Genomic DNA, 72089 nt, shown 5'->3' on the forward strand with positions numbered 1-72089 from the left:
CAGTAACTTAAACAACACAAGAGACAAAATTACCCTCATTTACTCTCTGGGGCTCCATCTGTAGTCCTGAAGAGAAAACAGCATTAAAATAAAACATGTTATTACTCAACAACTGAAAACAGACGGTGTGATTTGACATGAATGTCACCCCTCACATGTGTAGTAACATTTGTTTATGTTGTTGCTTTTCTCAAACTAACTCTGGGTTTATTATAACACAAACCCTTTACATAGTTTCACGGTTTGGAGCGATTTGTGTTTTTCTCTCACAGTCAGAAGACTGTCTCCTGTAAATCTGTTCTGTTTTGTTGCATGTTCATAGAGATTTGAGGGCATGGATGCAGGCTAAATGTTATCATTATATGTATTTTTATGGGGTGTGTAAGTCACCATATATTCAAACTTCTATGATCTTAATCACTGTCAAAAACAAAGCATCATTGAAACATGTCAGCAGCTCCTAGAAACTGTTATCAAGGCTTAAAGACATTTTCATGTTGAGACCTTGTGCTCCTCCACCTTCCGTTTGAGGATGCCCCACAGATGCTCAATAGGGTTTACGTGTTCACCTTTACCCTCAAGCTTCTTTAGCAAAGCAGTGGTCATTGTGGAGGTGTGTTTGTGGCCATTATCATGTTGGAATAATGCCTTGCGGCCCAGTCTCTGAAGGGAGGGATCATACTCTGCTTCAGTATGTCACAGTACATGTTGGCATTCATGGTTCTCTCAATGAACTGTTGCTCCCCAGCAGTGTTGGGCAAGCTACTTGAAAAATGTAGTGAGCTAAGCTCTGAGCGCACCTGCCGCTCGTTAACAGCCGCAGCTCATTAGAGTTGCTATAAAACGGGGACTTTAAACAAAAGTACCCTCTGGGGTTGTGTTTCGCATCTCCGTGTACGTGTCGTTACTTTGCTCGCCACAACTGGTGGAGAATGCGGGCATAGTAACTTAGAAACAAGACGTACCGGACTTACCCTCTGTTTACATCTGTTTGTCACAGGTCACCCCGCCCTCTCTCTCTCTCTCTCGCTCGGCTGCGTACGGATCAACATGGAGGAAATAATCTGACGACTGGCCGAGGTAGTGACTCACCAACAGCACTTTTCAGAACAGATGGCCCAGCGACAAGACCACACCGAGTGCGCCATAGGAGCACTGAGAGAGTCCGCGGTTGCCCGGATACCGTTGCCAGAGGCAAGATCCATTGCATATCAGTATCTGACTAAACTCACGGCCCAGGATGACATTGAAGCTTACCTTCATATGTTCGAGGTCATCGCCACAAGAGAAACGTGGGATAAAGTGGAGTGGGCAAGAATCCTGGCGCCGTTCTTGACAGGCAAGGCTCAACGAGCCTATTTTTTCGCTCCAGCCCCCCCTCTGAGAGGATTATGACACTCTGAAGCAGGAGATCCTCGACAGAATTGGTCTGTCCCCCATCAGTGCAGCCCAACAGTTCCAGCGATGGTCGTACGATGAACAGGTTCCCCTGAGAGCACAGGCGGCTCAGTTGACGCACCTAGGACACCTCTGGCTGTTGACGGGGGAGCCTTCAGCCCTCCAGGTGGCCGAGCTGGTCGTGATTGACATACTCCTCCGGGCCATTCCTCCCCGCTACAGAACGGCCGTTAATATGCGGGGTCCAACGACCCTCCGCAAACTGGTGGAGGCCATTGAACTGGCAGAGGCATCTGCTGCCTGGGACGCTGGAGAGAGAGCGGGGCCCCCGCCCTGGAGGGTACAAACCGGATGGCGACCGCCGGAGGGCACCTCAAGGCCAGGCAACAGACCCGTAGAGGGCATGCCCCGGGATGAGCCAATGCCCACCGAATCCGCATCACATGGACCCCGGGCTTGGCTGGCGGGCTGTGGCGTCCACCGGGTGGTACCCCCAGGCGCCCCCCGACGAATGGTGCAGGTGGACGGACGTCCCGTGGTGGCCACCCTAGATTCCAGTAGTTTGGTATCGCTGGTCCAGCCCGGAATCATTAGAGTGCGGACCGACCGGAGGGCCACTATCCCAATCACCTGTGTCCACGGAGATACCAGGAATATCCCAGCATATCCAGTGACCGTGGCCGCTGGAGGTTGGGATTGTGGATGACCTGCCAGTGCCGATGTTGCTGGGGAGAGACTGGCCGGGATTCGACCAGCTCCTAGCCCAGGCTATACAGCCAGCCCGCCACGGGTCCCGACCTCGGAGACCCCGGCCCCGAAGAAGCCAGAGCAGTCGGCCCGCCATGTTTGCTACAGAGAGCGAACGGGAGGGTGAGTGTCAAGACCCTTATCTTTCCTCTGACCACTTTCAGCAGGAATTGTTGGACACAAGTGAGAGTTTGGACGATGAAGATCGTCAACCCGCCCCACACCCCCTCACGTACTTCATGGTCAAGCAGGGGCTGTTGTACTGTGCCGCACTGAGAAGGGGAGAGAGAAAACTACTAATGGTTGTGCCAAAAACGAAAACCCGGATGATTCTGGAGCTGGCCCACGCCCATCCCATGGCCGGGCATCTAGGAGACGCTAACACGGCCCAACGGATCAGAGATCGGTTTCACTGGCCTGGGCTCGAGGCAGAGGTGAAGAGGTATTGCCAAGGTTGCCTCACCTGCCAACAGAAGTCCCCTCAGCGCCCGCCCTCCAGCACTCTCATCCCCCTCCCAGTGATCGAGGTGCCCTTCGAACGCATAGGGATGGACTTAGTAGGGCCGCTGCCGAAGTCTGCCCGGGGACACAAGCACATCCTGGTTATTGTGGATTACGCTACCCGGTATCCAGAAGCCCTGCCCCTCTGAAAGGCAACCTCCAAGGCAATAGCCAAGGAGCTGTGTCTCTTCTTCAGCCGCGTATCCTGACTGACCAGGGAACTCCGTTCATGTCCCGGCTAATGGCGGACCTCTGCCACCTTCTTAAGATTAAACAGCTCCGGACATCTGTGTACCACCCTCAAACCGATGGGCTGGTGGAATGATTTAACCAGACCCTGAAGTGCATGCTCCGACGAGTGGTGGCAGAGGATGGGCGTGCCTGGGACCTGTTACTGCCATATGTGCTCTTCGGCATCCGGGAAGTACCCCAGGCGTCCACCGCTTTACACCCTTCGAACTCCTCTTCGGCCGACAACCCCGCTAGATGTGGCCTGAGACGCCTGGGAACAACAACCTGCGCCACACCGGAGTGTAATAGAACATGTCCAACACATGAGGACCAGAATTGACAGAGTGATGCAGATGGTAAAAGAACATCTCGTCGAGGCCCAGCGCGCCCTACAGAAACTGTATGACCGGCCCGCCCAGCCTCGAGAGTTCCAGCCAGGAGACAGAGTGCTACTACTGACCCTGACCACAACGTCGAAGTTTCTGGCCTCCTGGAAAGGACCATACACCGTTGTCGAGAGGCTAGGGTCAGTTCTCGGATGTCTTCTCTGAGAAGCCCGGGCAGACTCGGCTCCTACATCATGAAGTGCGAACCCCACCGGGGGTAGTGGTTAGACAGCGGCCCTACCGGGTCCCCGAGGCTTGTCGGATGGCTATAGAGGAGGAGGTCAACAGGATGAGGGCCCTGGAAGTGATAGAGCCTTCCCACAGCCCATGGTCCAGCCCCATCGTCATGGTCCCGAAACCAGATGGCACCCTCCGCTTCTGCAATGACTTCCGTCAGCTTAACGAAGTCTCCAGCTTTGACGGACATGGGAATAGCCAAGATTGAGGGCTTGTTGAGAAAAACCTTTTACTGGCCCGGGCTGGGTGCGGACAAGAATGGGCATCCAAATGTGCAATTTGCACTCAACAGAAAAGAGGACCAGAGGTAAGGGCACCCTTGGTGCCTATTTTTGTATCATACCCTTTGGAAACAGTTTCAATTGACTACTTGTCCCTTGGTAGGCATGGAGACACTTATCCTTAGCTGTTGGTAATAACTGACCTTTTCTCAAAGTACGGATGGGCTGTCCCTACAAAAGACCAGACAGCAGCCACAACGACACGTGCCCTCTGGCACCACCTCATCCAGCCATGGGGATGTCCAGAAAGAATCCTCTCGGATCAAGGAGCAGCCTTTGAGTCAACCATGGTGGCACAGCTGTGCAGTCTGTATGGGTGTGTCAAAGTCCGAACCACACCCTACAGGCCCCAAGGAAATGGGGCCTGCGAAAGGTTTAACAAGACTGTTCTGTCTCTTTTAGGAACATTGAGTCCAGAAGACCAACTGAGGTGGCCAGATCACTTGACGACTCTTTTGCAGATGTATAACAACACCCCTCACGAGACCACTGGACTATCCCCACACTTTGTCATGTTTGGCCGAGATGCCCGCCTGCCTGTGGAAACTGCTGTCAGTGCGCCACCACTGACCCAAAGACAGGACTTGGAAGGTTGGGTTCGCCAGCATAACCAGACTCTACAGAGAGTCTACAGACAGGTGGCAGCAAAAACCAGAGAAAGCAGAATGCGGGACAAGGTCAGGTATGATCAGAAAACAAAGAACCTCCCCTTGTTGCCCGGAGAGCGTGTGCTTTTGCGCAACTTCCGACGCAGAGAACAAGGGAAATTGGTGCCACACTGGCAGCCCCAACTCTACGTGGTTATTGACCAACTGCGTCCAGGTATGCCCGTTTTTCAGATCAAGCCTGAAGGAAAAGAAGGCCCCATCAGGACAATTCATCATAATCACTTAAGGCCTTGCCTTTTCAACCCCCCTAAGGAGCCTCAACAAGCCCCAGAGACTGAAACTGTGAACCCCAATTATTTGAATGCCTGGCATCCTGGGCCTTTTTTGCCATTAGCCCCTTGAACCCATAGCATGTGCCCCTCCTGCAGTTCCAATGGAAGATGACCCAGTAGCGCCTATTGTGGGACCTGAGCCAGGAGATGTATCACCCCTGCGTAGGTCCCAGAGACAAAATAGGGGTAGGCCCCCGGACAGGTATGGACACTGAGACTTTGTCGGGACGACAACTGTTAAAGGTGGGGGAGGAGTGTCATGTGATATACAACAAGTGGAGCAGTGTGATAGATGGGTAACTACTTTATTTAGTGATTGGTATATAGCGATTTTCCTCTGATTTTTATACTAGTTTGTTGTGGTTTTCTTTGGTTTGTGGTGGATTGGTTTATTATATTGTTTGCTGTGATATTGCTGGACACTTAATAGCACGGTTTCCCTCTTTCACAAACTGTAACGAGAAACACTGATTGACACACCTGTAAACCCTGATCATATCAACGATTTCATTGGCCAGCTGATCAGACCATTCCAAATAAATAGGAGGCTAGATCTCTTACCAGGGGGGAAAACACTCTGGATGGACAGATGTGCTGAGTGCTGCTGTGGACTGGCTTGGTAATTTTTATTCTCCCTCAGCGTCGTGGCTGACTGGAAACCCTGTGCTTTGGTGGAGCGGACTCACAGATCTCAGTGTCAACGCTCACAAAACCTCAGAAGTGGTCCTTTTCTTCCACACTGATGCGTGTGTTTATTTTTAGTATTGAGCTGAAGACCCGTTCTAGTTATTGCTTATTTTTGTGAAGGTGCCAGGTCCGGTGGTCAGCGGTGGAGCAGCAGATACGGCAGTATTGTTGATGGACCCACGTGAAGTGCAAGGAAGCAGCGCAACAACACGTTATCTACTCAAAGTCCTGCTGACAGAGGAAACACTGAGCTAAATCCAGACGGGACTGGATTTGTGTATTGTTCACCCTGGGACAGACCCTGATTTTATTGTTTCCCTGGGTCTTTGAGGAGATGTCATTTTAATATTGTCATTTTAAAGTTAACTTATAGAAATAATAAAACACTAGTTTTATATATATTTCTTGTGTCGTTCTCGCTGTGTTGGTGTGGCCGGAAATCTAAATTTGATTTATATTTAACAGACTTCTAATCTGTTACATTCTTAGAATTGAGAAGTGGCCATGATCTTCATCTTACAAAAGTTTAATTTAGTCTATTTTTGTTGTATGGTGATTTCTGTCTTATGTATGTTTACTTTAAAAGCATCATTAATACAACAACATTGGATCAATGTGATGAACATTACAATCAGTGCTGGAAACATCTGAGATTCACTGGAGGACTTTCAAGTTCAATTTTCTTTAATTGTCATTTCAACTAGTGAAACGAAACAACGTTCCTCCAGAACTAAGGTGCTAGATAACACATGTTTTTATAAAGTATAGAGTAAACAAGTACAGATGGCACAAGTACAAACACTATCAAGACAAGACAGTGGCACAGTGAGATGACGGTCCGTTGTCAACTAGAACATATTGTAAAAGTAAAATATAAGTGATCCTTAACTTTTGGAAGGTGTTATTTGTCTTGTTTAAGATGCTTAGAGAGTCATGAGGAAAACTTGCAATCATCTCTGAAGACCCTGTTGTTCATGAAAGTGTTTATTGTGTTCTTTGTGTGTTATTCTCCCCTCCCGTTATTTTAAGATCAGATATTTATCAGATCTCATGGGAGATCACTGCAGATGATGAGTGGAGCAAAGTTTTCACATGAAATAAAACCCAAAGAGAAAACAGGATATAGTTTCTCAGTTAAAGATTGATCAGTAAAAGAGTGAATATGACTCATGGACTCCACATCATAAAATGAGACTCGACTCTTCTCATAATCCACAAACACCCCGATCCTCTCAGGCTTCACACTCAGAGAAAGACGAGAAAGATTCTCACCAGCCCAATACTGCCCATTTCTCAAACCCACAGTCCAGTATCCATTCTGAGGATTCAGACTGATCCACCCGGTCCTCTTCACAGATTGTCTGGACACCCCCACACGCCACACAGTTAACCCCTTCACCTGCAGCTCATAGTAAAAACACCCTGAAGAGATATCTTCCTTTCCAACAACACCGAGCTCCACATCAAACGTGTTCTTGTGTCCTGTATCTTCATTCTTCTCTCTTTTATGTTGTTTGTTTTCATATCTCACTTGTTTTCCATCATGAGACACAATGAGACGAGGATGAGCTGAATCAGCATCCAGAGTCACATTCACTGTTAAAATATGAATATGAACAATGATATTTATCATCATTATTATCTAATTATAATAATATTCATTTATTATATATATTTTACAGGAACTCTCAAATTAGTTTACGAAGCAATTCTTCTTTGAGAGATGACAGAAAATCTGACTCAACAGTACAATCAAACATTGGTTTTCTGTTATTTTCTTATCCATCTATTCATTTGCTAATTTTTACTCATTCATGTTTTCCTTTTATTTTTGAGTATTTTCTCATTTTCATCATTCTTGTTTTTTATTACTGTTGTTTCATAATTTGTTGGTTCTGTATTGTCATCACTTGAACTGTAGTTAATGGTCTCCAGTGGTCTCCATCTCAAGGACATTTTTAATAATGACAACAACAAATAATAGTGCGATCATTAAACTACGGTTACCACTGTAAAACCACGGTTCATTTTCATCATGGTGCTGCTATCACTGGATAATTCTGTCTTTGTTTCCCAGAAGCCAGCGGAGGTGTTATGTCAAGAACATACATTTCAGTCATTTGTGATGTCCCGAGTGGATCGTCTTAATACCGTGACAGTTATACCCCGTGAGATTTATTAGCAAATTATTTGTTGAGCCATTCGTTGAATCATGCCCACAAACCAAAGTAACGACTTTAGTCGATATATTCCCGAAACGAATTTTAATGCGTCTAAGTGCTCTCGTGAACACGCACCATAAAGATACTGTATAGAGAATATATCGATTTAAGTGATTATTTGGTTTGTTTTTCACACATAAAGTATTCTCATCGCTTCAAAATAATTCAATTGAGCCACTAAGAGCAGATGGACCAATTGAACGACGTCTTTAGTTCTTTTCTGGACTTTGACAACAACTTTAACCATTATGTCTATGACGAGGCCTTGAAATCTCTCGGATGTCCCTAAAACATCTTTATTTGTATTCCACAGACGCCGGGAGGTCTTAAAACATGTTGAACTTTCCTTTTCATGTTGGTGAGTAAAAAATAACAAAATTTTGATGTGAACTTTCTTTAAGCTTGAATGACTTAAAACGAGTTATATAACTAATTCTATTGCTTACATTTTCATGTTCACAGGACAAAGTAATGCTGTCATGTTAAGCTTAATATTCACCATCTCTGTCTCTTTTTTCGTTACATGCAAGTTGAATACTGACTTCTGAAAGTGAAATATTAAAAGCAAGTAGTCTGAAACCACAAAACTTAAAAATATAACGAACATTTCTAAAACTCCAGGATAAATAAACACTAAACTCTTACAAAAAGTGTTCTGAAAATATAAAATAAAAGTTTAAAATCCAAGTTGCTTTAGGTTACAACAGCAAAGATAGTTTTATAGTGTAAACCTGGTAGAAGACACAATTGAATGCAACAACTACACATGTTCCCTTGTCCCAGGTGGTGAATCAGGTACGCGGGTTCAGTCACTTGAATAGTCATTTCACTTTGGGACACTTGATGATTTATTTTCCTCTTGAACCACCTTTGAGAACCTGTCCACCACCGTGAGAACCACAGTGTTGCCACGGGACAGAGGAAGCACTGTGACAAAGTCAATGGCGATGTGAGACCAGGGTCTTGAAGGGGTGGGCAGCGGCCGGAGAAGTCCTGCCGGGGGGCGATTGGAGCTCTTGCTCACCGCGCAAACCGGGCAGGCCAAAACAAACTCGCCAACATCCCGCTTCACGGACCTCCACCAAAACCACTGCTTGACTAACGAAAGAGTGCGAGCCACTCTGGGGTGGCAAGCAAAACCGGAGGAGTGCCCCCACTGGAGGACGCTGTTTCGAACTGACTGCGGAACAAACAACAAGCCCTCTGGGCAGTCTACAGGAACAGGGACGCCGCTCAATGGGTCACGGACCTTCGACTCCACCTCCCAGGTGACCGCCGCAACCACTCGGCCAGGGGGTACGACAGGCACCAGGGAGGGACTGACAGTCTGGGGCTCAAACACCCGTGAAAGCGCATCCGGTTTGCCGTTCTTACTACCCGGGCGATAGGAGATGTTAAAATTAAAACGCCCAAAGAAGAGAGCCCAGCGGGCCTGCCAGGAATTTAATCTCTTAATGGAGCGGATATATTGTAAGTTCTTATGGTCTGTCCAAACCAGAAAAGGAACCTTAGTGCCCTCCAGCCAGTGGCGACACTCCTCCAGCGCCAACTTGACAGCCAACAACTCCTTATTACCAATATCGTAGTTCTGCTCAGAGGGGGTAATGCAGCGGGAGAAGAACGCGCATGGGTGCACCTTGTCGTCAGTGGGGGATCGTTGGGACAAAATCGCCCCCACTCCTGTCTCTGAGGCATCCATCTCCACAATAAACTGACGGGATGGGTTGGGGTTGCGGAGGATGGGAGCAGAGACAAAGAGGCTCTTGAACATGACAAAAGCCTTCTGAGCCTGTTCTGACCATGAAATTGTCTAAGAATGGAGGTGCAGATTTGTCAGAGGCAGGGCAAACTGGCTAAAACCTCGAATGAACTGCCTGTAGAAATTGGCAAACCCCAGGAATCGCTTGACAGCTCTACGATTCTCTGGAGTGGGCCAATCCGCAACAGCTTCTACCTTGGTGGGGTCCATTCGAATACCCTCTGGCGACAAGATAAACCCCAGGAACGGAACTGACCGTGCGTGGAACTCGCACTTCTCCACCTTAGCAAATAACTGGCATGGCACCCGCCGAACGTGCTGGATATGATCCCTTTCGTTCTGAGAAAAGACTAAAATGTTGATGAGGTAGACGAAAACAAAAAGGTTTACCATGTCCCTGAGCACGTCATTGACGAGTGCCTGGAAGACCGCGGGAGCGTTCGACAGGCCGAAAGGCATAACCCTATATTCGAAATGGCCTGTAGGGGTGTTAAAAGCGGTCTTCCATTCATCCCCCTCTCTAATTCTAACTAGGTTATAAGCATTGCACAGGTCTAACTTTGTAAAGATGGTAGCCCCCTGTAAGAGCTCAAAAGCTGAAGACATCAGAGGCAAGGGGTGGCTATAAAAATTAGAGTGTTCAAAGCAGGCCGAGCGCCCGCCCGAATACCCCAGCTAGGAATAATGGAATAGGACCCCGGTTCTATTTTGTGGGTTTCACGAACCAGGTGTATGAAGGCTCTGTGTCCGCCAATAGTCACTCTAAGTTGGGCTGGTGTTCGGATATGTCCGCCTGGAGGTCCAGGCGGGTGTATGAAGGCTCTGTGTCCGCCAATAGTCACTCTAAGTCGGGGTGGTGCTCGGGTACGTCCGCCTGGAGGTCCAGGCGGGTGTATGAAGGCTCTGTGTCCGCCAATAGTCACTCTAAGTTGGGCTGGTGCTCGGGTATGTCTGCCTGGAGATCCAGGCGGGTGTTTGAAGGCTCTGAGTCCGCCAATAGTCACTCTAAGTCGGGCTGGTGCTCGGGTATGTCCGCCTGGAGGTCCAGGCGAGTGTATGAAGGCTCTGTGTCCGCCAATAGTCACTCTAAGTCGGGCTGGTGGTCTGGGACGTCCGCCTGGATCTCCAGGCGGGTGTTTGAAGGCTCTGTGTCCGCCAATAGTCACTCTAAGTCGGGCTGGTGCTCGGAGACATCCGCCTGGAGGTCCAGGCGGGTGTATGAAGGCTCTGAGTCCGCCAATAGTCACTCTAAGTCAGGCTCTGTGTCCGTCAATAGTCACTCTAAGTCGGGCTGGCTTTAGGGTTGGGTACCCAAGGGTTGCTGGTGTCGGGCTGGAGTTAGGGTTTGGGTGTCGGGGGTCACCGAGTCCGCCCAGGTCGGCCCGCTGGTCCCCCGGGTGAATCGCGGGACTAGCTGGGACTCTCTTAAGGTAATGCTAACGAGGAAAACTTTTTCCAGGAAGGTCGTAGAGAGTCGAGCGAGGTGTCGGGCTCGAGAGGCTGCAACGTCCCGTTCCGGAGATACGCCTCGCATGCGCTCGAATGCGTCGCCGTCCGGAGGAGGGGGGCTGGGGGCCCCTGGGGTCAATGATCCTTCTGCAGGTTCACCTACGGAAACCTTGTTACGACTTTTACTTCCTCTTTTTTGTCCCTCCCTCATTCTTTGCTTGTTCTAACTGTAGTTTTAGCAACTCTATTTTTATCTTTTCTAATTGTTCTTCCTCTTTTCCTGTTTTCTCTACAGCCCTATTTGTGTGGTTGGCTAAATGCCTTTCCCATATTTCGTTACTAGCAATTGGAATGTCAGGGTTATTTTCCATTATTTGTTTAACACCACTAGGGGCACGTGCCATGACCGCTGCTCTGAATATGTCTCGTGTAATTGGGTTGGTTAAACTATTTTCTTCCACCATCTGTTCCCACTCAGCCGCGCACCTGAAATAATATGCTGCACCTGTCTCACCTGGTTTTATGCGAAACTTTATGTTTTGGTATACGGTGGGTGGCAATGGGTACAATCGACCGAGTGCCCTGCCCACCATTGTGATTACCTTTGAAAAAGCAAGATCATTTGGATATTGTAATGTTTGGGCTTCGAGTTCAAAACTCCCCATCTGAGAGGCTGTCAAAATCTGACCCAACAGACACCTTATGTCACCCAAAGCCAAAACGGTACCATGACTCAAGGCCGTTAATTTACTCAACCACTTAGAGCCCCCTGATGTAATTGGAGGAAGTTTACTGGAAATAGCAGTCATGTCACTGTGTGACCAGGGCTGGTACTGCACCCCAGTGCTCTTTACTAACAATGGGGCTTGTACGCCTGGATATAATTGATTAGTATGGTGACTCATTGCCTGCTCTCTCTGCTCTGGTACGTTAGGGGGGCAATGATCAATTGAAAAATTAGACAGCTGCTGCTCTTTTTCCCTGCCCCTAGTACGTTTTGCTATTGGCTCCTCATCCATTACCATCGTTCCCTTAATACATACTGTATGCATCGTGCCCTGGGCCTGACCTGTTGTTTCTATAGGGCCAGATGCTCTACAACTTCCCCTTTCATCTTCACTTCCTACTCCGTTCTCACTGCCATCACTTCCCTCTGGATGTTCCATATTTTCTGCCATGTGGCGCATTGTCTCATTCACCTAAGCTTGTGCCGCATGTACCTGTTCTGTCACTACCTTGCCCAGGTGTTGTACCTCCTGTCGAAGCTCTTCTAATTCTTTTAAATTACAGTCTAAAACTCCCTCTCGTACCTCAAGCATGACCTGTTGTTTGCTGTGAGTCGTGTTTGGTGAGATGTAGGGTGGGGGCTGAGCAAGGGGCGGAGCAAGGGGCGGATACAATGGACGGTACTGTTCAGGGGGCGGTGCTAGTGACTTAGTCTCCCTGTTTCCATCCCTCACTTCCAGTCTAACATCATCCGCTACAGCCTTAACTTCCTTCCTATGTCTAATGGGTGATAAAGCTGTTGCCACGAGGGCAATACGAGTCCATTTTCTTAACTGTTTTTCTAAGTCACACCCTTTACTCTTATATCTACTTGCATTATACCATTTAATCGTTTTTTCATCACCTTTATGTCTGACTAACCTACAATGAGCCTTTTTCTCCATATTTCTTATTTTCGGGGCCAGGGGCACTTTAAGTTTCTCTGCCTCTTTAGTCCATGCATAATTATCACACAATTCTATCCAACATTCCTCAGCTTCTCTTTGTCTCCCTTTTTTCTCTCTTGGTTCAGCCTGTGCTATCATCATATCAGCGATACTCTGCCATTGCGCTAATACGGTCGGACATTCGTATTCATCACACTCCTTTTGAAACTCTGCCATTCTATTCTATTTATTTACTTGTATATATATATATATATATATATATATATATGTATGTATTCAATATAACTTTCCTACTAGTTCCTTTACGATTGTCTCCTTACCCCAACTTAAATTATACACATACACAAAGCCTATTCACTCAAATCACATCACATTCACACCAAAGTATCGAATTTATGGATTATTCTTTAATCCACGGGACTTTAACCCTTATTCAGGATTCTAACCTGTATTAAACAGAACTTTAATCTGTATTTATTTATGGCTTTCTCTGCCAAGGGACTCTAACCCGTAAGAATCTTTTAAATCTGATTTTCCTTACTTTACTATTTCAATTTTACTCGTCTATTCATCGAGATGTTCATCAAATTTAACACAGAAATTTAGTATATCCAATAGCAGAATTCGGAATAACAGGTTTCTGCGCTTACCTCTCTATTTTAGCCGGCTTTTTGTGTTAAATCTGATTCCGTCTCGATCTTTCCCTCCCCCACAGGGTCCGCCGAAATGTGGCGCGAAAACTTTCCTTTGTCTTCAAATCACGTCGATGGTCACCATCTAATGGACTTTCGGAACTTGAGTCCTGCGTGTTCAAAAATTTGAAGAAAAGTCAAAGAGACAGTTTTTCCCAATAAGTTTAAGTAGAATTTATTATCAGATGTAAAAGCTTCTTCCAGCTGGGGCTGTTTTCTCATCATATACATGAGCCGAACAACTGAATACACACTTCCGGGTTACAAGTATTTATAAAATATGTGACGTCGATTCTCTCTTCGGGCTCCTCCCCTTCATCGGGCGGGCGTTCAATCCTCCGGAACCAATCACCTCGGGATATGTTAATCTGACTCCATTCTCCCCCAACTATTGGTCCCTGCAAAACATTTTGAAAATAGCCGGTCCTGCCGAAAGATGCGATTGACGCACACACACATACACTCACACACTTGTTATCTGAGACCCTGCTTCTGCACACATACACTCAAACTCTTGTTATCTGAGACCCTGCTTCTGCATTCCTCAGAGCTGTGTCTGCCAACTAGTTTTCAAGACAAAAAACCCAGCACAGCATGGACATATATTTGACAGTAAACATGAATTTATAATACATAAAATATCATAATCTCAATAACTTCCCGCCATTCAGGTCCTTCAGCATGAAATGCACTGTAACAGTGCTACATTGAATCTATACACACTAGGGTGGCCATACGTCCGGCTTTTGGCCGGACAGTTCGGATCTTAAGCCCCCTGTCCGGCGCAGCCTCAAGCCGGACACTCATTTGTCCTCCTTTTCGGAGTTGCGCTGAATCAGCCTTAAAAAACGTGCTGTAAAACCTTTATTGGGACGCAGCAGCGTCTGACGCCTTAAGATCTCCGGTCAAAAAATATGATTGGCTGAAAGAGGTGTCAAATAAATATCTGACATATAATTGGTTAAAAACGTAAACAAGCCTCTGCGAATTGAGTTGGAGTCTACGTACTGGCTACGTCACATCATAACGTTAACATGCCGAAACGTCTGACATCATTTAGTCCGAAAAGAACAAAACACCACGAATTCATATCAAAAAGCAGTAGAGATGCTTTCCATGGATTTTGCACACTATGTCGCTGTGTAGTGGACGTTAGTTGTAAAGGGAAAGCCGCCATTGACCGACATGCCAGCACTGAAAAACATAAAGGTAACCGACGAGCTGCTGGTGCGTCTTCCCTTAGGTCTTAATTTCGAGTGGCAACATCACCTCAGGATGACAAAATCTCCGCTGCAGAGCTTTGTAAAGTCTATCACGCAGTCAAGCATCACCAGTCATACAGGAGTGTCTTGAAGAAATACAAATACTGTGAACAAACACTTTTTTGCCTCTTCTGTTACAGAGGTCTAGATCAAGACATGTTGTTGATCAAATTGTCTGGCAATGAATAGAGTAGTCTATCTCAGAATCACTGTATCATGATACCATAGATATGATAGACAAAATTGTATTGTATTTGCGGGTACACCAGATGCAGTTATTCTTCCCTCACTAAATTCCGCAAATTGTTCTCCTTTTTGGTGTTATGGAAATGGCCACCCTAACACACACACACACACACACACACACACACACAGGCACACACACAGACACATTTCCCCTTATAAACATACGGACTTGTGTTGTGTTAGTGTAATGAATATATGTTTAATGTCTGTTAATTGCTTTACTTTATGTTGCTTTGTGCCCATGTGATGTGTTTGCTGTATTTATCTACCATGTCAGCTCAAACTACATTGCATACTTACGGATAGCACATTGAAATAACCACACACACATGTTTCATTCATCTATCCCCATTTATTTGAAATACAAGAAAACTACATTCATTCACCAATTTCTATTTTGCAGAACCAACCTGTTTGATATAATTTCTGGGGGTAGCAGCCATTTTAGGTGTGACATCATCAAGGTCATAACATCCATACCTGAAAAAGTGATTTGTTAGTTGTTCATATGCATATGTGTTGTATGGTTAGTTGTATGTTAAAGTGTGTGTTTATTTTTTTTAGCTTGTATTTGGTTTAATAACTTAGAATGTTTGAATGTTATTAAATATACCTGCCTCCATTTGCTCCAAGATGGTAGGATCCAAGGGCGGGGCCTGGAATATAAAATGGCTCCCAAACACTGATTCACGGAGGTGAAAGTAGGTTGGTGTGTTTGTTAAGATAGTTTTGAACTGGAAATTACAGAAGTTTATCAGGTCCATGGGATTTAGCTGAACAAGCCTGTAGATATTGTACAGTTTCTTTTTCTTTTGTTATTGTTATTTTGTACATTGTTATTGTGTCGTTTTGCTGGATTCTTTTTCTTTGTGCCTTGGGGAAGAGAAAACAATAAATCTCTTTCCACCTCACAAGTTTTTGTCACTGTCCATACCCATTGCTCGGGTCATCCTGTTAACATGCACTATATCACATCTACACAATTTCAAAGCTTCAAACAGAAATGAGAAATAAATCATTAAATAACTGAATCTATATGAGACAAACAGACATTTATAGTTTATACTCACGTAAGCTGAGTCACATCACATCAGATGTCAATGAATAAAGACGTCCCGTCTGGAGTCTGTGAACACAAAAGATTTCTGTTAGGACGTGTGTCCTGAAAACATGTCAAGACAAAAGTGTTTCTTCAGAACTTGACGGCATCTGTAACTTAAAGAGCCGTTTATACAAAACCTGATGTTTTACATTCCTTAAACTGAAGCTAAATATGATGTTGTGAAATATTATGAGAACCACCACAGAATGATTCTTATAAAATGTATTTCATTCAGTTTATTAATAAGCAAACAAGATATTTGAAATAATCCTCAGAGACGGCACAGCACCCATAAGATCTATCAATACACATCATACAGTACAAACAGCCGGACTGAGAGATCAAAATGATTTTAATATTTTTGACCCGTATCTGAGCCAATGGACTTGTGGTTAGTGCTCCAACATGTGGCACAGTTGTTGCCGTGGTTATGTTCCAGTGTCATTTCCTGACCCCACTTCTGCTAAAATAATGGCAAAAAGGGCCAAAATAAATCTTTCAAAAAACATAGAGATTTTTGACCAGCATCTGCCCACAAAATGGAAAAGTCAAAAGTCAAAAGAAATCAGAAGAATACATTTGAAAAATAATTGTAAAAATCTGGTCATATTGAGACTTACTGCTTGTCATGATCTTGTCCTGGTCAGTAGTTTCCTTGCTCTGTGGACAGGGTCGTGACAGTATGATGCCTTGTTCTGTTATGTTTTGTGTGGAGACACGTGGCCTTTGTTTTGTGCCTTTTGACTTTGTGCCACGCGTCCTCCAGTGTTGCATCTTTAGCTTCGACCCCTTGTTTCTCCGTTAGTTCCGCATTAGTGTTTAGTCTTGTCATCTTCCCTGGTCTATCTTCCCCTTAGTGTTTCATTCCTCTCACCTGCCGTGCAATCCTCCTGTTATCCTTCCCTTAGTGTTTCATTCCTCTCACCTGCCGTGCAATCATCCTGTTATCTTCCCCTTAGTGTTTCATTCCTCTCACCTGCCGTGCAATCCTCCTGTTATCCTTCCCTTAGTGTTTCATTCCTCTCACCTGCCATGCAATCCTCCTGTTATCCTTCCCTTAGTGTTTCATTCCTCTCACCTGCCGTGCAATCCTCCTGTTATCCTTCCCTTAGTGTTTCATTCCTCTCACCTGCCATGCAATCCTCCTGTTATCCTTCCCTTAGTGTTTCATTCCTCTCACCTGCCGTGCAATCCTCCTGTTATCCTTCCCTTAGTGTTTCATTCCTCTCACCTGCCGTGCAATCCTCCTGTTATCCTTCCCTTAGTGTTTCATTCCTCTCACCTGCCATGCAATCCTCCTGTTATCCTTCCCTTAGTGTTTCATTCCTCTCACCTGCCGTGCAATCCTCCTGTTATCCTTCCCTTAGTGTTTCATTCCTCTCACCTGCCATGCAATCCTCCTGTTATCCTTCCCTTAGTGTTTCATTCCTCTCACCTGCCGTGCAATCCTCCTGTTATCCTTCCCTTAGTGTTTCATTCCTCTCACCTGCCATGCAATCCTCCTGTTATCCTTCCCTTAGTGTTTCATCTCAGTCACCTGCCGTCACTCTCCCTGAGTAATCGGTCCTTGATAGTGTTTCCCTTTATGTATCCCCAGTTTCTCTCTGTCCCTGGTCGGTTCATTGTTTGTTCCCACTGTAGTCTGCCCTGCATAGCCTCCCTCGTGTTGGATTACCCTTGTTTGTGGACTTATTATTCAAATTACATTGTTTTTCGTCTTGTCCCCGTTGTGGGAAGGTTTAGTTTGCCTTCCTGTTTTTGTGGCTTTTTATTTATTAAGTTTATATTTACCCCTCATCTGCCAGCGCTTGGGTACCCACGTTACCTGACACTACTGCAATTTATAATATTTGTGAAACTTAATAAAATCTGCTAAATTGAGACTTTTTCCTCAATACAGAAACACAGACACCTGAGAAAACGTTTTATTGCAAAAAGCAGAATAATATAAAAACCCAACATGAAAATAGCGCCACACCGCGTCTGCATTATAAACATCAAGAAAACTTTCGCTTAAAATCAACGAAGCTCACGCCGAGATGCATATATGATCTCTTCAGGCCCAGATTAAGAACACCAGTAAGTGTCATGTGTGTCCAGCAGAGGGCAGAATTGTTTCATACAAGAGACTGTCTGTGGATAATCTGTGATGTTTTCTACATTACAATAAAAACAAAGCTGTTTTCAATAACATTTGATTTAATCACATTAGAACAAACACAGATATACACAAGACGGGTCCTTTGTGTCTTTTTCTTCTCACTAGAGTTTAGTTTATATCATATGTGTTAATAAATGTGAAGGAAAAATTAATTATGTTCCTTTGGACATCCAAGTTTAAACCTATAAATAAACTTAACTAATGACAGGACCTGATGGCATTTCAGATTAGTTATGTATTAAGTTCTCTTCACGTGACAATGTTCTCATGATTTCTCACGTTACTACTTTTCTCTTATTATCTGAATATATTAATTTCTTGTTCCCCTTCAAACGGTCTCTCGACGTTGTGTTGAGAGACAGACTGGGGTTTGATCTTGAGAACCTATCATCTCTGAAAGAAACTCCAATGGGCTTGGAGAATGGCCCACGCACACCAGTACATTTGGGTATAAAAGGAAGATAGCGGCGGTCATTCATTCATCCTTTGTTCTTCAGAACCTGCGTGTCATATGATGTCAAGCGAAATCGTCTCTGAGACTCACTTCAGTATGCTGGATTTACTATTCAAATAACGTTTTGCGTGACATTATCATATTATTACATAATATATATTTTAAACAAACAAGCATTAGCACTATTTCATCATTGTGATTTGTTTTATGTGGAAAATTCCCAGTAGCAAACATTTGACTGAATTCTCTCGTCTACACCAATAAAATGGTCGACAATTTAAATTCACCACCAAATGATTTCACACTGAAAGTCTGCTGTGACATCCATCAGTTCATAAACATGACGCTCTCAATAATGATTTATTTCATGCATTTAAGACTTAAACAAGTTTAAAGAAATAAGTTTATGCTTCACTGCATGAATATATCGGGTTAAGAAGTAAATGTTGCAGACCAGTAAATCAGTATATGAGCTCATGTTTAGTTGTAAAAGGTACAAATCTACCGACCCATAAGACAGAATCTTATTGTGAACATGTTGTGTCTCTAATCTTCACTTTCAGTGCAGAAGTTACGCTTCATATAAGTATAAGTAGTAATGCATTCAAATCATATATTTAATGAATATTGTTACAGTAAAACAAGTTACATAAGATTATATCTGGCAAGCTTAACAAGAAAACAATGTTTTATGGACTTTGTTTGCCTTCAATAACTTTGAATTACATTAAACAATGACTTGAGAGGAAAGATTCATAGAGAAACATAGAAAACTATTATTTATTGAAATAGTAAATTATGTGAGAAACTTGTGCAAACTTTTCTTTTATACATGTTATATTTCTGTCTATTTTAAATACAGATTGGGCCAAAAAAAAACGTAATCCATAAATTCATTCAACGCATGAACATTGTTTTTGCAATGCCAGTTTTAAGATCTTAAATAAAACAATCTTATCAAATAGTTCAGATCAGTTTTTGAAGTAGACTCAAGATGATTCATTAATGTAAAACTGATCTGTGCAACCGGTCACCATGTCTCAGTAAATTCAGATTACTAACTGCTTCATATAAATAAACACAGAACAGATTTAAGGGACTTTTATCTCGAGCAATAAATAAAGTTAATGTCATGTTTGTCCAGCAGGCGGCAGAAGTGTCTCATTAAAACTGATTTATTTAAATGAAGAAAATTTATTTATTGTCATCAAAATAAAAAAAGTAATTTTATTAAGAAAAGCATATTATAAATATAAACACAATATCCAAATCAATCCAATGTTATTTAGTTCAGCAGCGAGATTAACAATTTAGCAGACATCACCTGAAACTGTTTACATTTACATTTATGCATTTGGCGGATGCTTTTATCCAAAGTGACTTACATTGCATTATCCTATACATGTTACATCTATAATCCCCTGAGATCTAACACAAAACCTTGCGTTGTTAACACTCTTACCACTGAGCTACAGGAAAGCTAATAATGTATAAATATACACTTCAGTAGTGATGGGAAAGCATGAGAACATCTCCTCAATATTATGAACTCGTCTCTCTATCTCTGAATCATGTGCCAAAACATCTCAAACTGGCCTTTATGAAGAAAACACAACTGGTGATTTATCAAACTATAGATCCATCTCAAATCTGGAAGAATTTAGTAGTTGTGTTCACTCAATTTTGTCCATTCCTGCAGAAAATAACATCAACAGAAAAATGTGTCAGGATTTAGTCTCTATTATAACACAGAACACGTGCTTGTTAAAGTTATAAATGATGTCTAACATGGATCAAAGCTGCATTTGACATTATAGATCATGACACAGTTTTTGTATCCGGGGACGAGCACAGAGTTAGTTTAGATCCCATTAGATCAGAAAGATGCTGTAGCTCGACTGTTATATTTTCAGCTTCTTCTATAAGTTTCCTTTTCTATCTAAACAATAGATGAAATGAAGATAAAGAATTAAAGCCATTTCTTCTGCATTTACGGATATTTTTCTCAATGATCTGATCTACACTTCAATGTATGAATTCATTAAAAGAATCTTTCATTATTCTGAACCAGACGTCACTTCAGACAGATACAGTTGTTTAATAACTCACAGGCATCTGGAGGCTATTATATGGATAAATGATGTGAAAATCTAAATGTTTAAAATAAAACAACACCATTAGGAACATAAAACACAACAGTTAAAAAACATAATATCACAAAAGATACATAAACGACATGCTCAGATACACAACATGAAGTGAGATTTCTGTGTTATTACTTTAATTATTTATAGTCTGACATACACGATTAAAATGAATCCATTTGTATTACCTATTTAAACAGACTAAATCAAATGAATATCAATAAACTGAAAAAATAAGTAACAAGTAAAAAAAAATGATGTAAAAACATGACAAATATGTTTATCATAATGAATCAAGATCTATTGTTATTTGTATTCAGAATCAGCATCACAATACAATTACAATAAAAACTTTAAACTGTGACAAATATTCAGAATTTCAGAAACACTGAGCAGGTGATGATCAGACAGAAGAAACTTAACTGAAGAAAAGCAAAACTCATCACACGAACTAAAACAATTTTATTAAAGTGAAGAATGATTCAACACAATAATGTTTTCATCAGGACTTCAGAGGACTTCACAAAGTGACAATACATACACATCTGATCACTATACTGAGATTATTCCTGTAACCATAAAAGTCTTTTAATCCTGAAGAGTTTTAATGTTTCTAAAAGCATATCAGTGTGAATCCTTAAAGGGACAGTTCACCCAAAAATAAACATTCTGTCATCGTTTACTCAACTTTGAGTTTCTGTATAAATGTCTTTGTTGTGATGAACACAGAGAAATATAAGTTTGGGTGAACTATCCCTTTAAGAAACTGCTTGATAAAATGACGAGAAAACTTTTCAGCACATTTTACACAAAGTCTGAAGACGATCAAATATAACTTTTCATTTATATTTTTGTAATATTTGTTAATCTAGTTTATAAAGTTTACTTTTATCCTCAAATGTAAAGAATGAGCAACTCTGAACTTTTGAACAGAAGTGAATGTTTGGGAGAAAACATGCTGTAGATTTAATGAAGAACTAAGAAAGAGACAAAAGAGTAATGAAGAATAAACACAGTGAAGAGATGATTTATGAAGTAACAGTAAAACTGAAAGATTGACACAGATGTTTATCACAGTGTGTTCTTAACTGTGCTCATATACTGATATAATGTTGAGTCTCACACACACATTCATCTATTGTCTCCATTTAACATGAATAAAGACAAACTGAAGTCATGAGTTTATATTCCTCGTCTTTAATCCTGAACCAGAATTTACAATCACAAGATCCTGTTGTTCATGAACATGTTTATTCTGTTCTCTGTCTGTTATTCTCTCCTCCCTTTATATTCAGATCAGATATTTATCAGATCTCATGAGAGATCACAGATGATGAGTGAACCAGAGCTGTAATATAAATAATAACCCAAAGAGAAAACAGGATATAGTTTCTCAGTGAAAGATTGATCAGTAAAAGAGTGAATATGACACATGGACTCCACATCATAAAATGAGACTCGACTCTTCTCATAATCCACAAACACACCGATCCTCTCAGGCTTCACACTCAGAGAAAGATCAACACGATTCTCATCAGCCCAATAATACCCGTCTCTCAAACACACAATCCAGTATCCATTCTGAGGATTCAGATCAAACCAGCCCTTCCTCTGAGCAGATTCTCTGGTCACACCCACACGCCACCAATCTACCCCCTTCACCTGCACCTCATAATAAAAACACCCTGAAGAGAATCCTTCATCTCCAAGAACACAGAAACGTTCATCAAACTTGTTTTGTCCTGTATCTTCATTCTTCACTCTTTCATGTTGTTTGTCTCCACATCTCACTTGTTTTCCATCATGAGACACAATGAGACGAGGATGAGCTGAATCAGCATCCAGAGTCACATTCACTGTTAAAATATGAAGAATTCTGTTTAACACATGAATGATGTCATAATGATGAGAATATTAGTCTGTTTAACACATGAATTATGTCATAATGATGAGAATATTAGTCTGTTTAACACATGAATGATGTCATAATGATGAGAATATTAGTCTGTTTTACACACGAATGATGTCATAATGATGAGAATATTAGTCTGTTTAACACATGAATGATGTCATAATGATGAGAACATTAATCTGTTTAACACATGAATGTCATAATGATGTGAACATTAGTCTGTTTAACACACGAATGATGTCATAATGATGAGAATATTAGTCTGTTTAACACATGAATGATGTCATAATGATGAGAACATTAATCTGTTTAACACATGAATGTCATAATGATGTGAACATTAGTCTGTTTAACACATGAATGATGTCATAATGATGAGAATATTAGTCTGTTTTACACACGAATGATGTCATAATGATGAGAATATTAGTCTGTTTAACACATGAATGATGTCATAATGATGAGAATATTAGTCTGTTTTACACACGAATGATGTCATAATGATGAGAATATTAGTCTGTTTAACACATGAATGATGTCATAATGATGAGAATAAGAATATTAGTCTGTTTAACACATGAATGATGTCATAATGATGAGAATATTAGTCTGTTAAACACATGAATGATGTCATAATGATGAGAATATTAGTCTGTTTAACACATGAATGATGTCATAATGATGTGAGAATATTAGTCTGTTACACATGAATGATGTCATAATGATGAGAATATTAGTCTTTTAACACATGAATGATGTCATAATGATGAGAACATTAGTCTGTTACACATGAATGATGTCATAATGATGAGAATATTAGTCTGTTTAACACGTGAATGATGTCATAATGATGAGAGAATATTAGTCTGTTTTACACATGAATGATGAGAATATTAGTCTGTTACACATGAATGATGTCATAATGATGAGAATATTAGTCTGTTTAACACGTGAATGATGTCATAATGATGAGAATATTAGTCTGTTACACATGAATGATGTCATAATGATGAGAATATTAGTCTGTTTAACACATGAATGATGTCATAATGATGAGAGAATATTAGTCTGTTACACATGAATGATGTCATAATGATGAGAATATTAGTCTGTTTAACACGTGAATGATGTCATAATGATGAGAATATTAGTCTGTTTAACACGTGAATGATGTCATAATGATGAGAATATTAGTCTGTTTAACACATGAATGATGTCATAATGATGAGAATATTAGTCTGTTTAACACATGAATGATGTCATAATGATGATAATATTAGTCTGTTTAACACATGAATGATGTCATAATGATGAGAATATTAGTCTGTTTAACACGTGAATGATGTCATAATGATGAGAGAATATTAGGCTGTTTTACACATGAATGATGAGAATATTAGTCTGTTACACATGAATGATGTCATAATGATGAGAATATTAGTCTGTTTAACACGTGAATGATGTCATAATGATGAGAATATTAGTCTGTTTTACACATGAATGATGTCATAATGATGAGAATATTAGTCTGTTTAACACATGAATGATTTCATAATGATGAGAATATTAGTCTGTTTAACACATGAATGATGTCATAATGATGAGAATATTAGTCTGTTTAACACATGAATGATGTCATAATGATGAGAATATTAGTCTGTTTTACACACGAATGATGTCATAATGATGAGAATATTAGTCTGTTTAACACATGAATGATGTCATAATGATGAGAATGAGAATATTAGTCTGTTTAACACATGAATGATGTCATAATGATGAGAATATTAGTCTGTTTTACACACGAATGATGTCATAATGATGAGAATATTAGTCTGTTTAACACATGAATGATGTCATAATGATGAGAATATTAGTCTGTTTAACACATGAATGATGTCATAATGATGAGAATATTAGTCTGTTTAACACGTGAATGATGTCATAATGATGAGAATATTAGTCTGTTTTACACACGAATGATGTCATAATGATGAGAATATTAGTCTGTTTAACACATGAATGATGTCATAATGATGAGAATGAGAATATTAGTCTGTTTAACACATGAATGATGTCATAATGATGAGAATATTAGTCTGTTTTACACACGAATGATGTCATAATGATGAGAATATTAGTCTGTTTAACACATGAATGATGTCATAATGATGAGAATATTTGTCATGATCCTGCCTCTCCTTGTCTTGGTTTTCGAGTCTTGTGGCAGGATCATGTCAGTCCCATGTGTTTTGTGTGGAGAAAGAGCATTGTTTTGGTTTGAGAAGCCATGCTCTCTCTCCGGTGTCACGTCCTTTAGCCCCGCCCCCTTGTTTCCCTGTTTGCAGTCCGTTAGTGTTAGTCTTGTCTCCAGCCCTGATCCATCCTTCCCTTAGTGTTTCAGTCCCCTCACCTGCCTCGTGCAATCCTCCTGTTAGCTTTCCCTTAGTGTTTCATCCTTGTCACCTGTGGCCACTCTCCCTGTGTCATCAGTCCTTGTTAGTGTTTTCCCTTTATCAAGCCCCAGTTTTCCCTCTGTCCCTTGTCGGTTCATTGTCATTTTGTCATTTTGTCATTATCCTACCTCCTCACGTCACCTTGTTGGATTATTCCTGTCTATGGATTATCGTGTTTGTTCCTGTTCTAAATTTGTGGATTTTGTTGATTTACTATTCAAAGGACTTTGTTTGTTTTGTTCCTCATGTGGGAAGTTTTAGTTTACACTTTTGTCTTGTTTTAGATCGTGTTTTCCTCATCGAGGGTCTTTTGTTTAAATAAAGTTTTTGTTATTTAACTCTGCTGCCTGCGTTTGGGTTCTGTCCACACACCGTGACAATATTAGTCTGTTTAACACATGAATGATGTCATAATGATGAGAATATTAGTCTGTTTAACACGTGAATGATGTCATAATGATGAGAATATTAGTCTGTTTTACACATGAATGATGTCATAATGATGAGAATATTAGTCTGTTAAACATGAATGATGTCATAATGATGATAATATTAGTCTGTTTAACACATGAATGATGTCATAATGATGAGAATATTAGTCTGTTTTACACATGAATGATGTCATAATGATGAGAATATTAGTCTGTTAAACATGAATGATGTCATAATGATGAGAATATTAGTCTGTTTAACACATGAATGATGTCATAATGATGAGAATATTAGTCTGTTTAACACATGAATGATGTCATAATGATGAGAATATTAGTCTGTTTAACACGTGAATGATGTCATAATGATGAGAATATTAGTCTGTTTAACACGTGAATGATGTCATAATGATGAGAATATTAGTCTGTTTAACACATGAATGATTTCATAATGATGAGAATATTAGTCTGTTTTACACATGAATGACGTCATAATGATGAGAATATTAGTCTGTTTAACACATGAATGATGTCATAATGATGAGAATATTAGTCTGTTTAACACATGAATGATGTCATAATGATGAGAATATTAGTCTGTTACACATGAATGATGTCATAATGATGAGAATATTAGTCTGTTTAACACATGAATGATGTCATAATGATGAGAATATTAGTCTGTTTAACACATGAATGATGTCATAATGATGAGAATATTAGTCTGTTTAACACATGAATGATGTCATAATGATGAGAATATTAGTCTGTTTAACACATGAATGATGTCATAATGATGAGAATATTAGTCTGTTTAACACATGAATGATGTCATAATGATGAGAATATTAGTCTGTTTAACACATGAATGATGTCATAATGATGAGAATATTAGTCTGTTACACATGAATGATGTCATGATGATGAGAATATTAGTCTGTTACACATGAATGATGTCATAATGATGAGAATATTAGTCTGTTACACATGAATGATGTCATGATGATGAGAATATTAGTCTGTTACACATGAATGATGTCATAATGATGAGAATATTAGTCTGTTACACATGAATGATGTCATAATGATGAGAATATTAGTCTGTTTTACACATGAATGACGTCATAATGATGAGAATATTAGTCTGTTTAACACATGAATGACGTCATAATGATGAGAATATTAGTCTGTTTAACACATGAATGATGTCATAATGATGAGAATATTTGTCTGTTTAACACATGAATGATGTCATAATGATGAGAATATTAGTCTGTTTAACACATGAATGATGTCATAATGATGACAATATTAGTCTGTTTAACACATGAATGATGTCATAATGATGAGAACATTAGTCTGTTACACATGAATGATGTCATAATGATGAGAATATTAGGCTGTTTAACACATGAATGATGTCATAATGATGAGAATATTAGTCTGTTACACGTGAATGATGTCATAATGATGAGAATATTAGTCTGTTTAACACATGAATGATGTCATAATGATGAGAATATTAGTCTGTTTAACACATGAATGATGTCATAATGATGAGAATATTAGTCTGTTTAACACATGAATGATGTCATAATGATGAGAATATTAGTCTGTTTAACACATGAATGATGTCATAATGATGAGAATATTAGTCTGTTTTACACACGAATGATGTCATAATGATGAGAATATTAGTCTGTTTAACACATGAATGATGTCATAATGATGAGAATATTAGTCTGTTTAACACATAATTGATGTCATAATGATGAGAATATTAGTCTGTTTAACACATGAATGATGTCATAATGATGAGAATATTAGTCTGTTTAACACATGAATGATGTCATAATGATGAGAATATTAGTCTGTTTTACACACGAATGATGTCATAATGATGAGAATGAGAATATTAGTCTGTTTAACACATGAATGATGTCATAATGATGAGAGAATATTAGTCTGTTTAACACATGAATGATGTCATAATGATGAGAATATTAGTCTGTTTAACACATGAATGATGTCATAATGATGAGAATATTAGTCTGTTACACATGAATGATGTCATAATGATGAGAATATTGGTCTGTTTAACACATGAATGATGTCATAATGATGAGAATATTAGTCTGTTTAACACATGAATGATGTCATAATGATGAGAATATTAGTCTGTTTTACACATGAATGATTTCATAATGATGAGAATGTTAGTCTGTTTAACACATGAATGATATCATAATGATGAGAATATTAGTCTGTTTTACACATTAATGATGTCATAATGATGAGAATATTAGTCTGTTTAACACGTGAATGATGTCATAATGATGAGAATATTAGTCTGTTTTACACATGAATGATGTCATAATGATGAGAATATTAGTCTGTTAAACATGAATGATGTCATAATGATGATAATATTAGTCTGTTTAACACATGAATGATGTCATAATGATGAGAATATTAGTCTGTTTTACACATGAATGATGTCATAATGATGAGAACATTAGTCTGTTAAACATGAATGATGTCATAATGATGAGAATATTAGTCTGTTTAACACATGAATGATGTCATAATGATGAGAATATTAGTCTGTTTAACACATGAATGATGTCATAATGATGAGAATATTAGTCTGTTTAACACATGAATGATGTCATAATGATGAGAATATTAGTCTGTTTAACACATGAATGATGTCATAATGATGAGAATATTAGTCTGTTTAACACATGAATGATGTCATAATGATGAGAATATTAGTCTGTTTTACACATGAATGATGTCATAATGATGAGAATATTAGTCTGTTAAACATGAATGATGTCATAATGATGATAATATTAGTCTGTTTAACACATGAATGATGTCATAATGATGAGAATATTAGTCTGTTTTACACATGAATGATGTCATAATGATGAGAATATTAGTCTGTTAAACATGAATGATGTCATAATGATGAGAATATTAGTCTGTTTAACACATGAATGATGTCATAATGATGAGAATATTAGTCTGTTTAACACATGAATGATGTCATAATGATGAGAATATTAGTCTGTTTAACACGTGAATGATGTCATAATGATGAGAATATTAGTCTGTTTAACACGTGAATGATGTCATAATGATGAGAATATTAGTCTGTTTAACACATGAATGATTTCATAATGATGAGAATATTAGTCTGTTTTACACATGAATGACGTCATAATGATGAGAATATTAGTCTGTTTAACACATGAATGATGTCATAATGATGAGAATATTAGTCTGTTTAACACATGAATGATGTCATAATGATGAGAATATTAGTCTGTTTAACACATGAATGATGTCATAATGATGAGAATATTAGTCTGTTACACATGAATGATGTCATAATGATGAGAATATTAGTCTGTTTAACACATGAATGATGTCATAATGATGAGAATATTAGTCTGTTTAACACATGAATGATGTCATAATGATGAGAATATTAGTCTGTTACACATGAATGATGTCATAATGATGAGAATATTAGTCTGTTTAACACATGAATGATGTCATAATGATGAGAATATTAGTCTGTTTAACACATGAATGATGTCATAATGATGAGAATATTAGTCTGTTTAACACATGAATGATGTCATGATGATGAGAATATTAGTCTGTTACACATGAATGATGTCATGATGATGAGAATATTAGTCTGTTACACATGAATGATGTCATAATGATGAGAATATTAGTCTGTTACACATGAATGATGTCATGATGATGAGAATATTAGTCTGTTACACATGAATGATGTCATAATGATGAGAATATTAGTCTGTTACACATGAATGATGTCATAATGATGAGAATATTAGTCTGTTACACATGAATGATGTCATAATGATGAGAATATTAGTCTGTTTTACACATGAATGACGTCATAATGATGAGAATATTAGTCTGTTTAACACATGAATGATGTCATAATGATGAGAATATTAGTCTGTTTAACACATGAATGATGTCATAATGATGAGAATATTTGTCTGTTTAACACATGAATGATGTCATAATGATGAGAATATTAGTCTGTTTAACACATGAATGATGTCATAATGATGACAATATTAGTCTGTTTAACACATGAATGATGTCATAATGATGAGAACATTAGTCTGTTACACATGAATGATGTCATAATGATGAGAATATTAGGCTGTTTAACACATGAATGATGTCATAATGATGAGAATATTAGTCTGTTACACGTGAATGATGTCATAATGATGAGAATATTAGTCTGTTTAACACATGAATGATGTCATAATGATGAGAATATTAGTCTGTTTAACACATGAATGATGTCATAATGATGAGAATATTAGTCTGTTTAACACATGAATGATGTCATAATGATGAGAATATTAGTCTGTTTAACACATGAATGATGTCATAATGATGAGAATATTAGTCTGTTTTACACACGAATGATGTCATAATGATGAGAATATTAGTCTGTTTAACACATGAATGATGTCATAATGATGAGAATATTAGTCTGTTTAACACATAATTGATGTCATAATGATGAGAATATTAGTCTGTTTAACACATGAATGATGTCATAATGATGAGAATATTAGTCTGTTTAACACATGAATGATGTCATAATGATGAGAATATTAGTCTGTTTTACACACGAATGATGTCATAATGAGGAGAATGAGAATATTAGTCTGTTTAACACATGAATGATGTCATAATGATGAGAGAATATTAGTCTGTTTAACACATGAATGATGTCATAATGATGAGAATATTAGTCTGTTTAACACATGAATGATGTCATAATGATGAGAATATTAGTCTGTTTAACACATGAATGATGTCATAATGATGAGAATATTAGTCTGTTTTACACATGAATGATTTCATAATGATGAGAATGTTAGTCTGTTTAACACATGAATGATGTCATAATGATGAGAATATTAGTCTGTTTAACACATGAATGATGTCATAATGATGAGAATATTAGTCTGTTTTACACATGAATGATTTCATAATGATGAGAATGTTAGTCTGTTTAACACATGAATGATGTCATAATGATGAGAATATTAGTCTGTTTTACACATTAATGATGTCATAATGATGAGAATATAAGTCTGTTTAACACATGAATGATGTCATAATGATGAGAATATTAGTCTGTTTAACACATGAATGATGTCATAATGATGAGAATATTAGTCTGTTTAACACATGAATGATGTCATAATGATGAGAATACTAGTCTGTTTAACACATGAATGATGTCATAATGATGAGAATACTAGTCTGTTTTACACATGAATGATGTCATAATGATGAGAATATTAGTCTGTTAAACACATGAATGATGTCATAATGATGAGAATATTAGTCTGTTTAACAAATGAATGATGTAATAATGATGAGAATATTAGTCTGTTTTACACATGAATGATGTCATAATGATGAGAATATTAGTCTGTTACACATGAATGATGTCATAATGATGAGAATATTAGTCTGTTTTACACATGAATGATGTCATAATGATGAGAATATTAGTCTGTTTAACACATGAATGATGTCATAATGATGAGAATATTAGTCTGTTACACATGAATGATGTCATAATGATTAGAATATTAGTCTGTTTTACACATGAATGATGTCATAATGATGAGAATATTAGTCTGTTTAACTCATGAATGATGTCATAATGATGAGAATATTAGTCTGTTTAACACATGAATGATGTCATAATTATGAGAATATTAGTCTGTTTAACACATGAATTATGTCATAATGATGAGAATATTAGTCTGTTTAACACATGAATGATGTCATAATGATGAGAATATTAGTCTGTTTAACACATGAATGATGTCATAATGATGAGAATATTAGTCTGTTACACATGAATGATGTCATAATGATGAGAATATTAGTCTGTTTAACACGTGAATGATGTCATAATGATGAGAATATTAGTCTGTTTTACACATGAATGATGTCATAATGATGAGAATATTAGTCTGTTTAACACATGAATGATGTCATAATGATGAGAATATTAGTCTGTTTAACACATGAATGATGTCATAATGATGAGAATATTAGTCTGTTTAACACATGAATGATGTCATAATGATGAGAATATTAGTCTGTTTTACACACGAATGATGTCATAATGATGAGAATATTAGTCTGTTTAACACATGAATGATGTCATAATGATGAGAATGAGAATATTAGTCTGTTTAACACATGAATGATGTCATAATGATGAGAATATTAGTCTGTTTTACACATGAATGATGTCATAATGATGAGAATATTAGTCTGTTTAACACATGAATGATGTCATAATGATGAGAATATTAGTCTGTTTTACACATGAATGATGTCATAATGATGAGAATATTAGTCTGTTAAACATGAATGATGTCATAATGATGAGAATATTAGTCTGTTAAACACATGAATGATGTCATAATGATGAGAATATTAGTCTGTTTAACACATGAATGATGTCATAATGATGAGAATATTAGTCTGTTAAACACATGAATGATGTCATAATGATGAGAATATTAGTCTGTTTAACACATGAATGATGTCATAATGATGTGAGAATATTAGTCTGTTACACATGAATGATGTCATAATGATGAGAATATTAGTCTGTTTAACACATGAATGATGTCATAATGATGAGAATATTAGTCTGTTTAACACATGAATGATGTCATAATGATGAGAATATTAGTCTGTTAAACACATGAATGATGTCATAATGATGAGAATATTAGTCTGTTTAACACATGAATGATGTCATAATGATGTGAGAATATTAGTCTGTTACACATGAATGATGTCATAATGATGAGAATATTAGTCTGTTACACATGAATGATGTCATAATGATGAGAATATTAGTCTGTTTAACACTAGGGATGCTCCGATCCACCTTTTTTGCTTCCGATACCGATTCCGATACCTGAGATTCAGTATCGGCCGATACCGAGTACCGATCCGATACTAAGGTAAAAAATTTAAAGTGCACAATTACTTAATAAACTATGTGCATTGCTGTGCAAGACATCAGGCTCGACTTAACATAAATTTCCTGACCCCGTAAAACAAAATAACAAACTAATGATTCACAAATTTAGTAAATAGTTTATTAAACCAGCACCGGTGCAAAACAAATGAAAAATAAAACAAAACTTTTCACTATCTTTGGACAAAAGACATTCAAAATTAAAGTGCAAATTAAGCAGCTGAATATAACAACAGCTTCACTAGCTTGATAAACGGGTATAAATAAATGGAAACAAAATCTCTTAATAATTTTTAAGAAAGTGCAAAAATAATTAAAAAATCAATTCGCAAAAAAGCTGCTGAAATAGAGCAAAAAAGTACTAGCTTTACTGCTTTAGATATTCAAAATAACATGAATCAGATCTTTTTAATGCTTTAGTCACTAAAGCAAAGTCCACTTAACTAAACTAAAGTTTAGAGAAAATAAAATTTAACATCCAACACAGAAACAGATGAATAAAACGCTAGCTTCCCTAGCTGAGTAAAACTGCACATGTTTGTTGCATTTAACGTGGCATTTTGTGGCACAAAATTCTCATCCAACCAATGTGCGGTTAAACTTAAAAGCGACACAGGGGACACGTCGCAGCTCCAGATATCTGTTGTAAAACTCACCGCATTGACATCTTTAATTTTTTCGGATATGTGTTTGCTTTTTGACTTTTCGGTACAGTTCAAGGTAGAGTTAAATATTTACGCTTCGGCGTGTCGTACTGCGGCTCCAGGTGGTTTATAAGGAGTCTGAAGCCATTATTCGCAACGACGGACAGCGGTTGCCCATCCATAACAATGAAAGCGGTGGAACTTATTGGCGTAGCTGTTGTAAAATAACTCCAAATGACAGATATTTTGGCTCGCTCCATGCTGTTCGCTGCTATATGTTCACTTGTTCACGTGCACTACGTACAGAGCACGTTGCTAGCGTATGATGTCGCACGTTGCTAGCGTATGATGTCACACGTTGCTAGAGTATGGTGTCACACGTTGCGCAAAGCACAGCCGCCCACGAGAGAGTTTAAGCGCCGGTGTCTCCATGAACTTTTACATCGTCTAGCACAAATTTTATGTCAGATCGGGTATCGGTGACAAATTGCACCGATACCCGATCTAGAATTTTATTACGTATCGACGTCGATACCCGATACGAATATCGGATCGGAGCATCCCTATTTAACACGTGAATGATGTCATAATGATGAGAATATTAGTCTGTTTAACACATGAATGATGTCATAATGATGACAATATTAGTCTGTTTAACACGTGAATGATGTCATAATGATGAGAATATTAGTCTGTTTTACACATGAATGATGTCATAATGATGAGAATATTAGTCTGTTTAACACGTGAATGATGTCATAATGATGAGAATATTGGTCTGTTTAACACGTGAATGATGTCATAATGATGACAATATTAGTCTGTTTAACACATGAATGATGTCATAATGATGAGAATATTAGTCTGTTACACGTGAATGATGTCATAATGATGAGAATATTAGTCTGTTTTACACATGAATGATGTCATAATGATGACAATATTAGTCTGTTTAACACATGAATGATGTCATAATGATGAGAATATTAGTCTGTTACACGTGAATGATGTCATAATGATGAGAATATTAGTCTGTTTAACACGTGAATGATGTCATAATGATGAGAATATTGGTCTGTTTAACACGTGAATGATGTCATAATGATGACAATATTAGTCTGTTTAACACATGAATGATGTCATAATGATGAGAATATTAGTCTGTTACACGTGAATGATGTCATAATGATGAGAATATTAGTCTGTTTTACACATGAATGATGTCATAATGATGACAATATTAGTCTGTTTAACACATGAATGATGTCATAATGATGTGAGAATATTAGTCTGTTACACATGAATGATGTCATAATGATGATAATATTAGTCTGTTTAACACATGAATGATGCCATAATGATGAGAATATTAGTCTGTTTAACACATGAATGATGCCATAATGATGAGAATATTATTCTGTTTAACACATGAATGATGACATAATGATGAGAATATTAGTCTGTTTAACACATGAATGATGACATAATGATGAGAATATTAGTCTGTTTAACACATGAATGATGTCATAATGATGAGAATATTAGTCTGTTTAACACATGAATGATGTCATAATGATGAGAATAAGAATATTAGTTTGTGCTTTTCTAGAAACAAAACATAATCACAGTAAATGAACTGATATATAATAAAAGATCAAACTAACAGAGATGACAAACAAACTCAACATGACAAGAACAACAAGAGAAACACATTTAAGTCGACATGTTCATGTTATATTTCTGTATAAAGTGTATTTCATCATTAAGTTCTCAGATTGTGAATGATTGTTTGTGTTCTCATCATGTGAGACAGATGATCAATACTGAGTGTGATTGTGGATCATAAAACAACAAACACACAATCCTGACAGATATGAGACACTATTCAGTGTCAATACATCTCTAGAAAGAGTCACAGATTTACATTATTATGAGTCCAGTTGTGTTCAGATGAAGAAAAGTAGAAGACCTGTACATCTAAGATGACATCAGGATGAGTAAATGATGAGTTTCATTTCATTTCTGGGTGAAAAATCCTTTAAGACTTTAAGAGTAAATCTACAGTGTTGTTCTGGTGTGTTTTTATAGAGTGTCAACGTCACAGTTTCAGTCTTTGAGTCTTTTGTGACTCTTTGTCTCATATAATGTGACTTTACAAAAGACTCAAGAAGCATTCAGAAAACAGAACTTCACACACTATTGTTTTATGTGTATTGTGTTGTCTTTCATGTATAAATTAGTGTGAACCTTTTAATTTGAAGTGCCTCTTAATTTGAAGGGCTCGTCTCATCGTAAAGTTTCCTAGTTCACGGTTTTGTTTTGGTCTGTAGTTTCAGAAGGCTAGCGGGATTATTTCTGTGTTCATCAGCATGTATTTTACACTGTAAACGCCACAGAGGAAACGTCGTAAGTTAATAATTTCATAACTACATTCATAAGTTAGCGATAAAAATATTATTTATATTAAGAAGGCAATTGTTTTTCTTGCATTTAAAAACGTTTTATTTTCACTTATTTACATGAGAAAGCACATGTTACAGAGTTAAATGGTAATTTTTTATAGTTTTCTTTGTTACAGTTTTCACTCTGATCTTATAAAATGAGAAAAAGAGCCAAAGTAAAGAGCATCTAAAGTTTACCACGACTTGAGTCTTCATTTGAGAGGACGAGTTTAGCTAGTTGTATAGCTGCACTTGCTACAGTGCAGTGAGGACAACATATGTATATCTATGTGATCTGGACAGCATGTCTGCTTTCTGTGCGGCCAAATGAGTAATAACCTCATGGAACAAGTAAATACTTTCTTAGTCTTAATAGTTCTGTCATAGAGTAATAAAGTGTTACTGTTCAATCCTTCAGATGAAATGATGACAAGCGTTCTCTTACGTCTCTCCCCAGTTATTTGTCTGGGTGTGAAAAAGATAACATAAACATAAAAGGACATAAAAAGTGGCCTAATGGTTAGAGAGTTGGGCTTGTGATCAGAAGGTTGCTGGTTCTAATCTCAGTGCCAGCAGGTCATGACTGAAGGGCCCTTGAGCAAGACACCTTACCCCCGATTGCTCTGCAGTAATGTGACACTGTAAAAAACTACTTGTAAGTCGCTTTGGATAAAAGCTTCTGCCAAATGAATAAATGTAAATGTTCTATGTTTTCGGAATGTTATCATGTTGTTCTCAATACGCGTCATAGCGCTCTGCCTTTGCCTTCGAGCAGAGGCCAAGATGTTCTGTTTGGAATAACGGGCATCACTTCTCATAAACCAGCTCGGGATTCTTGCTTGGGGGCAAAGGGAGGGGGTGTCACGTTTGAATCAAATATATACTCTGTGTGCAGTAGGAAAGAACACCTTTTCTCTGCACCATCTCATTGCTTATGATGCAGATTAAATGACAATAAAATACTTTGCAAAGTAACCTCACCTCTCTGTGTATTGCGTTTGTTAAAATGGACTCATCTAGATTAAGGAATAAGAAAATTCCACAACATAATGGACGGATCTAAAGTAGCTTTCTGAACAACTGGCTCAAGTTAACCGGGTCATGAGCTTAAAAAACTGTGATTTATTTTCAATGGTTTAAATTGATGCAGTTGTCATTAATTCAGTCATTTTTACATTCATAATTTCCCAAATAAGCATTTAGTCCTGAGATTTAGTTTTTTATGACAACTTTATAATTATATATTCAGATAACAATCCTATAGACAGTTAGTAGTGCTCATGTATGTCCTCTGGAAGATATAAAATAATATGTGATTAATTATCATTTTCCTTTTCATTTCTTTTCCTCAGTCAATAGTTTTATTTTCTTATGTCTTTGTTTTGGAGGATTAATTAAGGACTGTATTTACTGGAAAAGGTGGATTTGTAGAACACATACGACTCAGATTTGAAGCAGAGTTTGTAGTTTACTCTTGATTCAGGTTGAATAGTAACAATAAGTGGTAACAGTAAGTGGTCTGAAAATAATAAAGAATAACAATAATATTAGATATACAGCTAAATCAATAACATTCACCAAGGCAATAAACTGGTAACGTTATTAAAGTTATTGCAGTTCCTAGATAATCCACAAGGTGGCATTCAAGGGACGCACATAGAGCCATTATAGTGTCATTACAGGCAGTAACATCCAATATAAGAAATGGCACATAACGCGATATTTACACAAATATAGGCAAACAACCATATAAACCACCATCCAGAAATATATCTCACTCTATGAACGTACTCATGCATTACTTATATTAAACATAAACGGATAAATGTTGGCGCATGGGCGCTAGCGTGAGCTGCCGCGATGGTGAGCAAAACGAGCTCGTGATAACTCAATAAAGTACACAAATCTACTTTAAACGCATATATAACATCACAGGATAAAAGGAAATAAACAACTTACATGTCAGTAACTCGCTCACATAAAACCACTACTGAAGGAAAGATGAGATATCAATCTCCTGCATCAGAGCATCTCTTACTGACTGACGTCATTTATTAAACGACGCTCTGATTGGATGAAACCTTCAGTCTTTATTATCAAATAGCTGTTGTGTATCAATGCAAAACCGTAAAAAGTACTTTAGAAATAAATGTGAATTTAACTGATGTTTTCTTTTCTTCTCATAATCTCACAAAAGCTTCGGCTCATTGACGCTGGTGTCAGGGGTGAGAATTTAGCTTTGCTTTTATCTAATGATTTGATGCTTTTGTACAATTCACATCCCATGAATTCATAAGAATAAAACACCTCATAAAATACATATAAATCCCATGAGATCATGCTGGTTTCTCAAGAACCTTCATCTCCAAACTCAGAACCACAAAGCATTTTAAACTTCATTAAAATAAGATTTAAAATAGGTGGTTTCAAAAATAACTACTTCATAAATTACTAATATCTGAATTTATGCATTTATGCACTGAGCACCTGAACATATTTCACTGTTTGTGAATGAATTATTGTGAAACATTTCTAGGATAAATCAGAGTTCTGGGCTTTATGATTCTTATCTCACGTCACTTCACATCAGATTTATAAGGTTTGATTTTCAGTTCATAAAGTATATCTGTGTCTCTATCAGGTTGTGAATCATTAAATCATGTTCATGTGTTCAGACGCTGATAAAGATCCTATAGCTCACTTCACATTGAGACACAAACAATCACCTGTAACAGCTGTAGATCTAAAACACTTGAATCATGTGATCAAACTTTCACTTACCTGCATGTTTTCTTAACAGTGGTTTCACTAAAAACACACAGATAGTATTGAGTTATACAGAGTCCACAACAGAATTATACTAATGATCGATAACACAAATATATAAGATGTTTAATAATGTATAAATTGAATAAATAGAGACTTTAAAATCAATTTACCGCTTTCTACAGTCCCCTTCTCTCTCTGTGTAAGTGTCTCACGCTCTAAAGAAAATTTAAAGTAAAGAAAAAACAGAATAAATATATAGAAAACAGAAAATACAAAAGAAACATATACAAACATAAAAATTTAGAAAAGATTGAATATTTAATATTTGAGTCCTAAAATACTCAGTTGACCAAAAAACAAATTATCAATCACTTAACAAGCCAAGAGATAAAATTACCCTTCAGTATTCTCTGGTCTTCATTCTGTAATCTGTGTTTCTCTCTCTGTAATCTCTGTTTCTCTCTCTGTCGTTCTGAAGAGAAAACAGCATTGAAATGATATAATTATGACTTAACAAGAGGAATAACAAACACCTTATATTATTATAATTTGTGATGATGGTGTTTGTATATTGTCCTGTATTGATCCTGTATATCGTGTGTTTAGTTTAGTTTCCATCACAGATCATAAAACTTGAGAAGTGAAATATCTCAAATGTGTGTTTAAGTCAAGTCAAGTCAGCTTTATTTATATAGCGCTTTTTTACAGCAGCTGTACAAGTAAACATTGACTATAAGCAAAACATATAAGGTTATGCAAGTCAAAACACAGTTCAAATATCAGAGAGACTATAACTTCCTATATGCAGTGTTAATGAGATAAAACTATAAAATTCTTAACTGAAGATAAGATGAATCTAAATCTGTATAAAGTTGCTTTTTTAAAACTATAACAAACATCATTCACACACACTCCATGAGAGGCTCATGCCGACATAAACAACATTTCTAACTAACTTCACACTATATATACAGTATTAATAAAAGTGAAATATGATAAAACACATGAATGCTACCTCTCTTTTTACAGACAAACACAGTGATCAGTATCACACCGATCACACTGAGAACAACAGCAACTGATATCAGAATCACTGAAGATCTCCAAGAGAGAAACATTTTACCTGTAAAACAAAACTGAGACTCAATGTTTACAGTCTAAAATAACTCAGTTTCATTATAAATATAAACAATTACACAATGTTTTTAGCGCAATATTTTACATATAAACTCAAGTGCAGTGCAAACTATGTTACACAAAAACAAACATACAAAAGATCTGATGCTGTCAAACTTTCTTAATGTCAAGAATCATCTTCATCATCATCATCATCATCATCAATTGACCCCTAAAGACAGCTGATCATGTTTATATATAAGGACTCATTTCTGTTTGGGGAAGAAAGCTAAACAATGTCTCCTGAATCAAATAATCTGCTTTTAAACTGTCAAAGTAAATGATGAAAATAAGATCACGTGAGACTCCTGAAACCTCTTTAACTGATGTCAGTGATTATATTGAGTACAGTTATGAATATGTTCATGTTTTCTACTGCTTGAAATGATCATGAGATCAAAGGAAATACAGAACATAAATCTGTACTCACTGGATGTGATGATCTCAGCCTCCATCATGTGATGATTCATTCTGACTCTGCAGTGATATTTAGTGTCAGTGTTATATACAGTGATCATGTGTTTCACACTGAATCCATCTGTGTCATCTCTGTGTGTGTCTGTAGATTCAGATGTTAAAGTGACTCCTTCACTGTTCAGCCACACAAGATCAGGTTCAGGATACCAGCCTTTAGATTCACACTGTAGATGAAGACCACCAGAAGCATCAAACCCATCTACAGTGACCACTGGAAGACGACCTACAGCTACACAAGACAGGAATAAGGAACATTTGATTATTACATTTCTGAACTTGTTAAAAATCTTTTGTTCTTCTAACGACAGAAAAACAGAGACTGTCCTCCAAAAAATACTATTTTTTGAAAACTATTTTTTTCCATCTTAAGGACGAGCTCCTTCAGCAGCACCAGCTTTTTATCATTAACTTTATTAAAGCAACAAGCCCCAAGAAGCAGTGGGTTACAGAGCATTTAACAGCTAAGAGCCTTGTAAATCCCACCTTAGCTGTTATAAAACGCACTGTAACCTCGCAGGGCTTATTGCTTTTATAAAACGGTTATTCCATATGCGTAGCAAAGTTTCATAAAATACAGTGGGTACGGAAAATACTTAGGACCATGTGATATTTCAGTTTTTCTTTTTGAATAAATCTGCAAAAATGTAAACAATTCTGTGTGTTTCTGTCAATATGAGGTGCTGTGTGTACAGTAATGAGAAACAAAAATGAACTTAAATGATTTTAGCAAATCATTGCAATATAACAAAGCATGAAAAATTTAAGGGGGTCTGAATACTTTCCGTACTCACTGTAAATTAATATTTAGGCTATTGTAATGCAATCAGCCGTTATAAACTAGGGTATTTTATAATCATACTTAGCCAATCAGAATCAAGAACCAAAACTAACCGTTTTATAATAATATTTATGGTTTTGAAGAGATTTTGGAACATTTGTCAACCAAACAAAACACAAGAGTGAAAGTACAGTCACAGGGATTAATTGCAGAAGTTGATCAAAAAACTGTAGATTATAAAACAACTTCCAGTGCATCACATTAAGGTAAGAAAAAAAGTGTTCAGTGGTTTTATTCACCTTCAACAGTGACATTAACAGTGACATCATCATACCAGGATTCAGACTGAATGAAACACTTGTAAAGTCCTTCATCAGAGATTTGGACTCTTGAGAGTTTGAGTGATGTGTTTCCTTTCTCTAGTTCTTCTTTAAACACTTGAGTTCTTCCTCTGTACGACTGAAGCTGATCTGTGTTTATGTCTTTATGATCTTCATACCGATGAACTATTGAGCCTTTGAGATCAAGTCTGATCCACTGGACTCTCATGTTCACAGCACTGATGTTGGGTTTGATAGAACACGGCAGAATCACATCTTCACCAGATACAGTCATCACAGGAGCTGAAGGACCGATCACCTCGTACTCATCTGATAGAAGAGACAGAAAACATGTCTGAACTCTTACAGTATGTCATTGGGTTTGTGTGGCTTTAGTTTGTTGATAAACAACAGTCCATGTAAAACATTATCATTACTGTTTGTTTTCAGTGTATGTGAAATATCAGTTTTAACACGTTGCAATGACTTAAAGGAGTCATATGACACAGCTAAAACGAATATTATTGTTTGTTATAGATGTAATGCAATATGAATACATGATTAAAGGTTAAAAAACGTTGTATTTTTCACATACTATGTATGTTTGTATCTCTTTCCCCGCCTCTCTGAAAAACGCAGAATTTTTACAAATCTTATCGCACTGAAAAGCGAGTTGTGCGATGATTGGTCAGTTATAAAGCTCTCTATTCGAATTGTTACTAGTAAGAGTTGAGTTATAGTGCTCTCTAATTTAAATAGTAAAAATGCAATTACGACGAGTAATGCTGAGGACCATTTAAGCTAATTCGGCTTGCCACGTCCTTGCGTTGTAGTGGTTTTTAACAAAAGGGTTCATGCACTACCGGTCTTGATCTTTCCCAGGTTTTGTGAAGCAATCATCTGTGAAATGCTCTGCACACACTTGAATATTCAGATTGTTCTGTTCTGGAACAGTGTTATAAATAAAATTTTATTAATTAGTTTTTAGTTTTCTCATCTTCTGGAAGGGCAAACAAAGAGGCTTTCTTTTCGCAATGAAACACAGCGTCTCCACGACATGGCTACGGTGGCGACGACACAATGAGATTTACACCTTACTTACGTTTACATTTGGCCGGTCTTATTCAAGTCAAACCACGAAGTGACGTGGTTACACGAGGCGTTTCATACGGTGGCCAAAAAGTGCAAAACAACAAATCTGAAAACTAAAAACAAATCTAAATTCAAAATAAAAAACCCAAAATCAAGTCAGAAACCACATGGACAAGTCTGAAAACAAAACGACAAGTCAGTCACACTGGAAAAGGTATTTTGTTGGAATGGGATAGCTACTGCTGATTGGACGAAACTTCTGTCAATCAAGATATCCATGACGCTCATTGTTACTATGAGAAAGGACATGCACATGTGATACAGCACATGTTCATTGATTAAGGTTTAAAAGGCAAATTTTGTTAATAAAGTTGAAACAGGCTCTTCTTGCATTAGGAGTAGATGCGTCTCTGTTTCAGCCTGCATTCATGCGCCCTGAGCAGCACGTATTATGCATCTGAAAGGAGACTGCATGTGAACCATCCATGATCGCCTACCTCTCAGAAGATAAAAACAATATATATCAGGACCCAGGTCTCCGGTATGGTAAACCGTTACTTAACTGAATAAAACACAAGAGGTCCTTAGAACCCAGAAGATGATGGAGACGCAGTGACACCAGAGATTAACTTTAATATAAAAGGCAAAAATATTATCCACATTGAAAAATAAACCCCAAGTAATGAAGAAAATGCCACAGAGCCAAAGATCCACAGGAAAAACTGGATGCAAACAAATGGTAATCCCAATAGCTTCAAATGGGTAAACAAAAAGGCATCAATAGATAAATCTCAACGTAACCACAAAAGTATAACAACTATCTAACATAGGGAACTAATCTTCAAACACAGATCAACAAATTATTTCGTATTTATTTATTAAGAACTTTTCACAAAAAAAATAAAAGAAACACCAACAATAAAACAGCAATTAAATTAACTTGTTAAAATGCAAGGGAGCACATGACGTCAAAATAGTTTTTCTATCTGCAGTATACAACAAAGATTCATGACGTTTAACATTCAATAAAGGTAATATATATTACCTTTAAAATCCTCCAAAGCGCCCCTTTCTCCTAGCATTTTTCTGCGCAAAGTCCTTGACAATGTCTGTTATGTCCATCTGACGCGCGTGCTGGCTTTCAATGCTGAGTATCGCAAGTTCAGAAAGTCAGTCCTGGCTCATTGTGCTTCTCATGCAGGTTTTTATTAGTTTTAGTTTAGAAAAAGATTTCTCGCCACTTGCCACTGTGACGGGGACGGTTAAAAAAAGCTTCAGAGCTGTAGCCACATCCGTGACACTTGGTAGAATGTATGCTTCAGAATCAGTATCTCTGCCAGATCTTTAAATTAGCCCATTTCAAGTTTTTTTTATCTCAGAACGTAGGGCACTTCGAAACGAAAGCAACTGTGATGGAAATTCGGAGGAAATATCATCGTTGTAAGTCACTGCAAATGTTTCGGCACAAGCACGCAACTCATCATCAGTTGCATGTACGAGTTCACTTGGACGTAAGAAGCGGAATCGTTTCGCTATTGTATTCAAGCCTTTGAAACGTTGTTTGAGCTGGGAAACAGCTGTGTCAATGCACGCGTAATTTTCGGTACTTTTGCATTGAATTGCTCTTTTCGGTGTTGGTTAGACCGTTTTTGAGCTCCGCTGACATATTTTCTTTTACTCATTTTGTGCTCATAAGCTTCACTCTCTAAACAGTTGCGGAAATTCTTAATCGTGATTGGATAACAAGGACGACGGATATGGTCATAATCGCCAAACACGGTAGGCTGCAATTACCACCAAAATAAAAGTCCTATACATTCACGTTATAAAAACGGTTTAATTATTTATTCGAGTAATTTTTTTGGAGGCCCCCACAACGCGGGGCCCCCCCGCAGTGCGTGCCCTGCGGGCCCGTCCGCTACGCCACTGCATATAACATGATATGTACTTTAATCTGTGACCCTGTTGCTTGTGATGAGAGTGACAGACGCGATCGATTGTTTTCGCTTATAAATTTTAACATAAGCCTGGATATCTTGATTGACAGGAGTTTCAGCGAATCAGCATCAGCCGTCCCATTCCAACAAAATACCTTTTCCTGTTTGACTGATTTGTTGTGTGTTTTCTGACATATTTTGTTTACTGACTCATTTTGATTTCTGACTTATTTTGATTTCCGAATTGTTATTGTGTTTTAAGATTTGCAATTTCGTTTTTAGATTTGCAATTTCGTTTTTAGATTTGCAATTTTGTTTTTAGATTTGATGTCGTGTTTTCAGATTTTGGCAATTTTACGTGTCTAATACATGCATGGGCAACTTATAACACACAAAAGACACAGAAAGACAAGTATTCGTGCCATATGACCTCTTTTAAATGTATAAACATAGTTTAAAAACTGTTTTTATAATGTGTGTATTATTACCTGCTCTTGAATCTGTTATTCCAGCAAAAAACAGCAGAATCACACAAATGAACTTCATCACTCCGAAACGCAGCTGCTTAAAAATATACAAAAACATTCTGTTTATACAAATACAACAAATCACCTTTTTCATATACATACAATAACATTCACATACAATAAAACTGATAAAAATGTACTTCTAGAAATAAAGGCTAATATAAAAATGTTCCTTGCAGGAAAACATGGTTCACTGAGATGGAGGCTTAAATCAAATTGTAACATCTGCTCCGTCTTCACTGACCAAGCCCCCATCACACCAGAGCCATCTACCCGATACCCCAGGACTACACTTCCCATCCTGCACTGTACCCATCTGACATCATTGATCACCCCACACCAGACTCCCGATACACTCCACCAGAATCCCATCCCAAGGACTCTATACATATAAACTTTACTTTGTTCCCCTGGATGTTTACTGATTTGCTTGAACTCATTCAAACGCACCCTGTTTACTTCAACTCTGTGTGGCATCGATACTTCTCAGATGTACTGTTACAAAAATGGTGTCAGTTAACACTTAGTCACTAACTAACTTATTTATGTTTATTAATTTATTGACACACAGTTGGATTCTCAACATCATCAAGTGTAACATTCACCAGCAGTGACTTCTTTCTGTAATGCTGTCCTGTATTTCTCAACACTGATCATACGATGTGAAAAACATGTGAAGTCATTCAAACATCGAACATCATTTACACAAATTGAACTTATTAAGAACTTATTCACAGATAGTGAGATGCCCTTCTATGAATATTTTAAGGAGAGAATGATCAACAGCATCATGTCAATGAGGAAACACAAGCTCAGAATAAAGACGCCATATTCCAGATAGAAAAGATTGTGAAGGGAACAGTTCTGCATAACCACACTGCACAGATCTGTGTTGTTTATATTTATAAATGTAATTTAATCTGTTTCTTACCTTCAGCTCAACATTTGCTGTTTTTACAATCGTCTGAAGTGTGTGAATAAAATCTGTCGATGAGAGTTTGTTGTGGATTGAACAGGAACACTTTGTTTCACTTTCTCTTCTCACCTGAAGTGTTCACGGCTCCTCCCTCATTGTAAAGCTACTGTCTGTAATATACAGGAAACTGAGAAGAACTGCAGGGCTTATGACTGACATCTCCAGACAGATACAGATACTCAGAATGTTTCAGGGGTCAGTAAGATGAACGGCTATAAAATAATGAATCAAACTGAAACTGGATTTTTGTCATACAACATGAAGTGACATTTCTGTGTTATTACTTTTATTCAACACAGAGCTTTATGTCAAACTTGTTCTTGTGTCCTGTGTCTTCATTCTTCTCTCTTTCATGTTGTTTGTCTTCACATCTCACTTGTTTTCCATCATGAGACACAATGAGACGAGGATGAGCTGAATCAGCATCCGGAGTCACATTCACAACACAAAAGAACACATTCACCTCCAGTCTTTATCTGGACTTAACTTTAACTGATACAGACTCTCTTACTCATCCAGTCGTCCCTCATCTCATCGTCTTGTGTGTCATAAACCCCTTTAAGACAAATGCACATTTATCAACCAGACACTTCAAGGATAATCTCTGTTGATTCATTTAAGATAAGAAGAATAAATAATACCTGTGTGATCTGATCCATCTCTCTGTCATCTGTATGTGACACTAAACATCATCACATTATCATGGAGGAAAGAAAACATTTATTTGAAAAAAAAACCTCTACTAACTGTGGTGAATCATCTATTTAAACAGACTAAACCAAATTAATATCAATAAACTGAAAAAATAAGTAACAAGTAAAAATATCTAAACAAGTAAACAAGTGACAAAATTATGTAATAACAGGACAAATATGTTTAACATAATGAATCAAGATCTATTGTTATTTTTTTCTGCACATTCTACACAAAGTCTGAAGTTTATCAAATATAACTTTTCATTTAAAGTATAAAGTTTCATTTATATTTTGGTAATATTTGTGTTAATCTAGTTTAGAAAGTTTACAATATTATCCTAAAATGTAAAGAATGAGTGACTCTAGACTTTTGAACAGAATTGAATGTTTGGGAGAAATGAAACAGTCCAATTGGCTTAATTTATCAGTGTAATGATGATAATGGACATATTTGGTATTAGTTTATAATTGTCATGACGGACACTCATTTGTCCTCCTATTCGGAGTTGCGCTGAATCAGCCTTAAAAAACGCGCTGTAAAACCTTTATTGGGACGCAGCAGCGTCTGACGCCGTAAGATCTCAAGTCAAAAAATATGATTGGCTGAAAGAGGTGTCAAATAAATATCTGATATATAATTGGTTAAAAACGTAAACAAGCCTCTGCGAATTGAGGTAGAGTCCACGTACTGGCTACGTCACATCATAACGTTAACATGCCGAAACGTCTGACATCATTCAGTCCGGAATGATCAAAATACCAAGAATTCATATCAAAAAGCAGTAGAGATGCTTTCCATGGATTTTGCACACTATGTCGCTGTGTAGTGGACGTTAGTTGTAAAGGGAAAGCCGCCATTGACCGACATGCCAGCAATGAAAAACATAAAGGTAACCGATGAGCTGCTGGTGCGTCTTCCCTTAGGTCTTAATTTCGAGTGGCAACATCACCTCAGGATGACAAAATCTCCGCTGCAGAGCTTTGTAAAGTCTATCACGCAGGCAAGCATCACCAGTCATACAGGAGTGTCTTGAAGAAATACAAATACTGTGAACAAACACTTTTTTGCCTCTTCTGTTACACAGGTCTAGATCAAGACATGTTGTTGATCAAATTGTCTGGCAATGAATAGAGTAGGCTGTTTCAGAATCACTGTATCATGATACCATAGATATGATAGACAAAATTGTATTGTATTTGCGAGTACACCAGATGCAGTTATTCTTCCCTCACTAAATGCCGCAAAAAGTTATGGAAATGGCCACCCTAACACACACACAGGCACACAGACAGACACATTTCCCCTTATACACATACAGACTTGTGTTGTGTTAGTGTAATGAATATATGTTTAATGTCTGTTAATTGCTTTACTTTATGTTGCTTTGTGCCCATGTGATGTGTTTGCTGTATTTATCTACCATGTCAGCTCAAACTACATTGCATACTTACGGATAGCACATTGAAATAACCACAGACACATGTTTCATTCATCTATCCCCATTTATTTGAAATACAAGAAAATTACATTCATTCACCAATTTCTATTTTGCAGAACCAACCTGTTTGATATAATTTCTGGGAGTTTTATACAACACTAGCAGCCATTTTAGGTGTGACATCATCAAGGTCATAACATCCATACCTGCAAAAGTGATATGTTAGTTGTTTATATGCATATGTGTTGTATGGTTAGTTGTATGTTAAAGTGTGTGTTTATTTAATTAGCTTGTATTTGGTTTAATAACTTAGAATGTTTGAATGTTTGAAATATACCTTTGCTCCAAGATGGTATGATCCAAGGACGGGGCCTGGAATATAAAATGGCTCCCAAACACTGATTCAAGGGAGGTGAAAGTAGGTTGGTGTGTTTGTTAAGATAGTTTTGAACTGGAAATTACAGAAGTTTATCAGGTCCATAGGATTTAGCTGAACAAGCCTGTAGATATTGTACAGTTTCTTTTTCTTTTGTTATTGTGTCCGTTTATCACACTGTTTTGCTGGATTCTTTTTCTTTGCGCCTTGGGGAAGAGAAAACAATAAATCTCTTTCCACCTCACAAGTTTTTTGTCACTGTCCATACCCATTGCTCGGGTCATCCTGTTAACATGCACTATATCACATCTACACAAAATCAATGCTTCAAACAGAAATGAGAAATAAATCATTAAATAACTGAATCTATATGAGAAAATCAGACATTTATAGTTTATACTCAAAGGGACATGAGTCACATCACATCAGATGTCAATGAATAAAGACGAGTCTGGAGTCTGTGAACACTAAAGATCTCTGTTAGGACATGTGTCCTGAAAACATGTCAAGACAAAAGTGTTTCTTCAGAACTTGACGGCATCTGCAAGTTAAAGAGCCGTTTATACAAAACCTGTTGTTTTACATTCCTTAAACTGAAGCTAAATGTGATGTTGTGAAATATTATGAGAACCACATCAGAATGATTCTTCTAAAATGTATTTCATTCAGTTTATTAATAAGCAAACAAGATATTTGAAATAATCCTCAGAGACGACACAGCACCCATAAGATCTATCAATACACATCATACATTACAAAGAGCCGGACTGACAGATCAAAATGCTTTCAATACTTTGACATTTCTGAGCCGATGGACTTAATGGTCATAATGATGAGAGAATATTAGTCTGTTTAACACATGAATGATGTCATAATGATGAGAGAATATTAGTCTGTTACACATGAATGATGTCATAATGATGAGAATATTAGTCTGTTTAACACATGAATGATGTCATAATGATGATGAGAATATTGGTCTGTTTAACACATGAATGATGTCATAATGATGAGAATATTGGTCTGTTTAATACGTGAATGATGTCATAATGATGAGAATATTGGTCTGTTTAACACGTGAATGATGTCATAATGATGAGAATATTGGTCTGTTTAACACGTGAATGATGTCATAATGATGAGAATATTGGTCTGTTTAACACATGAATGATGTCATAATGATGAGAATATTGGTCTGTTTAACACGTGAATGATGTCATAATGACGAGAATATTAGTCTGTTTAATACGTGAATGATGTCATAATGATGAGAATATTGGTCTGTTTAACACGTGACTGATGTCATAATGATGAGAATATTAGTCTGTTTAACACATGAATGATGTCATAATGATGAGAATATTAGTCTGTTTAACACATGAATGATGTCACAATGACGAGAATATTAGTCTGTTTAATACGTGAATGATGTCATAATGATGAGAATATTGGTCTGTTTAACACGTGAATGATGTCATAATGATGAGAATATTGGTCTGTTTAACACGTGAATGATGTCATAATGATGAGAATATTGGTCTGTTTAACACATGAATGATGTCATAATGATGAGAATATTGGTCTGTTTAACACGTGAATGATGTCATAATGATGAGAATATTAGTCTGTTTAATACGTGAATGATGTCATAATGATGAGAATATTGGTCTGTTTAACACGTGAATGATGTCATAATGATGAGAATATTGGTCTGTTTAACACGTGAATGATGTCATAATGATGAGAATATTGGTCTGTTTAACACATGAATGATGTCATAATGATGAAAATATTGGTCTGTTTAACACGTGAATGATGTCATAATGATGAGAATATTAGTCTGTTTAATACATGAATGATGTCATAATGATGAGAATATTAGTCTGTTTAACACATGAATGATGTCATAATGATGAGAATATTAGTCTGTTTAACACATGAATGATGTCATAATGATGAGAATATTAGTCTGTTTAACACATGAATGATGTCATAATGATGTGAGAATATTAGTCTGTTACACATGAATGATGTCATAATGACGAGAATATTAGTCTGATTAACACGTGAATGATATCATAATGACGAGAATATTAGTCTGTTAACACGTGAATGATGTCATAATGACGAGAATATTAGTCTGTTTAACACATGAATGATGTCATAATGATGAGAATATTGGTCTGTTTAACACGTGACTGATGTCATAATGATGAGAATATTAGTCTGTTTAACACATGAATGATGTCATAATGATGAGAATATTAGTCTGTTTAACACATGAATGATGTCATAATGATGAGAGAATATTAGTCTGTTTAACACGTGAATGATGTCATAATGATGAGAATATTGGTCTGTTTAACACGTGACTGATGTCATAATGACGAGAATATTAGTCTGTTTAACACGTGAATGATGTCATAATGACGAGAATATTGGTCTGTTTAACACGTGACTGATGTCATAATGATGAGAATATTAGTCTGTTTAACACATGAATGATGTCATAATGATGAGAATATTAGTCTGTTTAACACATGAATGATGTCATAATGATGAGAATATTAGTCTGTTTAACACATGAATGATGTCATAATGATGAGAATATTAGTCTGTTTAACACATGAATGATGTCATAATGATGAGAATATTAGTCTGTTTAATACGTGAATGATGTCATAATGATGAGAATATTGGTCTGTTTAACACGTGAATGATGTCATAATGATGAGAATATTGGTCTGTTTAACACGTGAATGATGTCATAATGATGAGGATATTAGTCTGTTTAACACATGAATGATGTCATAATGATGAGAATATTAGTCTGTTACACATTAATGATGTCATAATGATGAGAATATTAGTCTGTTTAACACATGAATGTTGTCATAATGATGATAATATTGGTCTGTTTAACACATGAATGATGTCATAATGATGAGAATAATAGTCTGTTTAATACGTGAATGATGTCATAATGATGAGAATATTGGTCTGTTTAACACGTGAATGATGTCATAATGATGAGAATATTAGTCTGTTTAACACATGAATGATGTCATAATGATGAGAATATTGGTCTGTTTAACACATGAATGATGTCATAATGATGAGAATATTAGTCTGTTTAACACATGAATGATGTCATAATGATGAGAATATTAGTCTGTTACACATGAATGATGTCATAATGATGAGAGAATATTAGTCTGTTTAACACGTGAATGATGTCATAATGATGAGAATATTAGTCTGTTGAACACGTGACTGATGTCATAATGATGAGAATATTGGTCTGTTTAACACGTGACTGATGTCATAATGATGAGAATATTAGTCTGTTTAACACATGAATGATGTCATAATGATGAGAATATTGGTCTGTTTAACACGTGACTGATGTCATAATGATGAGAATATTAGTCTGTTTAACACATGAATGATGTCATAATGATGAGAATATTGGTCTGTTTAACACGTGACTGATGTCATAATGATGAGAATATTAGTCTGTTTAACACATGAATGATGTCATAATGATGAGAATATTGGTCTGTTTAACACATGAATGATGTCATAATGATGAGAATATTAGTCTGTTTAACACATGAATGATGTCATAATGATGAGAATATTAGTCTGTTACACATGAATGATGTCATAATGATGAGAGAATATTAGTCTGTTTAACACGTGAATGATGTCATAATGATGAGAATATTAGTCTGTTGAACACGTGACTGATGTCATAATGATGAGAATATTGGTCTGTTTAACACGTGAATGATGTCATAATGATGAGAATATTAGTCTGTTACACATTAATGATGTCATAATGATGAGAATATTAGTCTGTTTAACACATGAATGTTGTCATAATGATGAGAATATTGGTCTGTTTAACACATGAATGATGTCATAATGATGAGAATATTGGTCTGTTTAACACATGAATGTTGTCATAATGATGAGAATATTAGTCTGTTTAACACATGAATGATGTCATAATGATGAGAATATTGGTCTGTTGAACACGTGACTGATGTCATAATGATGAGAATATTGTTCTGTTTAACACGTGAATGATGTCATAATGATGAGAATATTAGTCTGTTTAACACATGAATGATGTCATAATGATGAGAATATTGGTCTGTTTAAAACGTGAATGATGTCATAATGATGAGAATATTAGTCTGTTTAACACGTGAATGATGTCATAATGATGAGAATATTGGTCTGTTTAACACGTGAATGATGTCATAATGATGAGAATATTGGTCTCTTTAACACGTGAATGATGTCATAATGATGAGAATATTGGTCTGTTTAACACGTGAATGATGTCATAATGATGAGAATATTGGTCTGTTTAACACGTGAATGATGTCATAATGATGAGAATATTAGTCTGTTACACATTAATGATGTCATAATGATGAGAATATTAGTCTGTTTAACACATGAATGTTGTCATAATGATGAGAATATTAGTCTGTTTAACACATGAATGATGTCATAATGATGAGAATATTGGTCTGTTTAACACGTGAATGATGTCATAATGATGAGAATATTGGTCTGTTTAACACGTGAATGATGTCATAATGATGAGAATATTGGTCTGTTTAACACGTGAATGATGTCATAATGATGAGAATATTGGTCTGTTTAACACGTGAATGATGTCATAATGATGAGGATATTAGTCTGTTTAACACATGAATGATGTCATAATGATGAGAATATTAGTCTGTTACACATTAATGATGTCATAATGATGAGAATATTAGTCTGTTTAACACGTGAATGATGTCATAATGATGAGAATATTGGTCTGTTTAACACGTGAATGATGTCATAATGATGAGAATATTGGTCTGTTTAACACGTGAATGATGTCATAATGATGAGAATATTGGTCTGTTTAACACGTGAATGATGTCATAATGATGAGGATATTAGTCTGTTTAACACGTGAATGATGTCATAATGATGAGGATATTAGTCTGTTTAACACGTGAATGATGTCATAATGATGAGAATATTGGTCTGTTTAACACGTGAATGATGTCATAATGATGAGAATATTGGTCTGTTTAACACGTGAATGATGTCATAATGATGAGGATATTAGTCTGTTTAACACGTGAATGATGTCATAATGATGAGAATATTGGTCTGTTTAACACGTGAATGATGTCATAATGATGAGAATATTGGTCTGTTTAACACGTGAATGATGTCATAATGATGAGGATATTAGTCTGTTTAACACATGAATGATGTCATAATGATGAGAATATTAGTCTGTTTAACACATGAATGTTGTCATAATGATGAGAATATTGGTCTGTTTAACACATGAATGTTGTCATAATGATGAGAATATTAGTCTGTTTAACACATGAATGATGTCATAATGATGAGAATATTAGTCTGTTTAACACATGGATGATGTCATAATGATGAGAATATTAGTCTGTTACACATTAATGATGTCATAATGATGAGAATATTAGTCTGTTTAACACATGAATGTTGTCATAATGATGAGAATATTGGTCTGTTTAACACATGAATGTTGTCATAATGATGAGAATATTAGTCTGTTTAACACGTGAATGATGTCATAATGACGAGAATATTAGTCTGTTTAACACGTGAATGATGTCATAATGATGAGAATATTGGTCTGTTTAACACATGAATGATGTCATAATGATGAGAATATTAGTCTGTTACACATTAATGATGTCATAATGATGAGAATATTGGTCTGTTTAACACGTGAATGATTTCATAATGATGAGAATATTGGTCTGTTTAACACATGAATGATGTCATAATGATGAGAATATTGGTCTGTTTAACACGTGAATGATGTCATAATGATGAGGATATTAGTCTGTTTAACACATGAATGATGTCATAATGATGAGAATATTAGTCTGTTACACATTAATGATGTCATAATGATGAGAATATTAGTCTGTTTAACACATGAATGATGTCATAATGATGAGAATATTGGTCTGTTTAACACATGAATGTTGTCATAATGATGAGAATATTAGTCTGTTTAACACATGAATGATGTCATAATGATGAGAATATTGGTCTGTTTAACACGTGAATGATTTCATAATGATGAGAATATTGGTCTGTTTAACACATGAATGATGTCATAATGACGAGAATATTAGTCTGTTTAACACGTGAATGATGTCATAATGATGAGAATATTGGTCTGTTTAACACGTGAATGATGTCATAATGATGAGAATATTGGTCTGTTTAACACGTGAATGATGTCATAATGATGAGAATATTGGTTTGTTTAACACGTGAATGATGTCATAATGATGAGAATATTAGTCTGTTTAACACATGAATGATGTCATAATGATGAGGATATTAGTCTGTTTAACACATGAATGATGTCATAATGATGAGAATATTAGTCTGTTGAACACATGAATGATGTCATAATGATGAGAATATTGGTCTGTTTAACACATGAATGATGTCATAATGATGAGGATATTAGTCTGTTTAACACATGAATGATGTCATAATGATGAGAATATTAGTCTGTTACACATTAATGATGTCATAATGATGAGAATATTAGTCTGTTTAACACGTGAATGATGTCATAATGATGAGAATATTAGTCTGTTTAACACGTGAATGATGTCATAATGATGAGAATATTGGTCTGTTTAACACGTGAATGATGTCATAATGATGAGAATATTAGTCTGTTTAACACGTGACTGATGTCATAATGATGAGAATATTAGTCTGTTTAACACATGAATGATGTCATAATGATGAGAATATTGGTCTGTTTAACACGTGAATGATGTCATAATGATGAGAATATTAGTCTGTTTAACACGTGACTGATGTCATAATGATGAGAATATTAGTCTGTTTAACACATGAATGATGTCATAATGATGAGAATATTGGTCTGTTTAACACGTGAATGATGTCATAATGATGAGGATATTAGTCTGTTTAACACATGAATGATGTCATAATGATGAGAATATTAGTCTGTTACACATTAATGATGTCATAATGATGAGAATATTAGTCTGTTTAACACATGAATGTTGTCATAATGATGAGAATATTGGTCTGTTTAACACATGAATGATGTCATAATGATGAGAATATTAGTCTGTTACACATTAATGATGTCATAATGATGAGGATATTAGTCTGTTTAACACATGAATGATGTCATAATGATGAGAATATTAGTCTGTTACACATTAATGATGTCATAATGATGAGAATATTAGTCTGTTTAACACATGAATGATGTCATAATGATGAGAATATTAGTCTGTTACACATTAATGATGTCATAATGATGAGAATATTAGTCTGTTTAACACATGAATGTTGTCATAATGATGAGAATATTAGTCTGTTTAACACGTGACTGATGTCATAATGATGAGAATATTAGTCTGTTTAACACATGAATGATGTCATAATGATGAGAATATTGGTCTGTTTAACACGTGAATGATGTCATAATGATGAGGATATTAGTCTGTTTAACACATGAATGATGTCATAATGATGAGAATATTAGTCTGTTACACATTAATGATGTCATAATGATGAGAATATTAGTCTGTTTAACACATGAATGTTGTCATAATGATGAGAATATTAGTCTGTTTAACACGTGAATGATGTCATAATGACGAGAATATTAGTCTGTTTAACACGTGAATGATGTCATAATGATGAGAATATTGGTCCGTTTAACACGTGAATGATTTCATAATGATGAGAATATTGGTCTGTTTAACACATGAATGATGTCATAATGATGAGAATATTGGTCTGTTTAACACGTGAATGATGTCATAATGATGAGGATATTAGTCTGTTTAACACATGAATGATGTCATAATGATGAGAATATTAGTCTGTTACACATTAATGATGTCATAATGATGAGAATATTAGTCTGTTTAACACATGAATGTTGTCATAATGATGAGAATATTGGTCTGTTTAACACATGAATGTTTTCATAATGATGAGAATATTAGTCTGTTTAACACATGAATGATGTCATAATGATGAGAATATTGGTCTGTTTAACACGTGAATGATTTCATAATGATGAGAATATTGGTCTGTTTAACACATGAATGATGTCATAATGACGAGAATATTAGTCTGTTTAACACGTGAATGATGTCATAATGATGAGAATATTGGTCTGTTTAACACGTGAATGATGTCATAATGATGAGAATATTGGTCTGTTTAACACGTGAATGATGTCATAATGATGAGAATATTGGTCTGTTTAACACGTGAATGATGTCATAATGATGAGGATATTAGTCTGTTTAACACGTGAATGATGTCATAATGATGAGAATATTAGTCTGTTTAACACATGAATGTTGTCATAATGATGAGAATATTGGTCTGTTTAACACATGAATGTTGTCATAGTGATGAGAATATTAGTCTGTTTAACACGTGAATGATGTCATAATGACGAGAATATTAGTCTGTTTAACACGTGAATGATGTCATAATGACGAGAATATTAGTCTGATTAACACGTGAATGATGTCACAATGACGAGAATATTAGTCTGTTTAACACATGAATGATGTCACAATGATGAGAATATTAGTCTGTTTAACACATGAATGTTGTCATAATGATGAGAATATTATTCTGTTTAACACATGAATGATGTCATAATGACGAGAATATTAGTCTGTTAACACGTGAATGATGTCATAATGACGAGAATATTAGTCTGTTTAACACATGAATGATGTCATAATGATGAGAATAATAGTCTGTTTAATACGTGAATGATGTCATAATGATGAGAATATTGGTCTGTTTAACACGTGAATGATGTCATAATGATGAGAATATTGGTCTGTTTAACACGTGACTGATGTCATAATGATGAGAATATTGGTCTGTTTAACACGTGAATGATGTCATAATGATGAGGATATTAGTCTGTTTAACACATGAATGATGTCATAATGATGAGAATATTAGTCTGTTACACATTAATGATGTCATAATGATGAGAATATTAGTCTGTTTAACACATGAATGATGTCATAATGATGAGAATAATAGTCTGTTTAATACGTGAATGATGTCATAATGATGAGAATATTGGTCTGTTTAACACGTGAATGATGTCATAATGATGAGAATATTGGTCTGTTTAACACGTGACTGATGTCATAATGATGAGAATATTGGTCTGTTTAACACGTGAATGATGTCATAATGATGAGAATATTAGTCTGTTTAACACGTGACTGATGTCATAATGATGAGAATATTAGTCTGTTTAACACATGAATGATGTCATAATGATGAGAATATTGGTCTGTTTAACACGTGAATGATGTCATAATGATGAGGATATTAGTCTGTTTAACACATGAATGATGTCATAATGATGAGAATATTAGTCTGTTACACATTAATGATGTCATAATGATGAGAATATTAGTCTGTTTAACACATGAATGTTGTCATAATGATGAGAATATTGGTCTGTTTAACACATGAATGATGTCATAATGATGAGAATATTAGTCTGTTACACATTAATGATGTCATAATGATGAGGATATTAGTCTGTTTAACACATGAATGATGTCATAATGATGAGAATATTAGTCTGTTACACATTAATGATGTCATAATGATGAGAATATTAGTCTGTTTAACACATGAATGATGTCATAATGATGAGAATATTAGTCTGTTACACATTAATGATGTCATAATGATGAGAATATTAGTCTGTTTAACACATGAATGTTGTCATAATGATGAGAATATTAGTCTGTTTAACACGTGACTGATGTCATAATGATGAGAATATTAGTCTGTTTAACACATGAATGATGTCATAATGATGAGAATATTGGTCTGTTTAACACGTGAATGATGTCATAATGATGAGGATATTAGTCTGTTTAACACATGAATGATGTCATAATGATGAGAATATTAGTCTGTTACACATTAATGATGTCATAATGATGAGAATATTAGTCTGTTTAACACATGAATGTTGTCATAATGATGAGAATATTAGTCTGTTTAACACGTGAATGATGTCATAATGACGAGAATATTAGTCTGTTTAACACGTGAATGATGTCATAATGATGAGAATATTGGTCCGTTTAACACGTGAATGATTTCATAATGATGAGAATATTGGTCTGTTTAACACATGAATGATGTCATAATGATGAGAATATTGGTCTGTTTAACACGTGAATGATGTCATAATGATGAGGATATTAGTCTGTTTAACACATGAATGATGTCATAATGATGAGAATATTAGTCTGTTACACATTAATGATGTCATAATGATGAGAATATTAGTCTGTTTAACACATGAATGTTGTCATAATGATGAGAATATTGGTCTGTTTAACACATGAATGTTTTCATAATGATGAGAATATTAGTCTGTTTAACACATGAATGATGTCATAATGATGAGAATATTGGTCTGTTTAACACGTGAATGATTTCATAATGATGAGAATATTGGTCTGTTTAACACATGAATGATGTCATAATGACGAGAATATTAGTCTGTTTAACACGTGAATGATGTCATAATGATGAGAATATTGGTCTGTTTAACACGTGAATGATGTCATAATGATGAGAATATTGGTCTGTTTAACACGTGAATGATGTCATAATGATGAGAATATTGGTCTGTTTAACACGTGAATGATGTCATAATGATGAGGATATTAGTCTGTTTAACACGTGAATGATGTCATAATGATGAGAATATTAGTCTGTTTAACACATGAATGTTGTCATAATGATGAGAATATTGGTCTGTTTAACACATGAATGTTGTCATAGTGATGAGAATATTAGTCTGTTTAACACGTGAATGATGTCATAATGACGAGAATATTAGTCTGATTAACACGTGAATGATGTCACAATGACGAGAATATTAGTCTGTTTAACACATGAATGATGTCACAATGATGAGAATATTAGTCTGTTTAACACATGAATGTTGTCATAATGATGAGAATATTATTCTGTTTAACACATGAATGATGTCATAATGACGAGAATATTAGTCTGTTAACACGTGAATGATGTCATAATGACGAGAATATTAGTCTTTTTAACACATGAATGATGTCATAATGATGAGAATAATAGTCTGTTTAATACGTGAATGATGTCATAATGATGAGAATATTGGTCTGTTTAACACGTGAATGATGTCATAATGATGAGAATATTGGTCTGTTTAACACGTGACTGATGTCATAATGATGAGGATATTAGTCTGTTTAACACATGAATGATGTCATAATGATGAGAATATTAGTCTGTTACACATTAATGATGTCATAATGATGAGAATATTAGTCTGTTTAACACATGAATGTTGTCATAATGATGAGAATATTGGTCTGTTTAACACATGAATGTTGTCATAATGATGAGAATATTAGTCTGTTTAACACATGAATGATGTCATAATGATGAGAATATTGGTCTGTTTAACACGTGAATGATTTCATAATGATGAGAATATTGGTCTGTTTAACACATGAATGATGTCATAATGACGAGAATATTAGTCTGTTTAACACGTGAATGATGTCATAATGATGAGAATATTGGTCTGTTTAACACGTGAATGATGTCATAATGATGAGAATATTGGTCTGTTTAACACGTGACTGATGTCATAATGATGAGAATATTAGTCTGTTTAACACATGAATGATGTCATAATGATGAGAATATTGGTCTGTTTAACACGTGAATGATGTCATAATGATGAGGATATTAGTCTGTTTAACACGTGAATGATGTCATAATGATGAGAATATTAGTCTGTTTAACACATGAATGATGTCATAATGATGAGAATATTAGTCTGTTTAACACATGAATGTTGTCATAATGATGAGAATATTGGTCTGTTTAACACATGAATGTTGTCATAGTGATGAGAATATTAGTCTGTTTAACACGTGAATGATGTCATAATGACGAGAATATTAGTCTGATTAACACGTGAATGATGTCACAATGACGAGAATATTAGTCTGTTTAACACATGAATGATGTCATAATGATGAGAATATTAGTCTGTTTAACACATGAATGTTGTCATAATGATGAGAATATTATTCTGTTTAACACATGAATGATGTCATAATGACGAGAATATTAGTCTGTTAACACGTGAATGATGTCATAATGATGAGAATATTGGTCTGTTTAACACGTGACTGATGTCATAATGACGAGAATATTAGTCTGTTTAACACATGAATGATGTCATAATGATGAGAATAATAGTCTGTTTAATACGTGAATGATGTCATAATGATGAGAATATTGGTCTGTTTAACACGTGAATGATGTCATAATGATGAGAATATTGGTCTGTTTAACACGTGACTGATGTCATAATGATGAGAATATTAGTCTGTTTAACACATGAATGATGTCATAATGATGAGAATATTAGTCTGTTTAACACATGAATGATGTCATAATGATGAGAGAATATTAGTCTGTTTAACAGGTGAATGATGTCATAATGATGAGAATATTGGTCTGTTTAACACGTGACTGATGTCATAATGATGAGAATATTAGTCTGTTTAACACATGAATGATGTCATAATGATGAGAATATTGGTCTGTTTAACACATGAATGTTGTCATAATGATGAGAATATTATTCTGTTTAACACATGAATGATGTCATAATGATGAGAATAAGAATATTAGTCTGTTTAACACATGAATGTTGTCATAATGATGAGAATATTATTCTGTTTAACACATGAATGATGTCATAATGATGAGAATAAGAATATTAGTCTGTTTAACACATGAATGTTGTCATAATGATGAGAATATTATTCTGTTTAACACATGAATGATGTCATAATGATGAGAATAAGAATATTAGTCTGTTTAACACATGAATGATGTCATAATGATGAGAATATTAGTCTGTTTAACACATGAATGATGTCATAATGATGAGAATATTATTCTGTTTAACACATGAATGATGTCATAATGACGAGAATATTAGTCTGTTAACACGTGAATGATGTCATAATGACGAGAATATTAGTCTGTTTAACACATGAATGATGTCATAATGATGAGAATATTAGTCTGTTTAACACATGAATGATGTCATAATGATGAGAATATTAGTCTGTTTAACACATGAATGATGTCATAATGATGAGAATATTAGTCTGTTTAACACATGAATGATGTCATAATGATGAGAATATTAGTCTGTTTAATATTAGTCTGTTTAACACATGAATGATGTCATAATGATGAGAGAATATTAGTCTGTTTAACACGTGAATGATGTCATAATGATGAGAATAAGAATATTAGTCTGTTTAACACATGAATGATGTCATAATGATGAGAATATTAGTCTGTTTAACACATGAATGATGTCATAATGATGAGAGAATATTAGTCTGTTTAACACGTGAATGATGTCATAATGATGAGAATATTGGTCTGTTTAACACGTGACTGATGTCATAATGATGAGAATATTAGTCTGTTTAACACGTGACTGATGTCATAATGATGAGAATATTGGTCTGTTTAACACGTGACTGATGTCATAATGACGAGAATATTAGTCTGTTTAACACATGAATGATGTCATAATGACGAGAATATTAGTCTGTTTAACACATGAATGATGTCATAATGATGAGAATATTGGTCTGTTTAACACGTGACTGATGTCATAATGATGAGGATATTAGTCTGTTTAACACATGAATGATGTCATAATGATGAGAATATTGGTCTGTTTAACACATGAATGATGTCATAATGATGAGAATATTAGTCTGTTTAATACGTGAATGATGTCATAATGATGAGAATATTGGTCTGCTTAACACGTGAATGATGTCATAATGATTAGAATATTGGTCTGTTTAACACGTGACTGATGTCATAATGATGAGAATATTGGTCTGTTTAACACGTGACTGATGTCATAATGATGAGAATATTAGTCTGTTTAACACATGAATGATGTCATAATGATGAGAATATTAGTCTGTTTAACACATGAATGATGTCATAATGATGAGAGAATATTAGTCTGTTTAACACGTGAATGATGTCATAATGATGAGAATATTGGTCTGTTTAACACGTGACTGATGTCATAATGATGAGAATATTAGTCTGTTTAACACATGAATGATGTCATAATGATGAGAATATTGGTCTGTTTAACACATGAATGTTGTCATAATGATGAGAATATTATTCTGTTTAACACATGAATGATGTCATAATGATGAGATTAAGAATATTAGTCTGTTTAACACATGAATGTTGTCATAATGATGAGAATATTATTCTGTTTAACACATGAATGATGTCATAATGATGAGAATAAGAATATTAGTCTGTTTAACACATGAATGATGTCATAATGATGAGAATATTAGTCTGTTTAACACATGAATGATGTCATAATGATGAGAATATTATTCTGTTTAACACATGAATGATGTCATAATGACAAGAATATTAGTCTGTTAACACGTGAATGATGTCATAATGACGAGAATATTAGTCTGTTTAACACATGAATGATGTCATAATGATGAGAATAATAGTCTGTTTAATACGTGAATGATGTCATAATGATGAGAATATTGGTCTGTTTAACACGTGACTGATGTCATAATGATGAGAATATTGGTCTGTTTAACACGTGAATGATGTCATAATGATGAGAATATTGGTCTGTTTAACACGTGACTGATGTCATAATGATGAGAATATTGGTCTGTTTAACACGTGACTGATGTCATAATGATGAGAATATTAGTCTGTTTAACACGTGAATGATGTCATAATGATGAGAATATTAGTCTGTTTAACACATGAATGATGTCATAATGATGAGAGAATATTAGTCTGTTTAACACGTGAATGATGTCATAATGATGAGAATATTGGTCTGTTTAACACGTGACTGATGTCATAATGATGAGAATATTAGTCTGTTTAACACGTGACTGATGTCATAATGATGAGAATATTGGTCTGTTTAACACGTGACTGATGTCATAATGATGAGAATATTAGTCTGTTTAACACGTGAATGATGTCATAATGATGAGAATATTAGTCTGTTTAACACGTGAATGATGTCATAATGATGAGAGAATATTAGTCTGTTTAACACGTGAATGATGTCATAATGATGAGAATATTGGTCTGTTTAACACGTGACTGATGTCATAATGATGAGAATATTAGTCTGTTTAACACGTGACTGATGTCATAATGATGAGAATATTGGTCTGTTTATCACGTGACTGATGTCATAATGACGAGAATATTAGTCTGTTTAACACATGAATGATGTCATAATGACGAGAATATTAGTCTGTTTAACACATGAATGATGTCATAATGATGAGAATATTGGTCTGTTTAACACGTGACTGATGTCATAATGATGAGAATATTAGTCTGTTTAACACATGAATGATGTCATAATGATGAGAATATTGGTCCGTTTAACACGTGACTGATGTCATAATGATGAGAATATTAGTCTGTTTAACACATGAATGATGTCATAATGATGAGAATATTGGTCTGTTTAACACATGAATGATGTCATAATGATGAGAATATTAGTCTGTTACACATGAATGATGTCATAATGATGAGAATATTAGTCTGTTTAACACATGAATGATGTCATAATGATGAGAATATTAGTCTGTTTAACACATGAATGATGTCATAATGATGAGAATATTAGTCTGTTACACATGAATGATGACATAATGATGAGAATATTAGTCTGTTTAACACATGAATGATGTCATAATGATGAGAATATTAGTCTGTTACACATGAATGATGTCATAATGATGAGAATATTAGTCTGTTTAACACATGAATGATGTCATAATGATGAGAATATTAGTCTGTTTAACACGTGAATGATGTCATAATGATGAGAATATTAGTCTGTTACACATGAATGATGTCATAATGATGAGAGAATATTAGTCTGTTTAACACGTGAATGATGTCATAATGATGAGAATATTAGTCTGTTGAACACGTGACTGATATCATAATGATTAGAATATTGGTCTGTTTAACACGTGAATGATTTCATAATGATGAGAATATTGGTCTGTTTAAAACGTGAATGATGTCATAATGATGAGAATATTAGTCTGTTTAACACGTGAATGATGTCATAATGATGAGAATATTGGTCTGTTTAACACGTGAATGATGTCATAATGATGAGAATATTAGTCTGTTACACATTAATGATGTCATAATGATGAGAATATTAGTCTGTTTAACACATGAATGTTGTCATAATGATGAGAATATTGGTCTGTTTAACACATGAATGTTGTCATAATGATGAGAATATTAGTCTGTTTAACACATGAATGATGTCATAATGATGAGAATATTAGTCTGTTTAACACATGAATGATGTCATAATGATGAGAATATTAGTCTGTTACACATGAATGATGTCATAATGATGAGAGAATATTAGTCTGTTTTACACATGAATGATGTCATAATGATGAGAGAATATTAGTCTGTTTTACACATGAATGATGTCATAATGATGAGAGAATATTAGTCTGTTTAACACATGAATGATGTCATAATGATGAGAATATTAGTCTGTTTAACACATGAATGATGTCATAATGATGAGAATATTAGTCTGTTACACATGAATGATGTCATAATGATGAGAATATTAGTCTGTTACACATGAATGATGTCATAATGATGAGAATATTAGTCTGTTACACATGAATGATGTCATAATGATGAGAATATTAGTCTGTTTAACACATGAATGTTGTCATAATGATGAGAATATTATTCTGTTTAACACATGAATGATGTCATAATGATGAGAATATTATTCTGTTTAACACATGAATGATGTCATAATGATGAGAATAAGAATATTAGTCTGTTTAACACATGAATGTTGTCATAATGATGAGAATATTATTCTGTTTAACACATGAATGATGTCATAATGATGAGAATAAGAATATTAGTCTGTTTAACACATGAATGTTGTCATAATGATGAGAATATTATTCTGTTTAACACATGAATGATGTCATAATGATGAGAATAAGAATATTAGTCTGTTTAACACATGAATGATGTCATAATGATGAGAATATTGGTCTGTTTAACACATGAATGATGTCATAATGATGAGAATATTAGTCTGTTTAATACGTGAATGATGTCATAATGATGAGAATATTGGTCTGCTTAACACGTGAATGATGTCATAATGATTAGAATATTGGTCTGTTTAACACGTGACTGATGTCATAATGATGAGAATATTGGTCTGTTTAACACGTGACTGATGTCATAATGATGAGAATATTAGTCTGTTTAACACATGAATGATGTCATAATGATGAGAATATTAGTCTGTTTAACACATGAATGATGTCATAATGATGAGAGAATATTAGTCTGTTTAACACGTGAATGATGTCATAATGATGAGAATATTGGTCTGTTTAACACGTGACTGATGTCATAATGATGAGAATATTAGTCTGTTTAACACATGAATGATGTCATAATGATGAGAATATTGGTCTGTTTAACACATGAATGTTGTCATAATGATGAGAATATTGGTCTGTTTAACACGTGACTGATGTCATAATGATGAGAATATTAGTCTGTTTAACACATGAATGATGTCATAATGATGAGAATATTAGTCTGTTTAACACATGAATGATGTCATAATGATGAGAATATTGGTCTGTTTAACACGTGAATGATGTCATAATGATGAGAATATTGGTCTGTTTAACACGTGACTGATGTCATAATGATGAGAATATTAGTCTGTTTAACACATGAATGATGTCATAATGATGAGAATATTAGTCTGTTTAACACATGAATGATGTCATAATGATGAGAGAATATTAGTCTGTTTAACAGGTGAATGATGTCATAATGATGAGAATATTGGTCTGTTTAACACGTGACTGATGTCATAATGATGAGAATATTAGTCTGTTTAACACATGAATGATGTCATAATGATGAGAATATTGGTCTGTTTAACACATGAATGTTGTCATAATGATGAGAATATTATTCTGTTTAACACATGAATGATGTCATAATGATGAGAATAAGAATATTAGTCTGTTTAACACATGAATGTTGTCATAATGATGAGAATATTATTCTGTTTAACACATGAATGATGTCATAATGATGAGAATAAGAATATTAGTCTGTTTAACACATGAATGTTGTCATAATGATGAGAATATTATTCTGTTTAACACATGAATGATGTCATAATGATGAGAATAAGAATATTAGTCTGTTTAACACATGAATGATGTCATAATGATGAGAATATTAGTCTGTTTAACACATGAATGATGTCATAATGATGAGAATATTATTCTGTTTAACACATGAATGATGTCATAATGACGAGAATATTAGTCTGTTAACACGTGAATGATGTCATAATGACGAGAATATTAGTCTGTTTAACACATGAATGATGTCATAATGATGAGAATATTAGTCTGTTTAACACATGAATGATGTCATAATGATGAGAATATTAGTCTGTTTAACACATGAATGATGTCATAATGATGAGAATATTAGTCTGTTTAACACATGAATGATGTCATAATGATGAGAATATTAGTCTGTTTAATATTAGTCTGTTTAACACATGAATGATGTCATAATGATGAGAGAATATTAGTCTGTTTAACACGTGAATGATGTCATAATGATGAGAATAAGAATATTAGTCTGTTTAACACATGAATGATGTCATAATGATGAGAATATTAGTCTGTTTAACACATGAATGATGTCATAATGATGAGAGAATATTAGTCTGTTTAACACGTGAATGATGTCATAATGATGAGAATATTGGTCTGTTTAACACGTGACTGATGTCATAATGATGAGAATATTAGTCTGTTTAACACGTGACTGATGTCATAATGATGAGAATATTGGTCTGTTTAACACGTGACTGATGTCATAATGACGAGAATATTAGTCTGTTTAACACATGAATGATGTCATAATGACGAGAATATTAGTCTGTTTAACACATGAATGATGTCATAATGATGAGAATATTGGTCTGTTTAACACGTGACTGATGTCATAATGATGAGGATATTAGTCTGTTTAACACATGAATGATGTCATAATGATGAGAATATTGGTCTGTTTAACACATGAATGATGTCATAATGATGAGAATATTAGTCTGTTTAATACGTGAATGATGTCATAATGATGAGAATATTGGTCTGCTTAACACGTGAATGATGTCATAATGATTAGAATATTGGTCTGTTTAACACGTGACTGATGTCATAATGATGAGAATATTGGTCTGTTTAACACGTGACTGATGTCATAATGATGAGAATATTAGTCTGTTTAACACATGAATGATGTCATAATGATGAGAATATTAGTCTGTTTAACACATGAATGATGTCATAATGATGAGAGAATATTAGTCTGTTTAACACGTGAATGATGTCATAATGATGAGAATATTGGTCTGTTTAACACGTGACTGATGTCATAATGATGAGAATATTAGTCTGTTTAACACATGAATGATGTCATAATGATGAGAATATTGGTCTGTTTAACACATGAATGTTGTCATAATGATGAGAATATTATTCTGTTTAACACATGAATGATGTCATAATGATGAGATTAAGAATATTAGTCTGTTTAACACATGAATGTTGTCATAATGATGAGAATATTATTCTGTTTAACACATGAATGATGTCATAATGATGAGAATAAGAATATTAGTCTGTTTAACACATGAATGATGTCATAATGATGAGAATATTAGTCTGTTTAACACATGAATGATGTCATAATGATGAGAATATTGGTCTGTTTAACACGTGAATGATGTCATAATGATGAGAATATTGGTCTGTTTAACACGTGACTGATGTCATAATGATGAGAATATTGGTCTGTTTAACACGTGACTGATGTCATAATGATGAGAATATTAGTCTGTTTAACACGTGAATGATGTCATAATGATGAGAATATTAGTCTGTTTAACACATGAATGATGTCATAATGATGAGAGAATATTAGTCTGTTTAACACGTGAATGATGTCATAATGATGAGAATATTGGTCTGTTTAACACGTGACTGATGTCATAATGATGAGAATATTAGTCTGTTTAACACGTGACTGATGTCATAATGATGAGAATATTGGTCTGTTTAACACGTGACTGATGTCATAATGATGAGAATATTAGTCTGTTTAACACGTGAATGATGTCATAATGATGAGAATATTAGTCTGTTTAACACGTGAATGATGTCATAATGATGAGAGAATATTAGTCTGTTTAACACGTGACTGATGTCATAATGATGAGAATATTGGTCTGTTTAACACGTGAATGATGTCATAATGATGAGAATATTGGTCTGTTTAACACGTGACTGATGTCATAATGATGAGAATATTGGTCTGTTTAACACGTGACTGATGTCATAATGATGAGAATATTATTCTGTTTAACACATGAATGATGTCATAATGACGAGAATATTAGTCTGTTTAACACATGAATGTTGTCATAATGATGAGAATATTATTCTGTTTAACACATGAATGATGTCATAATGATGAGAATAAGAATATTAGTCTGTTTAACACATGAATGATGTCATAATGATGAGAATATTAGTCTGTTTAACACATGAATGATGTCATAATGATGAGAATATTATTCTGTTTAACACATGAATGATGTCATAATGACAAGAATATTAGTCTGTTAACACGTGAATGATGTCATAATGACGAGAATATTAGTCTGTTTAACACATGAATGATGTCATAATGATGAGAATAATAGTCTGTTTAATACGTGAATGATGTCATAATGATGAGAATATTGGTCTGTTTAACACGTGACTGATGTCATAATGATGAGAATATTGGTCTGTTTAACACGTGAATGATGTCATAATGATGAGAATATTGGTCTGTTTAACACGTGACTGATGTCATAATGATGAGAATATTGGTCTGTTTAACACGTGACTGATGTCATAATGATGAGAATATTAGTCTGTTTAACACGTGAATGATGTCATAATGATGAGAATATTAGTCTGTTTAACACATGAATGATGTCATAATGATGAGAGAATATTAGTCTGTTTAACACGTGAATGATGTCATAATGATGAGAATATTGGTCTGTTTAACACGTGACTGATGTCATAATGATGAGAATATTAGTCTGTTTAACACGTGACTGATGTCATAATGATGAGAATATTGGTCTGTTTAACACGTGACTGATGTCATAATGATGAGAATATTAGTCTGTTTAACACGTGAATGATGTCATAATGATGAGAATATTAGTCTGTTTAACACGTGAATGATGTCATAATGATGAGAGAATATTAGTCTGTTTAACACGTGAATGATGTCATAATGATGAGAATATTGGTCTGTTTAACACGTGACTGATGTCATAATGATGAGAATATTAGTCTGTTTAACACGTGACTGATGTCATAATGATGAGAATATTGGTCTGTTTATCACGTGACTGATGTCATAATGACGAGAATATTAGTCTGTTTAACACATGAATGATGTCATAATGACGAGAATATTAGTCTGTTTAACACATGAATGATGTCATAATGATGAGAATATTGGTCTGTTTAACACGTGACTGATGTCATAATGATGAGAATATTAGTCTGTTTAACACATGAATGATGTCATAATGATGAGAATATTGGTCCGTTTAACACGTGACTGATGTCATAATGATGAGAATATTAGTCTGTTTAACACATGAATGATGTCATAATGATGAGAATATTGGTCTGTTTAACACATGAATGATGTCATAATGATGAGAATATTAGTCTGTTACACATGAATGATGTCATAATGATGAGAATATTAGTCTGTTTAACACATGAATGATGTCATAATGATGAGAATATTAGTCTGTTTAACACATGAATGATGTCATAATGATGAGAATATTAGTCTGTTACACATGAATGATGACATAATGATGAGAATATTAGTCTGTTTAACACATGAATGATGTCATAATGATGAGAATATTAGTCTGTTACACATGAATGATGTCATAATGATGAGAATATTAGTCTGTTTAACACATGAATGATGTCATAATGATGAGAATATTAGTCTGTTTAACACGTGAATGATGTCATAATGATGAGAATATTAGTCTGTTACACATGAATGATGTCATAATGATGAGAGAATATTAGTCTGTTTAACACGTGAATGATGTCATAATGATGAGAATATTAGTCTGTTGAACACGTGACTGATATCATAATGATTAGAATATTGGTCTGTTTAACACGTGAATGATTTCATAATGATGAGAATATTGGTCTGTTTAAAACGTGAATGATGTCATAATGATGAGAATATTAGTCTGTTTAACACGTGAATGATGTCATAATGATGAGAATATTGGTCTGTTTAACACGTGAATGATGTCATAATGATGAGAATATTAGTCTGTTACACATTAATGATGTCATAATGATGAGAATATTAGTCTGTTTAACACATGAATGTTGTCATAATGATGAGAATATTGGTCTGTTTAACACATGAATGTTGTCATAATGATGAGAATATTAGTCTGTTTAACACATGAATGATGTCATAATGATGAGAATATTAGTCTGTTTAACACATGAATGATGTCATAATGATGAGAATATTAGTCTGTTACACATGAATGATGTCATAATGATGAGAGAATATTAGTCTGTTTTACACATGAATGATGTCATAATGATGAGAGAATATTAGTCTGTTTTACACATGAATGATGTCATAATGATGAGAGAATATTAGTCTGTTTAACACATGAATGATGTCATAATGATGAGAATATTAGTCTGTTTAACACATGAATGATGTCATAATGATGAGAATATTAGTCTGTTACACATGAATGATGTCATAATGATGAGAATATTAGTCTGTTACACATGAATGATGTCATAATGATGAGAATATTAGTCTGTTACACATGAATGATGTCATAATGATGAGAATATTAGTCTGTTTAACACATGAATGATGTCATAATGATGAGAATATTAGTCTGTTTAACAAATGAATGTTGTCATAATGATGAGACTATTAGTCTGTTTAACACGTGAATGATGTCATAATGATGAGAGAATATTATTCTGTTTAACACATGAATGATGTCATAATGATGAGAATATTAGTCTTTTTAACACATGAATGATGTCATAATGATGAGAATATTAGTCTGTTTAACACATGAATGATGTCATAATGATTAGAATAAGAATATTAGTTTGAGCTTTTCTAGAAACAAAAGTCTCTTTACAGAGAAATAAACAAACACATTAGATGATAAATTACACTGAAGAAAACAAGACAAATCTAAACACTACATAACAAAACACCACACGGATGAAACTGTCAGGGTTCTGCCACGAAGTGTCAGGTTTTTCTAGTCTTCGGGCAGGATCTTGACAGTACCATGTCTTTTGTGTGCGTCTCGTCTTTGGCCCCGCCCCTCTCGTTCTCTCATTAGCTTCCCTTTAGTGTTTCAGTCCCCACACCTGCCTTGTATTAATTATCCTTGTTAGTCTCCTTATATATTGCCTCTGTGTTTGCTGTCCTGTGCTGAATTGTTTTGCTTTACTTTCATGTCGTGTGATCTT

At 35.3% G+C, this 72089-nt stretch overlaps 1 protein-coding gene across 1 annotated transcript; it reads right to left on the bottom strand.

Annotated features, from left to right (window-relative positions):
• Window positions 1-21014: 21014 nt before the first annotated feature.
• LOC306893689 (butyrophilin subfamily 1 member A1-like) lies at window positions 21015-45671 on the bottom strand. The gene is made up of 9 exons (XM_079455640.1): window positions 45557-45671; window positions 44587-44662; window positions 41049-41399; window positions 39925-40200; window positions 39334-39441; window positions 38716-38790; window positions 38489-38533; window positions 38331-38357; window positions 21015-22428 (listed from the first exon to the last, which is right to left on the bottom strand). Exons 2-9 carry the CDS (start codon window positions 44642-44644, stop codon window positions 21887-21889), a joined length of 1482 nt encoding a protein of 493 aa, XP_079311766.1. The 5' UTR covers window positions 44645-44662; window positions 45557-45671; the 3' UTR covers window positions 21015-21886.
• Window positions 45672-72089: the final 26418 nt, after the last annotated feature.

The sequence above is a fragment of the Barbatula barbatula genome (assembly GCF_947034865.1).
Source record: "Barbatula barbatula genome assembly, chromosome: 5".
Lineage (NCBI taxonomy): Eukaryota > Metazoa > Chordata > Actinopteri > Cypriniformes > Nemacheilidae > Barbatula > Barbatula barbatula.

Bases quoted from the DNA above. Each gene is read 5' to 3' on its own strand.
- LOC306893689 (XM_079455640.1), bottom strand. From the start codon at position 44,644: ATGAAGTTCATTTGTGTGATTCTGCTGTTTTTTGCTGGAATAACAGAT. The intron at 39,442-39,924 runs GTGAGTACAGAT...TTTGTTTTACAG, and splicing joins GGCTGAGATCATCACATCCA to GTAAAATGTTTCTCTCTTGG. The intron at 38,791-39,333 runs GTAGCATTCATG...TTTTCTCTTCAG, and splicing joins GTTTGTCTGTAAAAAGAGAG to AACGACAGAGAGAGAAACAG.